General features: G+C 44.5%; 2 protein-coding genes across 4 annotated transcripts; both read right to left on the bottom strand.

The window, feature by feature from the left end:
- Positions 1 to 3,426: 3,426 nt before the first annotated feature.
- On the bottom strand, positions 3,427 to 30,358 carry LOC308351236 (uncharacterized protein; the record flags this gene model as incomplete). Of its 3 annotated transcripts, none has more annotated exons than XM_080816746.1 (2): positions 3,427 to 4,025; positions 30,319 to 30,358. In XM_080816746.1, 2 exons carry the CDS (start codon positions 30,356 to 30,358, stop codon positions 3,427 to 3,429), a joined length of 639 nt encoding a protein of 212 aa, XP_080672872.1. The 3 variants fall into 3 exon arrangements, with proteins under 3 accessions (XP_080672872.1, XP_080672871.1, XP_080672873.1); XM_080816745.1 differs by having other exon boundaries at positions 3,427 to 3,929; positions 30,112 to 30,358; XM_080816747.1 differs by lacking the exon at positions 3,427 to 4,025 and having other exon boundaries at positions 29,918 to 30,358.
- A 26,125-nt stretch (positions 30,359 to 56,483) lies between these two features.
- Positions 56,484 to 56,984, bottom strand: LOC308351244 (uncharacterized protein; the record flags this gene model as incomplete). The annotated part of the gene is made up of 1 exon (XM_080816759.1): positions 56,484 to 56,984. The coding sequence occupies one exon, from the start codon at positions 56,982 to 56,984 to the stop codon at positions 56,484 to 56,486; it is 501 nt and encodes a 166-aa protein (XP_080672885.1).
- Between the last annotated feature and the right edge of the window lie 9,726 nt (positions 56,985 to 66,710).

Consider the following 66,710-nt stretch of genomic DNA (forward strand, 5'->3'; position numbering starts at 1 on the left):
TGACTTTACGATTAGTATCCTGAGTTCCACCTCTGACATCTTGCTTATATCTATATCCATTAGTTCTGTGGCGGAGGACATTGTCTCTGGCTCTTTTCTTTGTTGGGAGTTCCTCTTCCTAGTCATTCTGTCAAGGGATGGTTGAGTGAATGGACAGAATCCAGAATATCAACCACGACCCAAGCAAAATGCACCTTAGAAAAAAATCCGAAGTGGTCAAAAGCTACCACAGGTATGCAACCAGAGCCAAGATGATCTCAAACCATAAGAAAGAAAAAATGGGGGTGGTGGGGAGAGAGAGTATAATTTCTCAGGATGGACAAACCGGGGCGATCTGCCTGTTCTTGTTTGATTTTTGGTCTGTGTGGTAGAAGGCACTGTATCCCCCAACAGCAAAGAAATCAGAACTTATATATATCAAGGTAAGTTGAGTAGAGTGAAAAGCAGTCTAGTATGGGGCATACATCTTTAAAACATCGATGTGAAAAAAACAAAAGTTAAGAAGCAACTTAAAAACATAGGCTGGGTGTGTGCCCGGGTGGCTCAATCAGTTAAGCAGCTGCCTGCAGCTCACGTCATGATTCCAAGGCCCTGGGATTGAGGCCTATGTCAGGCTCCCTGCTTAGTGGGGAGTCTGCTTCTCCCTCTCCCTCTGCTCTCCTCCTTACTCTTGCTCTTTCTATCTCTCACAAATAAATAAATAAAACAAAAAAAAAAGAATCGGTTGGGAAGTAAGAATCTATTTGAAATGGGAACAGGGTAAAAACAAAGAAAAAGAAAGAAAACATAAGCAGAGAAACTAAAGAAGGCATGTAACCTTTTAGCCTAAAGTATGGACAAGCCATGCGGGACCACTCGGAGCTCCCTATATTATTTCCCCCCCAGTGCTGGAGTTTTCCAGTCCTGTGGGAAATGAGCTGACCATTCACCTCTTCTTCTAGTCTGTCTTCTGGGGGCCGGGCCTGCTGCTCGGATTCTTAGGCATCTTTGCCTGGGGGGAGTTGCCCCTCCCCTTGCCAGGGGGATGCGCTTAATGTGAGCTGGTCAGCTGTGTGGCTTTTGTTCCCTGGCGTCACTGTACGTCTCTTTAGAGGGTCAGAGCAAACCTGGCCTTGCAGGAATCTGGCCCAGAGTCGCAAGTTCGTTGCACACCCTGCCCGCCTCCCGCCGCCAACAAATCCTCCAGGTCAAACCATCTCCCCTCTGTGCGTACCAGACTCCACAGACTCCTGCAGCTCTTGCCTGCTGCACCTCTCCCGAGGCAGTCATGAAGACCCATGAGCATCTCTGTGCTTTGTGACTTTGCAACTGCTAGCGGAGGTGGGTTCACGGTGCACCCTCTTCCACAGCTCCCTAATCGTGCTGGGTGCTGCCCCGGCACCTCTTTGTGGGCCACAGCGCCCTGACAGCTGTCCCTGTCATGGGCACAAGGTGTTCTACATCTCCCCTAGGATGTTAGCCCGCACCTAGTCCTTTTCAGGGTGGTCAGGCAGAGGGTGGTCTCCCTCCCGGCTTGGCTCACGGTTTATGGTGTCCAGAGCCGAAAGTCCCTTCTGGACTTGCTGACCATAACCAGTCTCCCCACTCCACTGCTTGAGTACTCTGCCGGTTCAGGCTTCCCCATTCTTTCGGAGTCTCCTGGAATCCCGAGACCACAACGATCCCCCTAGAATTCTGCCCTATTCGTCCCCTGTGCCCTTGGGGGTGCCTCTCACTAGAGCAGATTTCCAAGGGTCCTGAAATTTTGCTCCAGTGTTATATCACTTTCTAGTGGCCAGCTTATGGAAGCTCACTCCCCGCTCTGCTTATCTTCCTCTATTCCCCCCAAAGGTTCAGTTATATGAGTCACCATACAGTACATCATTAGGTTTTGATGTTGTGTTCCATGATTCGTTGTTTGCGTAGAACACCCAGTGCTCCACGCAATCCGTGCCCTCCTCAATACCCATCACTGGGCTAACACATCCCCTCATCCCCCTCCCCTCTGAAACCCTCAGTTTGATTCCCAGAGTCCACAGTCTCTCATGGTTCATCACCCCTTCTGATTCCCCCCATCCATTTTTCCCCTTCCTTCTCCTAATGTCCTCTGTGCTATTCCTTATGTTCCACAAATCAATGAAACCATAGGATAATTGTCTTTCTCTGCTGACTTATTTCACTCAGCATGATCCCCTCCAGTCCCATCCATGTGGATGCAAAAGTCGGGTATTCATCCTTTCTGATGGCTGAGTCATATTCCATTGTGTATATGGACCACATCTTCTTTATCCATTCATCTGTTGTAGTTATTTTTCTGCTTGTGGAGAGCCAGATAAATCTTACATCTCCGGCTGAATTCGTGTGTGTTCAGAACGGTTTGATAGATACCTAGCTGAATTCAAGGGACCAGACGAAACAAGACCCCCTATTCGGCCGCCATCTTGTCCTCCCCCCTGAAGCTCCAAGTTCAAGTTTTCAACCCTTCTTGTGATGATGTGAGGTGATAAAATACCTGTGTGTTGAGGTGAAGTGAGGTGGATGATGTGGGTGTGGGGCCACAGCATGACCGCCGCTCTCCCCTTCTGACACCACCTCAAGGGACCATCTACTTCCAGATGGAAGTTGACCACAGGTAGCTGAACTGTGTGAGCCACCAGGAAACTGATGCCTGGGGTGTGGGGTGGGGGGAGTGCCCTGGCCAGAGCACTTGCCGGTGGATGTGGTCCAGGTGCGAGAGCTCGGCCTCTGCACCCAAGGACGTATTCTGAGAATATGTGCATCTTGAAAAGGCATTAGCAGCTAAACACTTGGAACATCATATACTTCACTGGTTTTCATGCCAGTGTTTTGGGCACCTTCTTCAAGTGCAGGAGAAGGAAGAAAGGAATCACAGGGAGCCCAAGGCTTGTGGTTTGACAGTGTATTTATTTAGGGGCTTTTCAGGGTCTGGAGCAGACCTTGGTAGACAGAGAACAGGGCTGGGGAGGAAGGCCCAGGGAAGAGGAGTGACGGTTTGGGTCCCAGGCAGCTCCAGAGCTGGGGGGTAGACGGCCTCCCAGGAGTCCCACACCAGCCTCAGCTCAGGTGTTGCAGGTGGAGAAGACCGGTGGTGGGAAGGGGAGGTGGGTCTCTGATGGTAATAGCGCAAGCCTAGTCCTAACCAAATTCACTGGGGAGACTGGTGGGTGTTTAGAGGTTCAGATCCCAAGGTGCTGAGTTACAAATGCAGTGGACAAGGAGGCAGGGCCTTCTGGAAGGTGAGCGGGGAGGGATTCCAGGATGGATAAGAGAACAGCATCTGGTGAGCTGGACTCTGGGCCCAAAGTCTCAGCCACTCCTTTTCAGATGAAGACAGACAGGGATTTGGGCTCTGGGGATATGGAATGTTTTACTGGTCATGGCCAGGGGAGCTCAGATTGGAGATACCTGGGGTCTGTGGTCAGAGCCTCAGATCTTGCACTGGCAGCAAATGGGGACACAGCAGCTGGACTGGGAGCAGCAGGGTTTGCAGCAGCTGGACTGGGAGCAGCAGGGTTTGCAGCAGCTGGACTGGGAGCAGCAGGGTTTGCAGCAGCTGGACTGGGAGCAGCAGGGGACACAGCAGCTGGACTGGGAGCAGCAGGGTTTGCAGCAGCTGGACTGGGAGCAGCAGGGGACACAGCAGCAGGGCTGACAGCAGGATGACCCACAGCTTGAAGGGCAGCAGCAAGGTTTGCAGCAGCTGGACTGGGAGCAGCAGGGTTTGCAGCAGCTGGACTGCGAGCAGCTGCAGGAGCCACAGCCCCCACAGGAGCCACAGCCCCCCTTGGAGCCCCCACAGGAGCCACAGCCCCCCTTGGAGCCCCCACACGAGCCGCAGCCCCCCTTGCAGCCCCCGCATGAGCCACAGCCCCCTTTGGAGCCCCCGCACGAGCCACAGCTGGAGCAGGAGCAGGCTGGCACACAGCAGCACACGGGCTTGCAGCAGCAGACGGGGACACAGCAGCCCGAGCCACAGCCCCCACAGCCGGAGCCGCAGCCCCCACAGCCGGAGCCGCAGCCCCCGGAACAGCCACAGCAGCTCATGGTTCTGGTGGGTTGAGGGCGGAGCAGGTCAGAGGAGCAGGTGCAGAGGACAGGTGCTCAGGTGTGGAGACTTCTGGGCCGGGAGCCCTTATATACCTGCCCAGAGATCAGGCTGATCACATACTGACTTCCTACTTCCTGTTTGTGCCTTTTCTCCAGGGCACAATCAGTGTGTGTGTGTGTGTGTGTGTGTGTGTGTGTACGTGCTGCCATCCCTGACCTCCCATTGGCTTGGACATCCTTTTTCATGTTTCTAAATTTAACTTCTTCCCATTTGTTTCACTGTTATTAATAGAAAGTAATTTCTAGGATTCTTAGCTTTTCTTGAATTTTCAGAGACTGGAGTATCTGCAGTTCTTAGGCGTGTGTGCTTCTCTCTGGCAGGCTGCACACGAAGGCCAGGCTTATTTGCAGGTGCCGGTGGTGCTGGCCCAATTCCCACCACCGCCTGCTGCAGAGATGACTTAGGAGAATTGTAATTCTTTTTCTATTAAAATTTTTGTTTAAATTCTAGTTCGTTAGCATGTAGCGCAACACTGGTTTCTGGACTAGAGTTCAGTGATTCACCTTACACACAACATCCAATCCTCATCACAACAGGTGCCCTCCTTAATCCCCATGCCCCTGCCAGCCCACCCCCCACCTCCCTCCCTCTACCCTCCGTCTGTTCTCTAAGTGTCTCTTATGGTCGTCTTCCCTCTCTGTCTCTCTCTCCTTTTTTTCTTCCCCTATGCTCATCTGTTTTGTTTTTGATATTCCACATATGAATGAGATCCTATGGCATTTGTCTTTCTGGGCTTATTTTGTTTAAAATAATACCCTCTAGTTCCACCCATGTCATGGCAAATGACAAGATTTCATTCCTTTTCACAGCTGCGTAAGCCTCCATTGTGTATATATACTGCATCTTCTTTACCCATTCGTCTGTTGATGGACATCTGGGCTCTTACCACTCTTACCATAGTTTCGCTATTGTGGACATTGCTGCTATAAGCATTGGGGGTGCAGCTGCCCCTTTGAATCTGTGTTTTTGTATCCTTTGTGTAAATACCTAGTAGTGCAATTGCTGGGCCATAGGGTTGTTCTATTTTTGACTTTTTACAAAAAATTCTGTTAGTCACCATACAGCGCATCATTAGTTTTCAACGTCGTGTTCCATAATTCATTGTTTGCATATAACACCTAGTGCTCCATGCAGTCCTTTTTGAGGAACCTGCGTACTGTCTTCCAGAGTGGCTGCCCCAGCTCGCATTCCCCCCACCCCAGAGTAAGAGGGTTCCCCTTTCTCCGCATCTTCACCAACACCTGTTTTTTCCTGGTTAATTTTAGCCATTCTGACTGGTGTGAGGTGGTAACTCACTGTGGTTTGATTTGTACTTTCCTGATGCCAAGTGACGTTGAGCATTTTTTCATGTGTCCGTTGGCCATGTGGATGTCTTCTTTGGAGAAATGACTGTTCGTGTCTTCTGCCCATTTCTTAACTGGATTATTTGTTCTGTGCGTGTTGAGTTGTATCAGTTCTTTATAGAATTTGGATACTAATCCTTTATCTGATAAGTCATTTGCAAATATCTTCTCCCATTCTGTAGATGGCTTTTGGTTTTGTGGACTGTTTCCTTTGTTGTGCAAAAGTTTTTCTTTTTTTTTTTTTAATTAAATTTTTTATTTATTTTCAGCGTAACAGTATTCATTGTTTTTTCACCACACCCAGTGCTCCATGCAATCTGTGCCCTCCCTAATACCCACCACCTGGTTCCCCCAACCTCCCACCCCCCGCCCCTTCAAAACCCTCAGGTTGTTTTTCAGAGTCCATAGTCTCTCATGGTTCACCTCCCCTTCCAATTTCCCTCAACTCCCTTCTCCTCTCCATCTCCCCATGTCCTCCATGTTATTTGTTCTGCTCCACCAATAAGTGAAACCATATGATACTTGACTCTCTCTGTTTGACTTATTTCACTCAGCATAATCTCTTCCAGTCCTGTCCATGTTGCTACAAAAGTTGGGTATTCGTCCTTTCTGATGGAGGCAGAATACTCCATAGTGTATATGGACCACATCTTCCTTATCCATTCATCCGTTGAAGGGCATCTTGGTTCTTTCCACAGTTTGGCGACCGTGGCCATTGCTGCTATAAACATTGGGGTACAGATGGCCCTTCTTTTCACTCCATCTGTATCTTTGGGGTAAATACCCAGTAGTGCAATTGCAGGGTCATAGGGAAGCTCTATTTTTAATTTCCTGAGGAATCTCCACACTGTTCTCCAAAGTGGCTGCACCAACTTGCATTCCCACCAACAGTGTAAGAGGGTTCCCCTTTCTCCACATCCTCTCCAACACACGTTGTTTCCTGTCTTGCTAATTTTGGCCATTCTAACTGGTGTAAGGTGGTGTCTCAATGTGGTTTTGATTTGAATCTCCCTGACGGCTAGAGATGATGAACATTTTTTCATGTGTCTGATGGCCATTTGTATGTCTTCAGTGGAGAAGTGTCTGTTCATATCTTCTGCCCATTTTTTGATATGATTATCTGTTTTGTGTGTGTTGAGTTTGAGGAGTTCTTTATAGATCCTGGATATCAACCATTTGTCTGTACTGTCATTTGCAAATGTCTTCTCCCATTCCGTGGGTTGCCTCTTTGTTTTGTTGACTGTTTCTTTTGCTGTGCAGAAGCTTTTGATCTTGATGAAGTCCCCAAAGTTCATTTTCCCTTTGTTTCCTTCGCCTTTGGAGACATATCTTGAAAGAAGTTGCTGTGGCTGATATCAAAGAGGTTACTGCCTATGTTCTCCTCTAGGATTCTGATGGATTCCTGTCTCTCGTTGAGGTCTTTTATCCATTTTGAGTTTATCTTTGTGGACGGTGTAAGAGAATGGTCGAGTTTCATTCTTCTACATATGGCTGTCCAGTTTTCCCAGCACCATTTATTGAAGAGACTGTCTTTTTTGCCCTGGATATTTTTTCCTGTTTTGTCAAAGATTATTTGACCATAGAGTTGAGGGTCCATATCTGGGCTCTCTACTCTGTTCCACTGGTCGATGTGTCTGTTTTTATGCCAGTACCATGCTGTCTTGGTGATCACAGCCTTGTAGTAAAGCTTGAAATCAGGTAACGTGATGCCGCCAGTTTTATTTTTGTTTTTCAACATTTCCTTAGCAATTCGGGGTCTCTTCTGAGTCCATACAAATTTTAGGATTATTTGCTCCAGCTCTTTGAAAAATACTGGTGGAATTTTGATTGGAATGGCATTAAAAGTATAGATTGCTCTGGGCAGTATAGACATTTTAACGATGTTTGTTCTTCCGATCCAAGAGCATGGAATGGTCTTCCATCTTTTTCTGTCTTCTTCAGTTTCTTTCACGAGCGTTCTGTAGTTCCTCGAGTACAGATCTTTAACCTCTTTGGTTAGGTTTATTCCGAGGTATCTTATGGTTCTTGGTGCTATAGTAAATGGAATCGATTCTCTAATTTGCCTTTCTGTATTTTCATTGTTAGTGTATAAGAAAGCCACTGATTTCTGGACATTGACTTTGTATCCTGCCACATTACTGAATTGCTGTATGAGTTCTAGTAGTTTGGGGGTGGAGTCTTTCGGGTTTTCCATATAAAGAATCATGTCATCTGCGAAAAGAGAGAGTTTGACTTCTTCCTCGACAATTTGGATACCTTTTATTTCTCTTTGTTGTCTGATTGCTGTTGCTAGGACTTCTAATACAATGTTGAACAAGAGTGGGGGGAGTGGGCATCCTTGTCGTGTTCCTGATCTCAACGGGAAGGCTGCAAGCTTTTTCCCATTGAGGATGATATTTGCTGTGGGTCTTTCATAGATAGATTTGATGAAGTTCAGGAGTGTTCCCTCTATGCCTATACTTTGAAGCGTTTTAATCAGGAACGGATGCTGGATTTTGTCAAAAGCTTTCTCTGCATCAATTGAGAGGATCATGTGGTTCTTTTCTCTTCTCTTATTGATTTGTTCTATCCCATTGATTGATTTGCGAATGTTGAACCATCCTTGTAACCCAGGGATGAATCCCACCTGGTCATGGTGGATAATCTTTTTAATGTGCTGTTGGATCCTGTTTGCTAGGATCTTGTTGAGAATCTTGGCATCCATATTCATCAGTGATATTGGTCTGAAATTCTCCTTTTTGGTAGGGTCTTTGCCTGGTTTGGGGATCAGGGTAATGCTGGCTTCATAAAAAGAAGGCCGGGGTAGCGATTCTCATATCAGATAAATTAGATTTTAAACTAAAGACGGTAGTCAGAGATACAGAAGGACACTACATAATTCTTAAAGGGACTATCCACCAAGATGATCTAACAATTGTAAATATCTACGCACCCAATGTGGGAGCAGCCAACTACATGAGAAAACTATCAATCAAGATAAAGAGCCATATTGATATGAATACATTAATAGTAGGAGATCTTAATACGCCTCTCTCAGAAATAGACAGATCATCGAAGCAGAAAGTCCATAAAGAAATAAGAGCATTGAATGACACATTGGACCAGATGGACCTCATAGATATATACAGAACATTCCACCCTAAAACAACAGAATACTCATTCTTCTCAAGGGCACATGGAACCTTCTGCAGAATAGACCACATACTGGGTCACAAATCAGGGCTCAACCGATACCAAAAGACTGAAATTATTCCCTGCATATTCTCAGATCACAATGCTTTGAAACTGGAGCTCAATCACAAGGAAAAGTTCAGAAGGAACTCAAACACCTGGAAGCTAAAGACCACCTTGCTTAAGAATGCTTGGATCAACCAGGAGATCAAAGAAGATCTTCAACAATTTATGGAAACCAATGAGAATGAAGACACTTCACTCCAAAACCTATGGGATACAGCAAAGGCGGTCCTAAGGGGGAAATACATAGCCATCCAAGCCTCCCTCAAAAAAATTGAAAAATCCAGAATACACCAGCTGTCTCTACACCTTAAAGAACTGGAGAATCAACAACAAATCAAACCAACTCCACATGTAAGAAGGGAAATAATCAAGATTAGAGCAGAGATCAATGAGGTAGAAACCAGAGATACAGTAGAACGTATCAATGAAACTAGAAGCTGGTTTTTTGAAAGAATCAATAAGATCGATAAACCATTGGCCACACTAATCCAAAAGAAAAGAGAGAAAGCCCAAATTCATAAAATTATGAATGAAAAGGGAGAGATCACAACTAACACCAAGGAAGTAGAAACAATCATCAGAAGTTATTATCAACAGTTATATGCCAATAAGGTAAGCAACCCAGATGAAATGGAGGCATTCCTGGAAAACTATAAACTCCCAAAATTGAACCAGGAAGAAATTGACAACCTGAATAGACCGATATCTAGTAACGAGATTGAAGCAGTGATCAAAAACCTCCCAAAAAACAAGAGCCCAGGACCCGACGGATTCCCTGGGGAATTCTATCAATCTTTCAAAGAAGAAATAACACCTATTCTCCTGAAGCTGTTTCAAAAAATTGAAGCAGAAGGAAAACTTCCAGACTCTTTTTTTAAAAAAGATTTTATTTATTTATTTGACACAGAGAGAGAGCGAGAGATCGCAAGTAGGCAGAGAAGCAGGCAGAGAGAGAGGGGCAAGCAGGCTCCCTACCGAGCAGAGAACCCGATGTGGGGCTCGATCCCAGGACCCTGAGATCGTGACCTGAGCTGAAGGCAGAGGCTTAACCCATGGAGCCACCCAGGCGACCCTGTACAGAAGCTTTTTATCTTGAAGTTCCAATAGTTCATTTTTGCTTTTGTTTCCCTTGCCTTCAGAGATGTGTCTAGCAAGAAGTTGCTACAGCCAATATCAAAGAGCTTACTGCCTGAGTTCTCCTCTAGGGTTTTGATGGCTTCCTGTCTCACATTTAGGTCTTTCACCCATTTTGAGTTCATCTTTGTGTGTGGTCTAAGAGAGTGGTCCAGTTTCATTCTTCTGCATGTGGCTGTCCAATTTTCCCAGTACCATTTGTTAAAGATACTGCCTTTTTTTCCACTGGACATTCGTTCCTGCTTTGTCAAAGATTAGTTGACCATAGAGTCAGGGGTCCATTTCAGGGCTCTCTGTTCTGTTCCGTTGATCTATGTATCTGTTCTTGAACCAGTACCATACTGTCTTGGTGATCACAACTTGGTGATACAACTTGAAGTCAGGAATTGTGATGCCACCAGCTTCGGTTTTCTTTTCTTTTTTTTTTTTTTTTAAGATTTAAAAAAAAATAAGCATATAACGTATTATTAGCCCCAAGGGTACAGGTCTGTGAATCGCCAGGTTTACAGACTTCCAGCACTCACCACAGCACTCCCCAATGTCCATAAGCCCACGACCCTCTCCCTACCCCCCTACCCCCGGCAACCCTCAGTTTGTTTTGTGAGATTAAGAGTCTCTTATGGCTTGTCTCCCTCCCGATCCCATCTTGTTTCATTTATTCTTTTCTTATCCCCCAAACCCCCCACATTGCCTCTCAGCTTCCTCGAATCAGGGAGATCATATGATAATTGTCTTTCTCTGATTGGCTTATTTCATTAAGCATAATAACCCTCTAGTTCCATCCACGTTGTTGCAAATGGCAAGATTTCATTTCTTTTGATGGCTGCATAGTATTCCATTGTATGTATGTATGTGTGTGTATATATATATACATATATAAATATATATGTATATATGTATATATATGTATATATTATATATAATATATATGTATATATTATATATATATTATATATCATATATATAATATATATGTATATGTATATATGTACATATATTATATATATAATATATATATACATATGTATATGTATATATGTATGTATGTATGTGTGTGTGTGTGTGTATATATATATATATATATATATATATATATATACCACATCTTCTGTATCCATTCCTCTGTTGATGGACATCTAGGTTCTTTCCATAGTTTGGCTATTGTGGACATTGCTGCTATAAACATTCGGGGGCACGTGCCCCTTCGGATCACTACGTTTGTATCTTTAGGGTAAATACCCAGTAGTGCGATTGCTGGGTCACAGGGTAGCTCTATTTTCAACGTTTTGAGGAACCTCCATGCTGCTTTCCAGAGTGCTGCACCAGCTTGCATTCCCACCAGCATTGTAGGAGGGTTCCCCTTTCTGTGCATCCTCGCCAGCATCTGTCATTTCCTGACTTGTTAATTTTAGCCATTCTGACTGGTGCGAGGTGGCATCTCACTGGGGTTATGATTTGTATTTCCCTGATGCTGAGTGATGTGGAGCACTTTTTCATGTGTCTGTTGGCCATCTGGATGTCTTCTTTGCAGAAATGTCTGTTCGTGTCCTCTGCCCATTTCTTGATTGGATTATTTGTTCTTTGGGTGTTGAGTTTGCTAAGCTCTTTATAGATTTTGGATACTAGCCCTTTATCTGATATGTCGTTTGCAAATATCTTCTCCCATTCTGTCAGTTGTCTTTTGGTTTTGTTAACCGTTTCCTTTGCTGTGCAAAAGCTTTTGATCTTGATGAAGTCCCAATAGTTCATTTTTGCCCTTGCTTCCCTTGCCTTTGGTGAGTTTCTAGGAAGAAGTTGCTGCGGCTGAGGGGCAAGAGGTTGCTGCCTGTGTTCTCCTCAAGGATTTTGATGAATTCCTGTCTCACACTGAGGTCTTTCATCCATTTTGAGTCCATTTTCATGTGTGGTGTAAGGAAGTGGTCCAGTTTCATTTTTCTGCATGTGGCTGTCCAGTTTTCCCAACACCATTCGTTGAAGAGGCTGTCTTTTTCCCACTGGACCTTCTTTCCTGCTTTGTCGAAGATTAGTTGACCGTAGAGTTGAGAGTCCATTCCTGGGCTCTCTATGCTGTTCCGTTGACCTGTGTGTCTGTTTTTGTGACAGTACCATACTGTCTTTGTAGTAGAGCTTAAGTCTGGAATTGTGATGCTTCCAACTTTGGTTTTCTTTTTCAACATTCCTCTGGCTCTTTGGGGTCTTTTCTGGTTCCACATACATTTTAGGATTATTTGTTCCTTTTCTTTGAAAGAAATGGATGGTATTTTGATAGGGATTGCATTAGACGTGCAGATTGCTTTGGGTAGCATAGACATTTTCACAACACTTGTTCTTCTAATCCATGAAGGTTTTTTCATTTCTTTGGGTCTTCCTCAATTTCTTTCACGGGTACTTTGTAGTTTTCTGAGTACAGATTCTTTACCTCTTTGGATAGGTTTATTCCTAGGTATCTTATGGTTTTGGGTGCAATTGTAAATGGAATTGACTTCTTAATTTCTCTTTCTTCTGTCTTGCTGTTGGTGTATAGAAATGCAACTGATTTTTGTGCATTGGTTTTCTATCCTGACACTTTACTGAATTCCTGTATGAGTTCTAGCAGTTTTGGGGTGGGGTCTTTTGGGTTTTCCATATAAAGTGTCGTATCATCTCTAAAGAGTGAGAATTTGACTTCTTTGCTGATTCAGATGCATTTTATTTCTTTTTGTTGTCTGATTGCTGAGGCTAGGACTTCTAGCCCGATGTTGAATAGCAGTGGTGATAGTGGACAGTCCCACCGTGTTCCTGGCCTTAGGGGAAAAGCTTTCAGTTTTTCCCCATTGACAATGATATTCGCTGTGGGATTTTCATAGATGGCTTTGATGATATTGAGGTATGTACCCTTATATCCCTACACTGTGAAGAGTTTTGATCAAGAAAGGATGCTGCACTTCGTCAAATGCTTTTCCAGCATCTATTGAGAGTATCATATGGCTCTTGTTCTTTCTTTAATTAATGTATTGTATCACATTGATTGATTTGCAGATGTTGAACCAACCTTGCCGCTCCGGAATAAATCCCACTTGGTCGTGGTGAATAATCCTTTTCATGTACTGTTGGATCCTATTGGCTAGTATTTTGGTGAGAATTTTCGCATCTGTGTTCATCAAGGATATTGGTCTGTAATTCTCCTTTATGATGGGGTCTTTGTCTAGTTTTGGGATCAATGTAATGCTGGCCTCATAAAATGAATTTGGAAGTTTTTCCTTCGTTTCTATATTTTGGAACAGTTTCAGGAGAATAGGTTTCAATTCTTTTTTTTTTTTTTTTTAAATTTTCAGCCTAACAGTATTCATTGTTTTTGCACCACACGCAGTGCTCCATGCAATCGGTGCCCTCCCTAATACCCACCACCTGGTTCCACCAACCTCCCAGCCCCGCCCCTTCAAAACCCTCAGGTTGTTTTTCAGAGTCCATAGTCTCTCATGGTTCACCTGCCCTTCCAATTTCCCTCAACTCCCTTCTCCTCTCCATCTCCCCATGTCCTCCATGTTATTTATTATGCTCCACAAATAAGTGAGACCATGTGATAATTGACTCTCTCTGCTTGACTTAGTTCACTCAGCATAATCTCTTCCAGTCCCATCCATGTTGCTACAAAAGTTGGGTATTCGTCCTTCCTGATGGAGGTGCAATACTCCGTAGTGTATATGGACCACATCTTCCTTATCCATTCGTCCGTTGAAGGGCATCTTGGTTCTTTCCACAGTTTGGCGACCGTGGCCATTGCTGCTATGACCATTGGGGTACAAATGGCCCTTCTTTTCACTCCATCTGTATCTTTGGGGTAAATACCCAGTAGTGCAATTGCAGGGTCATAGGGAAGCTCTATTTTTAATTTCTTGCGGAATCTCCACATTGTTCTCCAAAGTGGCTGCACCAACTTGCATTCCCACCAACTGTGTAGGAGGGTTCCCCTTTCTCCACATCCTCTTCAGCAAGCGTTGTTTCCTGTCTCGCTAATTTTGGCGATTCTAACTGGTGTAAGGTGGTGTCTCAATGTGGTTTTGATTTGAATCTCCCTGATGGCTAGTGATGATGAACATTTTCTCATGTGTCTGGTAGCCATTTGTATGTCTTTGTTGAAGAAGTGTCGGTTCATATCTTCTGCCCATTTTTTGATATGATGATCTGTTTTGTGTGTGTTGAGTTTGAGGAGTTCTTTATAGTTCTTGATAGGATATCAACCTTTTGTCTGTACTGTCATTTGCAAATATCTTCTCCCATTCCGTGGGTTGCCTCTTTGTTTTGTTGACTGTTTCCTTTGCTGTGCAGAAGCTTTTGATCTTGATGAAGTCCCAAAAGTTCATTTTCGCTTTTGTTTCCTTTGCCTTTGGAGACATATCTTGAAAGAAGTTGCTGTGGCTGATATCGAAGAGGTTACTGCCTATGTTCTCCTCTAGGATTCTGATGGATTCCTGTCTCACATTGAGGTCTTTTAACCATTTCGGGTTTATCTCTGTGGACGGTGTAAGAGAATGGTGGAGTTTCATTTTTCTACATATAGCTGTCCAGTTTTTCCAGTACCATTTATTGAAGAGACTGTTTTTTTCCACTGGATATTTTTTCCTGTTTTGTCAGAGATTATTTGACCGTAGAGTTTAGGGTCCATATCTGGGCTCTCTACTCTGTTCCACTGGTCGATGTGTCTGTTTTTATGCCAGTACCATGCTGTCTTGGTGATCACAGCTTTGTAGTAAAGCTTGAAATCAGGTAACGTGATGCCGCCAGTTTTGTTTTTGTTTTTCAACATTTCCTTAGCAATTCGGGGTCTCTTCTGAGTCCATACAAATTTTAGTATTATTTGCTCCAGCTCTTTGAAAAATGCCGGTGGAATTTTGATTGGAATGGCATTAAAAGTATAGATTGCTCTCGGCAGTATAGACATTTTGACAATGTTCATTCTTCTGATCCAAGAGCATGGAATGGTCTTTCATCATTTTTTTAATTAAATTTTTTATTTATTTTCAGCGTAACAGTATTCATTGTTTTTTCACCACACCCAGTGCTCCATGCAATCTGTGCCCTCCCTAATACCCACCACCTGGTTCCCCCAACCTGCCAGCCCCGCCCCTTCAAAACCCTCAGGTTGTTTTTCAGAGTCCATAGTCTCTCATGGTTCACCTCCCCTTCCAATTTCCCTCAACTCCCTTCTCCTCTCCATCTCCCCATGTCCTCCATGTTATTTGTTCTGCTCCACAAATAAGTGAGACCATGTGATACTTGACTCTCTCTGACTTATTTCACTCAGCATAATCTCTTCCAGTCCTGTCCATGTTGCTACAAAAGTTGGGTATTCGTCCTTTCTGATGGAGGCAGAATACTCCATAGTGTATATGGACCACATCTTCCTTATCCATTCATCCGTTGAAGGGCATCTTGGTTCTTTCCACAGTTTGGCGACCGTGGCCATTGCTGCTATAAACATTGGGGTACAGATGGCCCTTCTTTTCACTCCATCTGTATCTTTGGGGTAAATACCCAGTAGTGCAATTGCAGGGTCATAGGGAAGCTCTATTTTTAATTTCCTGAGGAATCTCCACACTGTTCTCCAAAGTGGCTGCACCAACTTGCATTCCCACCAACAGTGTAAGAGGGTTCCCCTTTCTCCACATCCTCTCCAACACACGTTGTTTCCTGTCTTGCTAATTTTGGCCATTCTAACTGGTGTAAGGTGGTGTCTCAATGTGGTTTTGATTTGAATCTCCCTGACGGCTAGAGATGATGAACATTTTTTCATGTGTCTGGTAGCCATTTGTATGTCTTCATTGGTCTGTTCTCCTTTTTAAAGATTGTTTTGGCTGCTCAAGGTTGCTTGAGCTTCCATGTGAACTCTAGAGTCAGCTTGTCAGTTTCCCCCCAGAAGACAGCTGGGATTCTGATGGGGAGCGCACTGCATCTGTGGCTCGGTCGGGGAAGTATTGCCAACTTAACTCCATTAAGTCTCCAGGTCTATGAGCTTTGTATTAGTGAGGTCTGGCTGCCATAACAAAATACCAGACACGATGGCTTAAACAAAAGAAATTAACCTTCTTACAGTGCTGGAAGCCAGAGCCCCAAAGCAAGGTGCCTACAGAGTCAGTTTCTGGTGAAAACTCTTCCTTTGGGTTGCAGATGGCTGTGTTCTCACTGTGTGGACACACTGCCTTTCCCTAGCAAGAGAGAGAGAGAGAGAGAGGGAGAGAGAGAGAGATAGGTGTATGGAAAGGAGAGAGAGATGGGGGAGAGAGAGAGAGAGAGAGAGAGATAGAGATGTATGGAAAGGAGAGAGAGATGGAGGGGGAGAGAGATGGAGAGAGAGAGAGAGAGAGGTGGAGAGAAGGAGAGAGATATGGAGTGAGAACAATGGAGAGAGAGAGATGGAGAGAGAGAGATATGGAGAGAGAGCGCTGGGTGTCTCTTCCTACCAGGACACCAGTCCTCTGTGATCTGCCCACCCTTCTTACCTCATGTAACCACAATCACTTCCATTGAGTCTCCATGTCTACACCCAGTGCTCAGCGGGTCAGGGCTTCTGTGAGTGCGTTTGGTGGGGCACAAACATTCAGTCTCCCCATTTACTTACATCTCCTTTAATTTCTTTTAACAATGTTTTGTGGCTTTCAGCATATTGGTTTTGTACCTCTCCTGTTAAATCCATTCCCACGTATTTTATTCTTTCATTCTCTTTCTGTTGGGCATGAGCTTTTTTCTTAATTTTGTGTTCAGCTCCTTCATGGGAAGTGAACAGACATACCGTCAGTTTTCATGTGTTGATCTTGTGTCCTGAGACCTTGCCGGACTTGTCCACTGGTTTCAGGTCCTTAGAGCACGATGGCTCCTACACGTTGACAAATAGGTCAGATTCACTGGGAGTCAGATCAAAGCAAATTAAAAAGTAAGATGCTGATATCCACCAGTCTGGCAAAAATTAGCAAGAGTGATGACAGCCATTGCTCATGAAGTTGGGGAAAGGAGCTCTTGTACATCGTTCTTGGGACGTAAGTTGGTGTAGTTTTTTTTGAAAGCATCATTTAATAAAATTCGGTGATATCAATACAATTGCCTTGAAATTACTAAAAGTAAAATGCGAGTACAAACAGACCATATATATATATATATATACACACACACACACATATATATACACACGCACGCGCACACACACACACATATATATATGTGTGTGTGAATATATATATATATATATATGTACACACTCACAACACAGACATTGGCACCCCCACCACCACCAAATTCGAAACCAATAATAATACCTATTAGAAACATTACATTAGCCATACCAGTTGAATTGGAGAAATTTCCCAACGGAATTGGTGGGTGAGAAAAGTGGATATAGAGAAACAAGCATAATAGGATCTCATTTTGGTAACAAAACAGTACAAAGTATTTCTTTTCATTTATTTCTTCCCGTTTGTTGAGGGATAGTTGACATACAGTGTAATGTTAGTTTCAGGTATATGATATCCCTTCTGTCCACTACCTGGTGCTCATCACACCAGGACAACAGGGCACTCCTTCATCCCCATCACCTGTTCCCCTATCCCCCACCCTCCCACCCACCTCTGGTCTCATCAGTGTGTTTTCTAGAGCTAAGACTCTGTTTCCTGGTTTGTCTCTTTTGTTTCCCCGCTGCTCATTTGTTTTGTTTCTTAAGTTCCACATATGAGTGAAATCATATGGTATTTGTTTTTCTCTGACTAATTTCACTTAGCATAATACTCTCTAGCTCCATCCACATCATGGCAAATGGCAAGATTTCATTCTTTTTGATGGCTCAGTAATATTCTGTCCTCTCTATACACCAAATCATTGTCTCCCTCAGACCTAGGATTGAGGGTCAGGTCAGGGCCAGAACAAGGGTTAGGGTTAGGGCCCAGGTGAGGGGATGTGCCTGTTAGTGGCTGTACAGAGACCTCCCTGGAGGGATAAATTGAGGGCGAGGGGTAGGGTGAGGGTCAGGCTCAGGGCTTGGATGCGGGGGCTAGGTTGAGTGTGTGGGTTAGGGTTAGGTTTTCACTAGGTAGCATACCCTCTCGCTCCGCCCACGTCATTGTAAATGGCAAGATTTCATTCTGTTTTTATGGCCGAGTGATAGTCCACTGTCCACACCCCACATCTTCTTTATCCATTCATCCATGGATGGCCACTTGGGCTGCTTCCATACCTTGGCTGTGGTCAGTAATACCTCCATGAATGTGAGGCTGCAGATATCTGTTTGAATTTGTGTTTTTGTTTTCTTTGGATAAATACCCAGGGGTGGAATGACTGGGTCACACGGAAGTTCTATTTTTAATTTTTTGAGGAACCACCATGCTGTTTTCCTGAGAGCCTGGACCAATCGTTCCTCCTGCCACAGGGCAGGAGGGAGGGTTCCTGAAACGGTACGAAATATCCCTCACACATATTTTGTGTATGTGCGTGAGGGAGGAATGGAATAGTGGTTGGGGGCAGAGGAGGCCGGCCGTAGGAGGCAGGCAAAGAGGCAGTTGAGAATACAAAAACGAATCCAGTAGGTTACGTGATCCTACTTGTGTCAGAGTTATTTACATGCGTGCCCGTGCATGGCGAAACCCAAACTTACACCTGCGTCTTCTTCCTAGGAGGGATATCCATGATATATGGTGATGGTTTTCTTAGTGTGGAGCCCCGTGTGGGGCTTGAGCTCACAACCCTGAGATCAGGACCTGAGCTGAGATTAAGAGTTGATGCTCAGGGGAGCCTGGGTGGCTCCGTCGGTTAAGCTGCTGCCTCTTTGGCTCAGGTCACGATCCCAGGGTCCTGGGATCGAGTCCTGCATCGGGCTCCTTGTCCAGCGGGGAGCCTGCTTCTCTCTCTGCCTCTGCCTGCCACTCTGCCTGCTTGTGCTCTCTCTCTGACAAATAAATAAATAAAACCTTAGAAAAAGCAAAAGAAGAGTTGATGCTCAACTGACTGAGCCACCCAGGTGCCCCTCCAGGCTATATGTTTTATGAAAAAAGTCAAAGAAATGTGGGCCGCATCATTTTAATTGGTATACACATAGGACAGCTGCAGCCAGCCTTCTGGTGAAGAGTTTGGGGACTGCCTTCTTTTCTGTGCATATCCGCAGGGAGCTTTCCTGTGTCCAGGTGGACACACCAGGAAAGTCAGAAGACCACCACATTATCTGCGAGATTTTTGCTGTGGAGGGGAATGAATGTCTTACTAGGCCTAAGAATGGTTGTCGGATTCTGAATTTATTAGATCTATGAAATTAAGAAGAAAAATGGGGTGAAGGACTTACTGCTGACGGCTCTTAATTTTGCCCAATGAGGACGTAAACAGCATCTCTCATGAAATCAGTATGGGTTAAGGAGATGTTAGTGTCCAGAGTTAGCAAAGAGGGAATCTCAGTGCACGGTTAGCTCTTCACATGGAATGGTTTTACCTTTAGGAGAAACACACCTTCCCCTTGCTTCCTGGATGGGCCATAGCACAGCTGTGATCTAGACGGGGATGGAACAGGAGGGCTGTCTGCACCGGTCCCCCAGCCTCCTCGATGTCTTTCTGCGTGGCGTCCAGCAGGACTGGCTCCTGCCACCACTAGCCCCCCTTCCTTTTCCTCAGCAGCTTTTCCGAACTCCGCACCCCTGGCAGGCCGCTCTGAGGTTCCTGCCTGCCTCTTTCGCCTGGAAGGTCAGACCTCAAGGTCGGGTCTCAGGCGCTGTTTGCTGCCATTTCCCCAGGGCCAGAGCAAGGCCGGCATCCAGCAGGTGCTCACTAAGGGCTCGCAGTGCCGGCGAGGGGTCGCAGGCATCGCTGAGAGACCCAGTGTTTCTCCCTAAGGGGCCGGGAGTCCCGATGCCCACGATGTCTGTCTTTAAGAATTACTTAGAAGACGGGGCGCCTGGGTGGCTCAGTGGGTCAAAGCGTCTGCCTTCGGCTCAGGTCATGATCTCAGGGTCCTGGGGTCGAGCCCCGCATCGGGCTCTCTCCTCGGCAGGGAGCCTGCTTCCCACCCTCTCTCTGCCTGCCTCTCTGACTGCTTGTGATCTCTCTCTCTCTCTCTGTCAAATAAATAAATAAAATCTTTCTAAAAAAAGAGTTACTTAGAAGACTGTTAATTTAAAATGAAGTGGTCTGGATTATTTTGCATTTATGTTACTTTATTTTATTTTCTTAGAGATGTGGTCCATATGCACAATGGAATATTCCTCAGCCATCAGAAAGGATGAGTACCCACCATTTGCATCGACATGGATGGAACTGGAGGGGATTACGCTGAGTGAAGTAAGTCAAGCAGAGAAAGTCAACTACCATAGGGTTTCACTTACCTGTGGAACATAAGGAGTAGCATGGAGGACATTAGGAGGATGAAAGGAAAAATGAGAGGGGGATATTGGAGGGAGAGGTGAACCATGAGAGACTATGGACTCTGGGAAATAAAATGAGGGTGTCAGAGGGGAGGGGGTGGGGGGATGGGTTGGCCTAGTGGTGGGTATTAAGGAGGGCACAGATTGCATGGAGCACTGGGTTTGATACGCAAACAATGAATCAGGGAACATGACATCAAACACTAATGAGGTACTGTGTGGTGACTAACGTAACACAACAAAAAGAAAAAGGAAAAAAAAAAAAGGAAGATATATTCACTTACTTGAGAGAGAGAGAGCACGAGCCGGGGAAGGGCAGAGGCAGAAGGGGAGAGAGGATCCCAAGCAGACTCTGAGTGGAGCCGGAAGCCAATACAGGGCTTGATCTCACAACCCTGAGATCATGACCCGAGCCAAAACCAAGAGTTGGACGCTTAACCAACCGAGCCCCCCCCAGAACCCCTTATGTGTTACCTTAAGCTACATTTAAAATCAGTATCATAAACATGTAGTTTAAAAAGGCAAATAGTACTGGAAGATGTACCAAAAATCTCGTGTTCACCCTCCATCTCTGCCGCCCGAATCGCTCTCTACACGTGGACGTTTTCTCTCATCTTTGTCCCCATACTTTAAAGCCGTATTCTGTCCCTTCTTGGTTCATCAGTCCCGTGTGCGTTATATGTCACCTTCTCACAGGGACAAAGCCTTCCTCTGTAATTCTAGACAAAACGTCTTGGCAAGCAAACAAGGGCACGCGCACCGAGCCCCAGGAGAGGGGCGCCTAGACTCCCGACACAGGGTGCTCCCGAGGTGGGTGCACTAGCGCTGGACCGGCAGAGCAGGGGGCTGCGCTTACGTACGTGTCACTCAGGCCCAGGCCCTCAGAAGCCCGAGAGACTGAGCCCCACATGATCCTTCCTGGTGACAAAATTACCTTCTCAGACTGTGAAGATCGCAGTCTGGGCCACTGCCTGGCGACCCCCTGCGGATGCAAAGCTTTCTTACGTCACCAAGTCACCTGCCGGACCGTTAGGAAGCTCTCGCATACTTCCTCTGATAAAGAATGTTCTCACAAATAGCCTCGCCCCTGGTTTTCTTGGGGATAGCCAGCATTTGTTCCGTAGGACATAGTCTTTGTCTTTTCATGTTTTAATTTATTTTTTGTTATGTTTGGTTGGCCAACATATAGTATATCATTAGTTTTCGGTGTAGTGTTCAGCGATTCATTAGTTGCATGTAACACCCAGGCGCATCCCAACACGTGCCCTCCTTCGTACCCATCACCCGGTTAGGCCATCCCCCTCCTCTCTGCAACCCTCAGTTTGGTTCCTGGAGTCCAGAATCTCTCATGGTCTGTCTCCCTCTCTGGTTTCTTTCCATTCCGTTTTCCCTCCCTTCCCCTGTGGTCCGCTGTGCTGTTCCTTATGTTCCTTACGTTCCACATACGAGTGAGAACATACGATAATTGTCTTTCTCTGCTTGACTTACTTCACTCAGCAAAATCCTCTCTAGTTCCATCCGTGTCGATGCACATGGTGGGTATTCATCCTTTCCGATGGCGGAGGAATAATCCGTCATATATACGGACCACGTCTTCTTTATCCACTCATCTGTTGAAGGGCATCTCCGCTCCTTCCACAGTTTGGCGATTGTGGACATTGACCCGTGGACGTTGGGGTGCAGATGGCCCTTCTTTTCACTACGTCTGTATCTTTGGCGTAAGACCCTAGTCGTGCGATCTCTGGGTCATAAGGTAGCTCTATTTTTTAATATCTTGAGGACCCTCCATACTGTCTTCCCGGGTGGCTGCACCAGCGTGCATTCCCACCAACGGTGTACTAGGATTCCCCTTTCTCTCATCCTTGTTAGCATTTCCTGTCTGGTTAATTTTTGCCATTCTAATCTTTTAAAAAGATTTTCTTTCTTTATTTGACAGAAAGAGACACAGTGAGAGAGGGAGCACAAGCAGGGGGAGTGGGAGAGGGAGAACAGGCTTCCCACAGAGCAGAGAACCCTGTGAGGGACTCGATCCCAGGACTTTGGGATCATGACCTGAGCCAAAGGCAGATGCTTGATGACTGAGCCACCCAGATGCCCCAATTTTTGCCATTCTAGCTGGTGAACGGTGTTACCTCATAGTGGTGTTTATTTGTATTTTCCTGATGGCTAATGATGTTGAACATTTTTTCATGTGTCTGTTGGCCATTTGTATGTCTTTGGAGAAGTGTCTGTTCATGTCTTCTGCCCACTTATTGACTGGGTTATTATTATTAATTGGGGGGACGTGTTGAGTTTGTGAAGTTCTTTAGAGATCTTGGATACCAACTCTTTATCTGATATGCCATTTGCAAGTATCTTCTCCCATTCTGTAGAGAAGATTACCTCTTAGTTTTGTTGACTGTTTCCTCTGTTGTGCAAAAGCTTTTTATCTTGATGAAGTCCCAAAAGTTCATTTTGCTTCTGTTTCCCTTGTCTTTAGAGACCCGTGTTGAAAGACATCACTGTGGTCAATGTGGAAGAGGTTACTCCCTATGTTCTCCTCTCGGATTTTGATGGATTCCCATCTGACGCGGAGGACTCATCCATTTTGAGTTTATCTTTGTGTATGGTGTGAGACAATGTACATTCTTTCATTCTTCTGCATGTGGCTGTCCAATTTTCCCAGCACCATTTATTGAAGAAACTGTCTTTTTCCCATTGGATATTCTTTCCTGATTTATTGAAGATTAGTTGACCATAGATTTGAAGGCGCATTTCTGGGCTCTCTATTCTGTTCCATTGATCTATGTGTCTGTTTTGGTGCCAAAACCATGCTGTCTTGATGATCACAGCTTTATGATATAGCTTGAAGTCAGACTGAGATGCCCCCAGCTTTGATTTCCTTTTTCAACAATCTCCTGGCGATTTGGGATCTTTTCTGGTTTCATACAAATTTTAGGTTTCCTTGTTCCAGCTCTGTAAAAAAATGTTGATGGTATTTTGATAGGGTGGGCACTGAAAGTGTCAATTGCTCTGGATGGCATAGACGTTTTCACAATGATTTTTTCCACTCCGTGACCGTGGAAATACAACTTTTTTCGTTGCTGCATCTTAAAAAAACAAAAGAAATGCAACTGATTTCTGCGCATTGATTTTGTATCCTGCCATGCTGATGAATTGCTGTATGAGTTCTAGTAATTTGGGGTGGAGTCTTTTGCGTTTTCCTCATAAAGTATCATATCACCCGCAAAGGGAGAGAGTTTGACCTCTTTGCCAGTTTGAATGCCTTTCATTTCTTTTTGTTGTGATTGCTGAGGCTAGGACTTCTAGCATTATGTTGAGCAGAAGTGGTGAGGGTGGGCATCCCTGTTGTGTCTCGCCCTCATAAAAAAAAGCTCTCAGTTTTTCCGTGTTGAGAATGATATTCACGGAGGGCTTTTCATAAATGGCTTTTATGATATTGAGGTATGTTCGCTCTATCCCTATATTCTGAAGAGTTTTAATCAGGAGAGAATGCTGTATTTCATCAAATGCTTTTTCTGCATCTATTGAGAGGATCATATAGTTCTTACCGTTTCTTTAATTAATGTAGTATGCCACATTGATTGATTTGCAAATGTTGACACACCCTTGTATCCCAGGGATAAATCCCACCTGGTGCTGGTGAATAATCCTTTTAATGTACTGTTGGATCCTATTGGCTAGGATCTTGTCGAATATTTTGGCATCCATGTTCATCAGGAATAGCGGTCTGTAACTCTTCTTTTTGATGGGGTCTTTGTCTGGTTTTGGGATTGGTGTAATGCTGGCCTCATAGAACAAGTCTGGGAGTTTTCCTTCCATTTCTATTTTTCAGAATAGCTTCAGTAGTATAGGTATGACTTGTTCTTTAGGTGTTTGGTGGAGTTTCCCTGGGAAGCCATCTGGCCCTGGACTCTTGTTTTTTGGGAAGTTTTTGATGACTGCTTCAATTTCCTTGCTGGTTATTGGTCGGTTCGGATTGTCTATTTCTTCCTGTTTCAGTCTTGGTAGCTCATAAGTATCCAAGAATGCATCCATTTCTTCCAGATTACCTAGTTTGTTGGCACGCAGCTTTGGCACGAGGTAGTAAGTTATAATAATTGTCTCTATTTCCTTGGTATGAGTTGTGATTTCTCCACTCTCATTCAAGACTTTATTAATTTGGGTCCATTCTCTTTTGTTTTGGATAAGTCTGGCCAGAGGTTTATTTTTTTCAAAGAACCAGCTTCTAGTTTCATCGACCTGTTCTACTAGTCTTCTAGATTCTATTTCATTGATGTCTGCTCTAATCTTTATAATTTCTCTTCTGCTGCTTGTTTTAGGCTTTATTTGCTGTTCTTTCTCCAGGTCCTTCAGGTGTGAGTTTAGCTTGCGCATTTGGGATTTTTCTAAATTTTTGAGTGGGACTTGGATGGCTGTGTACTTCCCTCAGGACTGCCTTGGCAGTATCCCATAGATTTTGAACCGCTGTGTTTTCATTTTCATTGGTTTGCCTGAATTGCTTCAGTTCCTCTCTAATTTCCTGGTTGAGCCATTCGCTCTTTAGCAGGATGCTTTTTAACCTCTAAGTGTTTGCGTTCCTTTCAGATTTTTCCTTGTAGTTGAGTTCCAGTTTCAAAGCATTGTGGTCTGAAAATATGCAGGGAATCATCTTAGTCTTTTGGTATCGGTTGAGACCAGATGTATGACTCAGTGTGTGATCTGTTCTGGAGAAATTTCCGTGGGCACTCAAGAAGAATTAGAATACTGTTGTTTTAGGATGGAATGTTCTGTATGTATCTCTGAAGTCCATTTGGTCCAGTGTGTCCTTCAAAGCTCTTGTTTGTTGATCTTCTGCTCAGGGGATCTGTCCATGGCTGTGAGGGGAGTGTTGAAGTCTCCTCTTATTAATGTACTATTGTCAATAGGATTCCTTATTTTGGTTATTAGTTGGTTTAGGTAGTTAGCCGCTCCCAAGTTGGGGGCATAGATAATTACAATTGTTAGGTCTTTTTTTGGATAGACCCTTTCAGAATGATATAGTGTCCCTCTACATCTCTTACGACAGTCTTTGGTTTGAAATCTAATTTGTCCGATATGAGAATTGCTACCTCAGCTTTCTTTTGAGGTCTATTGGCATGGTAAATTGTTCTCCATGCCCTTACTTTCAATCTGGAGGTGTCTTTAGGCTCAAGATGAGTCTCCTGTAGACAGTATGTGGATGGGTCCTGCTCTTTAAATCTGATCTGAAACCCTGTATCTTTTAATGCGAGTATTTAATCCATTCGCATTGAGAGTAACTATTGAGAGATACGATTTTAGTGCCATCATACTGCCTGTAAAGTCCCTGTTTCTATAGGTAGTCTCTGTCAATTTCTGGTCCATATTACTCTTAGGGTTTTCTTCTTTTATAGAATCCCCCTTAATATTTCTTGCAGGGCTGGCTTGGTGGCCACATATTCTTTCAGTTTCTGCTGGTCCAGAGAGCTCTTTATCTCTCCATCCACTCTGAATGACAGCCTTGCTGGATGAAGTATTCCTAGCTGCACTTGAAAGATGAATTAATTAACTAATTAATTAACTAACACCTAATGCATTATTTCAGGGGTACAGGTCTGTGATTCATCAGTCTTACACAATTCACAGCACTCACCATAGCACATGCCCTCCCCAATGTCCAGCACCCAGCTGCCCCATCCCTCTTGCATGTTCCTCTCATTTAGGACCCTGAATATGTCTTGCCAGCCCTTTCTGGCTTGCCAGATCTCTGTGGATAGGTCTGATGTTATTCTGATGTTCCTCCCTCCACACATAAGGAATCTCTGTCACCTAGCTTCTTCCAGGATAGCTTCCTTGGCTTTAAGATTTGCAAGCTTCACTATTATATGTCAGAGTGTTCACCTAATTTTATTGATTTTGGGTGGGGGCCTCTCTTCCTCTTGGATACGAATGCTTGTTTCCTTCCCCAGACTGGGGGAAGTTCTCAGCTGTGCTTTGCTCAAATGTACCTTTTAGCCCTCTCACTCTCTCCACTCTCTCAGAGATCCCAGTAATTGTGACATTGGAATGTTTCATGGCATCATCGATCTCTCTGTCGATTTTCAGGGATTACTAGCTGCCTGTTCCTATATTCCTCGGCTTCCTTCCTATCAGCTTATCTTCTAGGTCACTGATTGGTTATTCTACCTCATATACCCTGGCCGTTCGAGTATCCAGTTTAGACTGTCTCTCAGTCATAACGTTTTTAGGTTCAGCTTGACTGGATCTCATTTCTGCTCTTAGAGATTCTATATTGTCACTAATGCTTTTTTCAAGCCTAGCTATTGACTTTACGATTACTATCCTGAGTTCCACCTCTGACATCTTGCTTATATCCATAACCATTAGTTCTGTGGCGGAGGACATTGTCTCTGGGTCTTTTCTTTGTTGGGAGTTCCTCTTCCTAGTCATTCTGTCAAGGGATGGTTGAGTGAATGGACAGAATCCAGAATATCAACCACGACCCAAGCAAAATGCACCTTAGAAAAAAAATCCGAAGTGGTTAAAAGCTACCACAAGTATGCAACCAGAGCCAAGATGATCTCAAACCATAAGAAAGAAAAAATGGGGGTGGTGGGGAGAGAGGGTATAATTTCTCAGGATGGACAAACCGGGGCGATCTGCCTGTTCTTATTTGATTTTTGGTCTGTGTGGTAGAAGACACTGTATCCCCCAACAGCAAAGAAATCAGAACTTATATATATCAATGTAAGTTGAGAAAAGTGAAAAGCAGTCTAGTATGGGGCATACATCTTTAAAACATCGATGTGAAAAAAACAAAAGTTAAGAAGCAACTTAAAAACATAGGCTGGGTGTGTGCCCGGGTGGCTCAATCAGTTAAGGAGCTGCCTGCAGCTCACGTCATGATCCCAAGGCCCTGGGATTGAGCCCTGTGTCAGGCTCCCTGCTTAGTGGGGAGTCTGCTTCTCCCTCTCCCTCTGCTCTCCTCCTTACTCTTGCTCTTTCTGTCTCTCACAAATAAATAAATAAAATGAAAAAAGAATCGGTTGGCAAGTAAGAATCTATTTGAAATGGGAACAGGGTAAAAACAAAGAAAAAGAAAGAAAACATAAGCAGAGAAACTAAAGAAGGCATGTAACCTTTTAGCCTAAAGTATGGACAAGCCATGCGGGACCACTCGGAGCTCCCTATATTATTTCCCCCCCAGTGCTGGAGTTTTCCAGTCCTGTGGGAAATGAGCTGACCATTCACCTCTTCTTCTAGTCTGTCTTCTTGGGGGCCGGGCCTGCTGCTCGGATTCTTAGGCATCTTTGCCTGGGGGGAGTTGCCCCTCCCCTTGCCAGGGGGATGCGCTTAATGTGAGCTGGTCAGCTGTGTGGCTTTTGTTCCCTGGCGTCACTGTACGTCTCTTTAGAGGGTCAGAGCAAACCTGGCCTTGCAGGAATCTGGCCCAGAGTCGCAAGTTCGTGGCACACCCTGCCCGCCTCCCGCCGCCAACAAATCCTCCAGGTCAAACCATCTCCCCTCTGTGCGTACCAGACTCCACAGACTCCTGCAGCTCTTGCCTGCTGCACCTCTCCCGAGGCAGTCATGAAGACCCATGAGCATCTCTGTGCTTTGTGACTTTGCAACTGCTAGCGGAGGTGGGCTCACGGTGCACCCTCTTCCACAGCTCCCTAATCGTGCTGGGTGCTGCCCCGGCACCTCTTTGTGGGCCACAGCGCCCTGACAGCTGTCCCTGTCATGGGCACAAGGTGTTCTACATCTCCCCTAGGATGTTAGCCCGCACCTAGTCCTTTTCAGGGTGGTCAGGCAGAGGGTGGTCTCCCTCCCGGCTTGGCTCACGGTTTATGGTGTCCAGAGCCGAAAGTCCCTTCTGGACTTGCTGACCATAACCAGTCTCCCCACTCCACTGCTTGAGTACTCTGCCGGTTCAGGCTTCCCCATTCTTTCGGAGTCTCCTGGAATCCCGAGACCACAACGATCCCCCTAGAATTCTGCCCTATTCGTCCCCTGTGCCCTTGGGGGTGCCTCTCACTAGAGCAGATTTCCAAGGGTCCTGAAAATTTGCTCCAGTGTTATATCACTTTCTAGTGGCCAGCTTATGGAAGCTCACTCCCCGCTCTGCTTATCTTCCTCTATTCCCCCCAAAGGTTCAGTTATATGAGTCACCATACAGTACATCATTTGTTTTTGATGTTGTGTTCCATGATTCGTTGTTTGCGTAGAACACCCAGTGCTCCACGCAATCCGTGCCCTCCTCAATACCCATTACTGGGCTAACACATCCCCTCATCCCCCTCCCCTCTGAAACCCTCAGTTTGATTCCCAGAGTCCACAGTCTCTCATGGTTCATCACCCCTTCTGATTCCCCCCATCCATTTTTCCCCTTCCTTCTCCTAATGTCCTCTGTGCTATTCCTTATGTTCCACAAATCAATGAAACCATAGGATAATTGTCTTTCTCTGCTGACTTATTTCACTCAGCATGATCCCCTCCAGTCCCATCCATGTGGATGCAAAAGTCGGGTATTCATCCTTTCTGATGGCTGAGTCATATTCCATTGTGTATATGGACCACATCTTCTTTATCTTTCATCTGTTGTAGTTATTTTTCTGCTTGTGGAGAGCCAGATAAATGTTACATCCCCGGCTGAATTCGTGTGTGTTCAGAACGGTTTGATAGATACCTAGCTGAATTCAAGGGACCAGGCGAAACAAGACCCCCTATTCGGCCGCCATCTTGTCCTCCCCCCTGAAGCTCCAAGTTCAAGTTTTCAACCCTTCTTGTGATGATGTGAGGTGATAAAATACCTGTGTGTTGAGGTGAAGTGAGGTGGATGATGTGGGTGTGGGGCCACAGCATGACCGCCGCTCTCCCCTTCTGACACCACCTCAAGGGACCATCTACTTCCAGATGGAAGTTGACCACAGGTAGCTGAACTGTGTGAGCCACCAGGAAACTGATGCCTGGGGTGTGGGGTGGGGGGAGTGCCCTGGCCAGAGCACTTGCCGGTGGATGTGGTCCAGGTGCGAGAGCTCGGCCTCTGCACCCAAGGACGTTTTCTGAGAATATGTGCATCTTGAAAAGGCATTAGCAGCTAAACACTTGGAACATCATATACTTCACTGGTTTTCATGCCAGTGTTTTGGGCACCTTCTTCAAGTGCAGGAGAAGGAAGAAAGGAATCACAGGGAGCCCAAGGCTTGTGGTTTGACAGTGTATTTATTTAGGGGCTTTTCAGGGTCTGGAGCAGACCTTGGTAGACAGAGAACAGGGCTGGGGAGGAAGGCCCAGGGAAGAGGAGTGACGGTTTGGGTCCCAGGCAGCTCCAGAGCTGGGGGGTAGACGGCCTCCCAGGAGTCCCACACCAGCCTCAGCTCAGGTGTTGCAGGTGGAGAAGACCGGTGGTGGGAAGGGGAGGTGGGTCTCTGATGGTAATAGCACAAGCCTAGTCCTAACCAAATTCACTGGGGGGAGTGGTGGGTGTTTAGAGGTTCAGATCCCAAGGTGCTGAGTTACAAATGCAGTGGACAAGGAGGCAGGGCCTTCTGGAAGGTGAGCGGGGAGGGATTCCAGGATGGATAAGAGAACAGCATCTGGTGAGCTGGGACTCTGGGCCCAAAGTCCCAGCCACTCCTTTTCAGATGAAGATGGACAGGGATTTGGGCTCCGGGGATATGGAATGTTTTACTGGTCATGGCCAGGGGAGCTCAGATTGGAGATACCTGGGGTCTGTGGTCAGAGCCTCAGATCTTGCACTGGCAGCAAATGGGGACACAGCAGCTGGACTGGGAGCAGCAGGGCTTACAGCAGCTGGACTGGGAGCAGCAGGGCTTGCAGCAGCTGGACTGGGAGCAGCAGGGTTTGCAGCAGCTGGACTGGGAGCAGCAGGGTTTGCAGCAGCTGGACTGCGAGCAGCTGCAGGAGCCACAGCCCCCACAGGAGCCACAGCCCCCCTTGGAGCCCCCACACGAGCCGCAGCCCCCCTTGGAGCCCCCGCACGAGCCACAGCCCCCCTTGGAGCCCCCACACGAGCCACAGCTGGAGCAGGAGCAGGCTGGCACACAGCAGCACACGGGCTTGCAGCAGCAGACGGGGACACAGCAGCCCGAGCCACAGCCCCCACAGCCGGAGCCGCAGCCCCCACAGCCGGAGCCGCAGCCCCCGGAACAGCCACAGCAGCCCATGGTTCTGGTGGGTTGAGGGTGGAGCAGGTCAGAGGAGCAGGTACAGAGGACAGGTGCTCAGGTGTGGAGACTTCTGGGCCGGGAGCCTTTATATACCTGCCCAGAGATCAGGCTGATCACATACTGACTTCCTACTTCCTGTTTGTGCCTTTTCTCCAGGGCACAATCTGTGTGTGTGTGTGTGTGTGTGTGTGTGTGTGTGTGTGTGTGTACGTGCTGCCATCCCTGTCCTCCCATTGGCTTGGACATCCTTTTTCATGTTTCTAAATTTAACTTCTTCCCATTTGTTTCACTGTTATTAATAGAAAGTAATTTCTAGGATTCTTAGCTTTTCTTGAATTTTCAGAGACTGGAGTATCTGCAGTTCTTAGGCGTGTGTGCTTCTCTCTGGCAGGCTGCACACGAAGGCCAGGCTTATTTGCAGGTGCCGGTGGTGCTGGCCCAATTCCCACCACCGCCTGCTGCAGAGATGACTTAGGAGAATTGTAATTCTTTTTCTATTAAAATTTTTGTTTAAATTCTAGTTCGTTAGCATGTAGCGCAACACTGGTTTCTGGACTAGAGTTCAGTGATTCACCTTACACACAACATCCAATCCTCATCACAACAGGTGCCCTCCTTAATCCCCATGCCCCTGCCAGCCCACCCCCCACCTCCCTCCCTCTGCCCTCCGTCTGTTCTCTAAGAGTCTCTTATGGTCGTCTTCCTTCTCTGTCTCTCTCTCCTTTTCTCCTTCCCCTATGCTCATCTGTTTTGTTTCTGATATTCCACATATGAATGAGATCCTATGGCATTTGTCTTTCTGGGCTTATTTTGTTTAAAATAATACCCTCTAGTTCCACCCATGTCATGGCAAATGACAAGATTTCATTCCTTTTCACAGCTGCGTAAGCCTCCATTGTGTATATATACTGCATCTTCTTTACCCATTCGTCTGTTGATGGACATCTGGGCTCTTACCACTCTTACCATAGTTTCGCTATTGTGGACATTGCTGCTATAAGCATTGGGGGTGCAGCTGCCCCTTTGAATCTGTGTTTTTGTATCCTTTGTGTAAATACCTAGTAGTGCAATTGCTGGGCCATAGGGTTGTTCTATTTTTGACTTTTTACAAAAAATTCTGTTAGTCACCATACAGCGCATCATTAGTTTTCAACGTCGTGTTCCATAATTCATTGTTTGCATATAACACCTAGTGCTCCATGCAGTCCTTTTTGAGGAACCTGCGTACTGTCTTCCAGAGTGGCTGCCCCAGCTCGCATTCCCCCCACCCCAGAGTAAGAGGGTTCCCCTTTCTCCGCATCTTCACCAACACCTGTTTTTTCCTGGTTAATTTTAGCCATTCTGACTGGTGTGAGGTGGTAACTCACTGTGGTTTGATTTGTACTTTCCTGAGGCCAAGTGACGTTGAGCATTTTTTCATGTGTCCGTTGGCCATGTGGATGTCTTCTTTGGAGAAATGACTGTTCGTGTCTTCTGCCCATTTCTTAACTGGATTATTTGTTCTGTGCGTGTTGAGTTGTATCAGTTCTTTATAGAATTTGGATACTAATCCTTTATCTGATAAGTCATTTGCAAATATCTTCTCCCATTCTGTAGATGGCTTTTGGTTTTGTGGACTGTTTCCTTTGTTGTGCAAAAGTTTTTCTTTTTTTTTTTTAATTAAATTTTTTATTTATTTTCAGCGTAACAGTATTCATTGTTTTTTTCACCACACCCAGTGCTCCATGCAATCTGTGCCCTCCCTAATACCCACCACCTGGTTCCCCCAACCTCCCACCCCCCGCCCCTTCAAAACCCTCAGGTTGTTTTTCAGAGTCCATAGTCTCTCATGGCTCACCTCCCCTTCCAATTTCCCTCAACTCCCTTCTCCTCTCCATCTCCCCATGTCCTCCATGTTATTTGTTATGCTCCACCAATAAGTGAAACCATATGATACTTGACTTTCTCTGTTTGACTTATTTCACTCAGCATAATCTCTTCCAGTCCTGTCCATGTTGCTACAAAAGCTGGGTATTCGTCCTTTCTGATGGAGGCATAATACTCCATAGTGTATATGGACCACATCTTCCTTATCCATTCATCCGTTGAAGGGCATCTTGGTTCTTTCCACAGTTTGGCGACCGTGGCCATTGCTGCTATAAACATTGGGGTACAGATGGCCCTTCTTTTCACTCCATCTGTATCTTTGGGGTAAATACCCAGTAGTGCAATTGCAGGGTCATAGGGAAGCTCTATTTTTAATTTCCTGAGGAATCTCCACACTGTTCTCCAAAGTGGCTGCACCAACTTGCATTCCCACCAACAATGTAAGAGGGTTCCCCTTTCTCCACATCCTCTCCAACACACGTTGTTTCCTGTCTTGCTAATTTTGGCCATTCTAACTGGTGTAAGGTGGTGTCTCAATGTGGTTTTGATTTGAATCTCCCTGACGGCTAGAGATGATGAACACGTTTTCATGTGTCTGATGGCCATTTGTATGTCTTCAGTGGAGAAGTGTCTGTTCATATCTTCTGCCCATTTTTTGATATGATTATCTGTTTTGTGTGTGTTGAGTTTGAGGAGTTCTTTATAGATCCTGGATATCAACCATTTGTCTGTACTGTCATTTGCAAATGTCTTCTCCCATTCCGTGGGTTGCCTCTTTGTTTTGTTGACTGTTTCTTTTGCTGTGCAGAAGCTTTTGATCTTGATGAAGTCCCCAAAGTTCATTTTCCCTTTGTTTCCTTCGCCTTTGGAGACATATCTTGAAAGAAGTTGCTGTGGCTGATATCAAAGAGGTTACTGCCTATGTTCTCCTCTAGGATTCTGATGGATTCCTGTCTCTCGTTGAGGTCTTTTATCCATTTTGAGTTTATCTTTGTGGACGGTGTAAGAGAATGGTCGAGTTTCATTCTTCTACATATGGCTGTCCAGTTTTCCCAGCACCATTTATTGAAGAGACTGTCTTTTTTGCCCTGGATATTTTTTCCTGTTTTGTCAAAGATTATTTGACCATAGAGTTGAGGGTCCATATCTGGGCTCTCTACTCTGTTCCACTGGTCGATGTGTCTGTTTTTATGCCAGTACCATGCTGTCTTGGTGATCACAGCTTTGTAGTAAAGCTTGAAATCAGGTAACGTGATGCCGCCAGTTTTATTTTTGTTTTTCAACATTTCCTTAGCAATTCGGGGTCTCTTCTGAGTCCATACAAATCTTAGGATTATTTGCTCCAGCTCTTTGAAAAATACTGGTGGAATTTTGATTGGAATGGCATTAAAAGTATAGATTGCTCTGGGCAGTATAGACATTTTAACGATGTTTGTTCTTCCGATCCAAGAGCATGGAATGGTCTTCCATCTTTTTCTGTCTTCTTCAGTTTCTTTCACGAGCGTTCTGTAGTTCCTCGAGTACAGATCTTTAACCTCTTTGGTTAGGTTTATTCCGAGGTATCTTATGGTTCTTGGTGCTATAGTAAATGGAATCGATTCTCTAATTTGCCTTTCTGTATTTTCATTGTTAGTGTATAAGAAAGCCACTGATTTCTGGACATTGACTTTGTATCCTGCCACATTACTGAATTGCTGTATGAGTTCTAGTAGTTTGGGGGTGGAGTCTTTCGGGTTTTCCATATAAAGAATCATGTCATCTGCGAAAAGAGAGAGTTTGACTTCTTCCTTGCCAATTTGGATACCTTTTATTTCTCTTTGTTGTCTGATTGCTGTTGCTAGGACTTCTAATACAATGTTGAACAAGAGTGGTGAGAGTGGGCATCCTTGTCGTGTTCCTGATCTCAACGGGAAGACTGAAAGCTTTTTCCCATTGAGGATGATATTTGCTGTGGGTCTTTCATAGATAGATTTGATGAAGTTCAGGAGTGTTCCCTCTATGCCTATACTTTGAAGCGTTTTAATCAGGAACGGATGCTGGATTTTGTCAAAAGCTTTCTCTGCATCAATTGAGAGGATCATGTGGTTCTTTTCTCTTCTCTTATTGATTTGTTCTATCCCATTGATTGATTTGCGAATGTTGAACCATCCTTGTAACCCAGGGATGAATCCCACCTGGTCATGGTGGATAATCTTTTTAATGTGCTGTTGGATCCTGTTTGCTAGGATCTTGTTGAGAATCTTGGCATCCATATTCATCAGTGATATTGGTCTGAAATTCTCCTTTTTGGTAGGGTCTTTGCCTGGTTTGGGGATCAGGGTAATGCTGGCTTCATAAAAAGAAGGCCGGGGTAGCGATTCTCATATCAGATAAATTAGATTTTAAACTAAAGACGGTAGTCAGAGATACAGAAGGACACTACATAATTCTTAAAGGGACTATCCACCAAGATGATCTAACAATTGTAAATATCTACGCACCCAATGTGGGAGCAGCCAACTACATGAGAAAACTATCAATCAAGATAAAGAGCCATATTGATATGAATACATTAATAGTAGGAGATCTTAATACGCCTCTCTCAGAAATAGACAGATCATCGAAGCAGAAAGTCCATAAAGAAATAAGAGCATTGAATGACACATTGGACCAGATGGACCTCATAGATATATACAGAACATTCCACCCTAAAACAACAGAATACTCATTCTTCTCAAGGGCACATGGAACCTTCTGCAGAATAGACCACATACTGGGTCACAAATCAGGGCTCAACCGATACCAAAAGACTGAAATTATTCCCTGCATATTCTCAGATCACAATGCTTTGAAACTGGAGCTCAATCACAAGGAAAAGTTCAGAAGGAACTCAAACACCTGGAAGCTAAAGACCACCTTGCTTAAGAATGCTTGGATCAACCAGGAGATCAAAGAAGAACTTCAACAATTTATGGAAACCAATGAGAATGAAGACACTTCACTCCAAAACCTATGGGATACAGCAAAGGCGGTCCTAAGGGGGAAATACATAGCCATCCAAGCCTCCCTCAAAAAAATTGAAAAATCCAGAATACACCAGCTGTCTCTACACCTTAAAGAACTGGAGAATCAACAACAAATCAAACCAACTCCACACGTAAGAAGGGAAATAATCAAGATTAGAGCAGAGATCAATGAGGTAGAAACCAGAGATACAGTAGAACGTATCAATGAAACTAGAAGCTGGTTTTTTGAAAGAATCAATAAGATCGATAAACCATTGGCCACACTAACCCAAAAGAAAAGAGAGAAAGCCCAAATTCATAAAATTATGAATGAAAAGGGAGAGATCACAACTAACACCAAGGAAGTAGAAACAATCATCAGAAGTTATTATCAACAGTTATATGCCAATAAGGTAAGCAACCCAGATGAAATGGAGGCATTCCTGGAAAACTATAAACTCCCAAAATTGAACCAGGAAGAAATTGACAACCTGAATAGACCGATATCTAGTAACGAGATTGAAGCAGTGATCAAAAACCTCCCAAAAAACAAGAGCCCAGGACCCGACGGATTCCCTGGGGAATTCTATCAAACTTTCAAAGAAGAAATAACACCTATTCTCCTGAAGCTGTTTCAAAAAATTGAAGCAGAAGGAAAACTTCCAGACTCTTTTTTTTTTTTTTAAAAAGATTTTATTTATTTATTTGACACACAGAGAGAGCGAGAGATTGCAAGTAGGCAGAGAAGCAGGCAGAGAGAGAGGGGCAAGCAGGCTCCCCACCAAGCAGAGAACCCGATGTGGGGCTCGATCCCAGGACCCTGATATTGTGACCTGAGCTGAAGGCAGAGGCTTAACCCACGGAGCCACCCAGGCGACCCTGTACAGAAGCTTTTTATCTTGAAGTTCCAATAGTTCATTTTTGCTTTTGTTTCCCTTGCCTTCAGAGATGTGTCTAGCAAGAAGTTGCTACAGCCAATATCAAAGAGCTTACTGCCTGAGTTCTCCTCTAGGGTTTTGATGGCTTCCTGTCTCACATTTAGGTCTTTCACCCATTTTGAGTTCATCTTTGTGTGTGGTCTAAGAGAGTGGTCCAGTTTCATTCTTCTGCATGTGGCTGTCCAATTTTCCCAGTACCATTTGTTAAAGATACTGCCTTTTTTTCCACTGGACATTCGTTCCTGCTTTGTCAAAGATTAGTTGACCATAGAGTCAAGGGTCCATTTCAGGGCTCTCTGTTCTGTTCCGTTGATCTATGTATCTGTTCTTGAACCAGTACCATACTGTCTTGGTGATCACAACTTGGTGATACAACTTGAAGTCGGGAATTGTGATGCCACCAGCTTCGGTTTTCTTTTCTTTTTTTTTTTTTTTAAGATTTTTTAAAAAATAAGCATATAACGTGTTATTAGCCCCAAGGGTACAGGTCTGTGAATCGCCAGGTTTACAGACTTCCAGCACTCACCACAGCACTCCCCAATGTCCATAAGCCCACGACCCTCTCCCTACCCCCCTACCCCCGGCAACCCTCAGTTTGTTTTGTGAGATTAAGAGTCTCTTATGGCTTGTCTCCCTCCTGATCCCATCTTGTTTCATTTATTCTTTTCTTATCCCCCAAACCCCCCACATTGCCTCTCAGCTTCCTCGAATCAGGGAGATCATATGATAATTGTCTTTCTCTGATTGGCTTATTTCATTAAGCATAATAACCCTCTAGTTCCATCCACGTTGTTGCAAATGGCAAGATTTCATTTCTTTTGATGGCTGCATAGTATTCCATTGTATGTATGTATGTGTGTATATATATATACATATATATGTGTGTATATATACATATATATATTTATATGTATAAATATATATATACATATATATTTATATATGTATATATGTATATATTATATATATAATATATGTACATATATACATATACAGATATGTATATACATACATATACATATACATATACATATATGTATATATGTACATATATTATATATAATATATATACATATATACATATATAAATATATATGTATATATATTTATACATATATATACATATATATGTATAAATATATATACATATATATTTATACATATATACATATATACATATATAAATATATATGTATATATATTTATACATATATATGTGTATATATATACATATATACATATATATTATACATATATACATATATACATATATATGTATATATGTATATATATACATATATACATATACATATACATATACAAATATACATATATATTTATACATATATACATATATGTATATGTATATATGTACATATATTATATATATAACATATATATACATATGTATATGTATATATGTATGTATGTGTGTGTGTGTGTGTGTGTATATATATATATACCACATCTTCTGTATCCATTCCTCTGTTGATGGACATCTAGGTTCTTTCCATAGTTTGGCTATTGTGGACATTGCTGCTATAAACATTCGGGTGCACGTGCCCCTTCGCATCACTACGTTTGTATCTTTAGGGTAAATACCCAGTAGTGCGATTGCTGGGTCACAGGGTAGCTCTATTTTCAACGTTTTGAGGAACCTCCACGCTGCTTTCCAGAGTGCTGCACCAGCTTGCATTCCCACCAGCATTGTAGGAGGGTTCCCCTTTCTGTGCATCCTCGCCAGCATCTGTCATTTCCTGACTTGTTAATTTTAGCCATTCTGACTGGTGCGAGGTGGCATCTCACTGGGGTTATGATTTGTATTTCCCTGATGCTGAGTGATGTGGAGCACTTTTTCATGTGTCTGTTGGCCATCTGGATGTCTTCTTTGCAGAAATGTCTGTTCGTGTCCTCTGCCCATTTCTTGATTGGATTATTTGTTCTTTGGGTGTTGAGTTTGCTAAGCTCTTTATAGATTTTGGATACTAGCCCTTTATCTGATATGTCGTTTGCAAATATCTTCTCCCATTCTGTCCGTTGTCTTTTGGTTTTGTTAACCGTTTCCTTTGCTGTGCAAAAGCTTTTGATCTTGATGAAGTCCCAATAGTTCATTTTTGCCCTTGCTTCCCTTGCCTTTGGTGAGTTTCTAGGAAGAAGTTGCTGTGGCTGAGGGGCAAGAGGTTGCTGCCTGTGTTCTCCTCAAGGATTTTGATGAATTCCTGTCTCACACTGAGGTCTTTCATCCATTTTGAGTCTATTTTCATGTGTGGTGTAAGGAAGTGGTCCAGTTTCATTTTTCTGCACGTGGCTGTCCAATTTTCCCAACACCATTCGTTGAAGAGGCTGTCTTTTTTCCACTGGACCTTCTTTCCTGCTTTGTCGAAGATTAGTTGACCGTAGAGTTGAGAGTCCATTCCTGGGCTCTCTATGCTGTTCCGTTGACCTGTGTGTCTGTTTTTGTGACAGTACCATACTGTCTTTGTAGTAGAGCCTAAGTCTGGAATTGTGATGCTTCCAACTTTGGTTTTCTTTTTCAACATTCCTCTGGCTCTTTGGGGTCTTTTCTGGTTCCACATACATTTTAGGATTATTTGTTCCTTTTCTTTGAAAGAAATGGATGGTATTTTGATAGGGATTGCATTAGACGTGCAGATTGCTTTGGGTAGCATAGACATTTTCACAACACTTGTTCTTCTAATCCATGAAGGTTTTTTCATTTCTTTGGGTCTTCCTCAATTTCTTTCACGAGTACTTTGTAGTTTTCTGAGTACAGATTCTTTACCTCTTTGGATAGGTTTATTCCTAGGTATCTTATGGTTTTGGGTGCAATTGTAAATGGAATTGACTTCTTAATTTCTCTTTCTTCTGTCTTGCTGTTGGTGTATAGAAATGCAACTGATTTTTGTGCATTGGTTTTCTATCCTGACACTTTACTGAATTCCTGTATGAGTTCTAGCAGTTTTGGGGTGGGGTCTTTTAGGTTTTCCATATAAAGTTTCGTATCATCTCTAAAGAGTGAGAATTTGACTTCTTTGCTGATTCAGATGCATTTTATTTCTTTTTGTTGTCTGATTGCTGAGGCTAGGACTTCTAGCCCGATGTTGAATAGCAGTGGTGATAGTGGACAGTCCCACCGTGTTCCTGGCCTTAGGGGAAAAGCTTTCAGTTTTTCCCCATTGACAATGATATTCGCTGTGGGTTTTTCATAGATGGCTTTGATGATATTGAGGTATGTACCCTTATATCCCTACACTGTGAAGAGTTTTGATCAAGAAAGGATGCTGCACTTCGTCAAATGCTTTTCCAGCATCTATTGAGAGTATCATATGGCTCTTGTTCTTTCTTTAATTAATGTATTGTATCACATTGATTGATTTGCAGATGTTGAACCAACCTTGCCACTCCGGAATAAATCCCACTTGGTCGTGGTGAATAATCCTTTTCATGTACTGTTGGATCCTATTGGCTAGTATTTTGGTGAGAATTTTCGCATCTGTGTTCATCAAGGATATTGGTCTGTAATTCTCCTTTATGATGGGGTCTTTGTCTAGTTTTGGGATCAATGTAATGCTGGCCTCATAAAATGAATTTGGAAGTTTTTCCTTCGTTTCTATATTTTGGAACAGTTTCAGGAGAATAGGTTTCAATTCTTTTTTTTTTTTTTTTTAATTTTCAGCGTAACAGTATTCATTGTTTTTGCACCACACGCAGTGCTCCATGCAATCGGTGCCCTCCCTAATACCCACCACCTGGTTCCACCAACCTCCCAGCCCCGCCCCTTCAAAACCCTCAGGTTGTTTTTCAGAGTCCATAGTCTCTCATGGTTCACCTCCCCTTCCAATTTCCCTCAACTCCCTTCTCCTCTCCATCTCCCCATGTCCTCCATGTTATTTATTATGCTCCACAAATAAGTGAGACCATGTGATAATTGACTCTCTCTGCTTGACTTAGTTCACTCAGCATAATCTCTTCCAGTCCCATCCATGTTGCTACAAAAGTTGGGTATTCGTCCTTCCTGATGGAGGTGCAATACTCCGTAGTGTATATGGACCACATCTTCCTTATCCATTCGTCCGTTGAAGGGCATCTTGGTTCTTTCCACAGTTTGGCGACCGTGGCCATTGCTGCTATGACCATTGGGGTACAAATGGCCCTTCTTTTCACTCCATCTGTATCTTTGGGGTAAATACCCAGTAGTGCAATTGCAGGGTCATAGGGAAGCTCTATTTTTAATTTCTTGCGGAATCTCCACATTGTTCTCCAAAGTGGCTGCACCAACTTGCATTCCCACCAACTGTGTAGGAGGGTTCCCCTTTCTCCACATCCTCTTCAGCAAGCGTTGTTTCCTGTCTCGCTAATTTTGGCCATTCTAACTGGTGTAAAGTGGTGTCTCAATGTGGTTTTGATTTGAATCTCCCTGATGGCTAGTGATGATGAACATTTTCTCATGTGTCTGGTAGCCATTTGTATGTCTTTGTTGAAGAAGTGTCGGTTCATATCTTCTGCCCATTTTTTGATATGATGATCTGTTTTGTGTGTGTTGAGTTTGAGGAGTTCTTTATAGTTCTTGATAGGATATCAACCTTTTGTCTGTACTGTCATTTGCAAATATCTTCTCCCATTCCGTGGGTTGCCTCTTTGTTTTGTTGACTGTTTCCTTTGCTGTGCAGAAGCTTTTGATCTTGATGAAGTCCCAAAAGTTCATTTTCGCTTTTGTTTCCTTTGCCTTTGGAGACATATCTTGAAAGAAGTTGCTGTGGCTGATATCGAAGAGGTTACTGCCTATGTTCTCCTCTATTATTCTGATGTATTCCTGTCTCACATTGAGTTCTTTTAACCATTTCGGGTTTATCTCTGTGGACGGTGTAGGAGAATGGTGGAGTTTCATTTTTCTACATATAGCTGTCCAGTTTTTCCAGTACCATTTATTGAAGAGACTGTCTTTTTTCCACTGGATATTTTTTCCTGTTTTGTCGAAGATTATTTGACCGTAGAGTTGAGGGTCCATATCTGGGCTCTCTACTCTGTTCCACTGGTCGATGTGTCTGTTTTTATGCCAGTACCATGCTGTCTTGGTGATCACAGCTTTGTAGTAAAGCTTGAAATCAGGTAACGTGATGCCGCCAGTTTTGTTTTTGTTTTTCAACATTTCCTTAGCAATTCGGGGTCTCTTCTGAGTCCATACAAATTTTAGTATTATTTGCTCCAGCTCTTTGAAAAATGCCGGTGGAATTTTGATTGGAATGGCACTAAAAGTATAGATTGCTCTCGGCAGTATAGACATTTTGACAATGTTCATTCTTCTGATCCAAGAGCATGGAATGGTCTTTCATCATTTTTTTAATTAAATTTTTTATTTATTTTCAGCGTAACAGTATTCATTGTTTTTTCACCACACCCAGTGCTCCATGCGATCTGTGCCCTCCCTAATACCCACCACCTGGTTCCCCCAACCTGCCAGCCCCGCCCCTTCAAAACCCTCAGGTTGTTTTTCAGAGTCCATAGTCTCTCATGGTTCACCTCCCCTTCCAATTTCCCTCAACTCCCTTCTCCTCTCCATCTCCCCATGTCCTCCATGTTATTTGTTCTGCTCCACAAATAAGTGAGACCATGTGATACTTGACTCTCTCTGACTTATTTCACTCAGCATAATCTCTTCCAGTCCTGTCCATGTTGCTACAAAAGTTGGGTATTCGTCCTTTCTGATGGAGGCAGAATACTCCATAGTGTATATGGACCACATCTTCCTTATCCATTCATCCATTGAAGGGCATCTTGGTTCTTTCCACAGTTTGGCGACCGTGGCCATTGCTGCTATAAACATTGGGGTACAGATGGCCCTTCTTTTCACTCCATCTGTATCTTTGGGGTAAATACCCAGTAGTGCAATTGCAGGGTCATAGGGAAGCTCTATTTTTAATTTCCTGAGGAATCTCCACACTGTTCTCCAAAGTGGCTGCACCAACTTGCATTCCCACCAACAGTGTAAGAGGGTTCCCCTTTCTCCACATCCTCTCCAACACACGTTGTTTCCTGTCTTGCTAATTTTGGCCATTCTAACTGGTGTAAGGTGGTGTCTCAATGTGGTTTTGATTTGAATCTCCCTGATGGCTAGTGATGATGAACATTTTTTCATGTGTCTGGTAGCCATTTGTATGTCTTCATTGGTCTGTTCTCCTTTTTAAAGATTGTTTTGGCTGCTCAAGGTTTCTTGAGCTTCCATGTGAACTCTAGAGTCAGCCCTCAGTTTCCACCAAGACGACAGCTGGGATTCTGATGGGGAGCGCACTGCATCTGTGGCTCGGTCGGGAAAGTATTGCCATCTTAACTTCATTAAGTCTCCAGGTCTATGAGCTTTGTATTAGTGAGCTCTGGCTGCCATAACAAAATACCAGACACGATGGCTTAAACAAAAGAAATTAACCTTCTTACAGTGCTGGAAGCCAGAGCCCCAAAGCAAGGTGCCTACAGATTCAGTTTCTGGTGAAAACTCTTCCTTTGGGTTTCAGATGGCTGTGTTCTCACTGTGTGGACACACTGCCTTTCCTAGCGAGAGAGAGAGAGAGAGAGAGATGTATGGAAAGGAGAGAGAGATGGAGGGGAGAGAGATGGAGAGAGACAGAGAGAGACAGAGAGAAGGAGAGAGATATGGAGTGAGAACAATGGAGAGAGAGAGATGGAGAGAGAGAGATATGGAGAGAGAGCTCTGGGTGTCTCTTCCTACCACGACACCAGTCCTCTGTGATCTGCCACCCTTCTAACTCATGTAACCACAATCACTTCCATTGAGTCTCCATGTCTACACCCAGTGCTCAGCGGGTCAGGGCTCCTCTGAGTGCGTTTGGTGGGGCACAAACATTCAGTCTCCCCATTTACTTACATCTCCTTTAATTTCTTTTAACAATGTTTTGTGGCTTTCAGCATATTGGTTTTGTACCTCTCCTGTTAAATCCATTCCCAAGTATTTTATTCTTTCATTCTCTTTCTGTTGGGCATGAGCTTTTTTCTTAATTTTGTGTTCAGCTCCTTCATGGGAAGTGAACAGACATACCGTCAGTTTTCATGTGTTGATCTTGTGTCCTGAGACCTCGCCGGACTTGTCCACTGGTTTCTGGTCCTTATAGCACGATGGCTCCTACACGTTGACAAATAGGTCAGATTCACTGGGAGTCAGATCAAAGCAAATTAAAAAGTAAGATGCTGATATCCACCAGTCTGGCAAAAATTAGCAAGAGTGATGACAGCCATTGCTCACGAAGTTGGGGAAAGGAGCTCTTGTACATCGTTCTTGGGACGTAAGTTGGTGCAGTTTTTTTTGAAAGGATCGTTTAATAAAATTCGGTGATATCAATACAATTGCCTTGAAATTACTAAAAGTAAAAAGCAAGTACAAACAGACCATACACACACACACACACATATATACACACGCACACACACACATATATATGTATACATATATATATATGTACACTCTCACACACAGACATTGGCACCCCCCCCACCAAATTTAAAACCAATAATAATACCTATTAGAAACATTAGATTAGCCATACCAGTTGAATTGGAGAAATTTCCCCATGGAATTGGTGGGTGAGAAAAGTGGATATAGAGAAACAAGCATAGTAGGATCTCATTTTGGTAACAAAACAGTACAAAGTATTTCTTTTCATTTATTTCTTCCCGTTTGTTGAGGGATAGTTGACATAGAGTGTAATGTTAGTTTCAGGTATATGATATCCCTTCTGTCCACTACCTGGTGCTCATCACACCAGGACAACAGGGCACTCCTTCATCCCCATCACCTGTTCCCCTATCCCCCACCCTCCCACCCACCTCTGGTCTCATCAGTGTGTTTTCTAGAGCTAAGACTCTGTTTCCTGGTTTGTCTCTTTTGTTTCCCAGCTGCTCATTTTTGTTTCTTAAATTCCACATATGAGTGAAATCATATGGTAGTTGTTTTTCTCTGACTAATTTCACTTAGCATAATACTGTCTAGCTCCATCCACATCATGGCAAATGGCAAGATTTCATTCTTTTTGATGGCTCAGTAATATTCTGTCCTCTCTATACACCAAATCATTGTCTCCCTCAGACTTAGGATTGAGGGTCAGGTCAGGGCCAGAACGAGGGTTAGGGTTAGGGCCCGGGTGAGGCGATGTGCCTGTTAGTGCCTGTACGGAGACCTCCCTGGAGGGATAAATTGAGGGCGAGGGGTAGGGTGAGGGTCAGGCTCAGGGCTTGGATTCAGGGGCTAGGTTGAGTGTGTGGGTTAGGGTTAGGTTTTCACTAGGTAGCATACCCTCTTGCTTCGCCCACGTCATTGTAAATGGCAAGATTTCATTCTGTTTTTATGGCCGAGTGATAGTCCACTGTCCACACCCCACATCTTCTTTATCCATTCATCCGTGGATGGCCACTTGGGCTGCTTCCATACCTTGGCTGTGGTCAGTAATACCTCCATGAATGTGAGGCTGCAGGTATCTGTTTGAATTTGTGTTTTTGTTTTCTTTGGATAAATACCCAGGGGTGGAATGACTGGGTCACACGGAAGTTCTATTTTTAATTTTTTGAGGAACCACCATGCTGTTTTCCTGAGAGCCTGGACCAATCGTTCCTCCTGTCACAGGGCAGAAGGGAGGGTTCCTGAAACGGTACGAAATATCCCTCACACATATTTTGTGTATGTGCGTGAGGGAGGAATGGAATAGTGGTTGGGGGCAGAGGAGGCCAGCTGTAGGAGGCAGGCAAAGAGGCAGTTGAGAATACAAAAACGAATCCAGTAGGTTACGTGATCCTACTTGTGTCAGAGTTATTTACATGCGTGCCCGTGCATGGCGAAACCCAAACTTACACCTGCGTCTTCTTCCTAGGAGGGATATCCATGATATATGGTGATGGGTTTCTTAGTGTGGAGCCCCGTGTGGGGCTTGAGCTCACAACCCTGAGATCAGGACCTGAGCTGAGATTAAGAGTTGATGCTCAGGGGAGCCTGGGTGGCTCAGTCGGCTAAGCTGCTGCCTCTTTGGCTCAGGTCACGATCCCAGGGTCCTGGGATCGAGTCCTGCATCGGGCTCCTTGTCCAGCGGGGAGCCTGCTTCTCTCTCTGCCTCTACCTGCCACTCTGCCTGCTTGTGCTCTCTTTCTGACAAATAAATAAATAAAACCTTAGAAAAAGCAAAAGAAGAGTTGATGCTCAACTGACTGAGCCACCCAGGTGCCCCTCCAGGCTATATGTTTTATGAAAAAAGTCAAAGAAATGTGGGCCGCATCATTCTAATTGGTATACACATAGGACCGTTGCAGCCAGCCTTCTGGTGAAGAGTTTGGGGACTGCCTTCTTTTCTGTGCATATCCGCAGGGAGCTTTCCTGTGTCCAGGTGGACACACCAGGAAAGTCAGAAGACCACCACATTATCTGCGAGATTTTTGCTGTGGAGGGGAATGAATGTCTTACTAGGCCTAAGAATGGTTGTCGGATTCTGAATTTATTAGATCTATGAAATTAAGAAGAAAAATGGGGTGAAGGACTTACTGCTGACGGCTCTTAATTTTGCCCAATGAGGACGTAAACAGCATCTCTCATGAAATCAGTATGGGTTAAGGAGATGTTAGTGTCCAGAGTTAGCAAAGAGGGAATCTCAGTGCACGGTTAGCTCTTCACATGGAATGGTTTTACCTTTAGGAGAAACACACCTTCCCCTTGCTTCCTGGATGGGCCATAGCACAGCTGTGATCTAGACGGGGATGGAACAGGAGGGCTGTCTGCACCGGTCCCCCAGCTTCTTCGATGTCCTTCTGCGTGGCGTCCAGCAGGACTGGCTCCTGCCACCACTAGCCCCCCTTCCTTTTCCTCAGCAGCTTTTCCGAACTCCGCACCCCTGGCAGGCCGCTCTGAGGTTCCTGCCTGCCTCTTTCGCCTGGAAGGTCAGACCACAAGTCGGGTCTCAGGCGCTGTTTGCTGCCATTTCCCCAGGGCCAGAGCAAGGCCGGCATCCAGCAGGTGCTCACTAAGGGCTCGCAGTGCCGGCGAGGGGTCGCAGGCATCGCTGAGAGACCCAGTGTTTCTCCCTAAGGGGCCGGGAGTCCCGATGCCCACGATGTCTGTCTTTAAGAATCACTTAGAAGACGGGGCGCCTGGGTGGCTCAGTGGGTCAAAGCGTCTGCCTTCGGCTCAGGTCATGATCTCAGGGTCCTGGGATCGAGCCCCGCATCGGGCTCTCTCCTCGGCAGGGAGCCTGCTTCCCACCCCCTCTCTGCCTGCCTCTCTGACTGCTTGTGATCTCTCTCTCTCTCTCTGTCAAGTAAATAAATAAAATCTTTCTAAAAAAAGAGTTACTTAGAAGACTGTTAATTTCAAATGAAGTGGTCTGGATTATTTTGCATTTATGTTACTTTATTTTATATTCTTAGAGATGTGGTCCATATGCACAATGGAATATTCCTCAGCCATCAGAAAGGATGAGTACCCACCATTTGCATCGACATGGATGGAACTGGAGGGGATTACGCTGAGTGAAGTAAGTCAAGCAGAGAAAGTCAACTACCATAGGGTTTCACTTACCTGTGGAACATAAGGAGTAGCATGGAGGACATTAGGAGGATGAAAGGAAAAATGAAGAGGGGGATATTGGAGGGGGAGGTGAACCATGAGAGACTATGGACTCTGGGAAATAAAATGAGGGTGTCAGAGGGGAGGGGGTGGGGGGATGTGTTGGCCTAGTGGTGGGTATTAAGGAGGGCACAGATTGCACGGAGCACTGGGTGTGATACGCAAACAATGAATCAGGGAACATGACATCAAACACTAATGAGGTACTGTGTGGTGACTAACGTAACACAACAAAAAGAAAAAGGAAAAAAAAAAGGAAGATATATTCACTTACTTGAGAGAGAGAGAGCACGAGCGGGGAAGGGCAGAGGCAGAAGGGGAGAGTGGATCCCAAGCAGACTCTGAGTGGAGCCGGAAGCCAATACAGGGCTTGATCTCACAACCCTGAGATCATGACCCGAGCCAAAACCAAGAGTTGGACGCTTAACCAACCGAGCCCCCCCAGGGCCCCTTATGTGTTACCTTAAGCTACATTTAAAATCAGTATCATAAACATGTAGTTTAAAAAGGCAAATAGTACTGGAAGATGTACCAAAAATCTCGTGTTCACCCTCCGTCTCTGCCGCCCGAATCGCTCTCTACACGTGGACGTTTTCTCTCATCTTTGTCCCCATACTTTAAAGCCGTATTCTGTCCCTTCTTGGTTCATCAGTCCCGTGTGCGTTATATGTCACCTTCACACAGGGACAAAGCCTTCCTCTGTAATTCTAGACAAAACGTCTTGGCAAGCAAACAAGGGCACGTGTACCGAGCCCCAGGAGAGGGGCGCCTAGACTCCCGACACAGGGTGCTCCCGAGGTGGGTGCACTAGCGCTGGACCGGCAGAGCAGTGGGCTGCGCTTACGTACGTGTCACTCAGGCCCAGGCCCTCAGAAGCCCGAGAGACTGAGCCCCACATGATCCTTCCTGGTGACAAAATTACCTTCTCAGACTGTGAAGATCGCAGTCTGGGCCACTGCCTGGCGACCCCCTGTGGGTGCAAAGCTTTCTTACGTCACCAAGTCACCTGCCGGACCGTTAGGAAGCTCTCGCATACTTCCTCTGATAAAGAATGTTCTCACAAATAGCCTCGCCCCTGGTTTTCTTGGGGATAGCCAGCATTTGTTCCGTAGGACATAGTCTTTGTCTTTTCATGTTTTAATTTATTTTTTGTTATGTTCGGTTGGCCAACATATAGTGTATCATTAGTTTTCGGTGTAGTGTTCAGCGATTCATTAGTTGCATGTAACACCCAGGCGCATCCCAACACGTGCCCTCCTTCGTACCCATCACCCGGTTATGCCATCCCCCTCCTCTCTGTAACCCTCAGTTTGGTTCCTGGAGTCCAGAATCTCTCATGGTCTGTCTCCCTCTCTGGTTTCTTTCCATTCCGTTTTCCCTCCCTTCCCCTGTGGTCCGCTGTGCTGTTCCTTATGTTCCTTACGTTCCACATACGAGTGAGAACATACGATAATTGTCTTTCTCTGCTTGACTTACTTCACTCAGCAAAATCCTCTCTAGTTCCATCCGTGTCGATGCACATGGTGGGTATTCATCCTTTCCGATGGCGGAGGAATAATCCGTCATATATACGGACCACGTCTTCTTTATCCACTCATCTGTTGAAGGGCATCTCCGCTCCTTCCACAGTTTGGCGATTGTGGACATTGACCCGTGGACGTTGGGGTGCAGATGGCCCTTCTTTTCACTACGTCTGTATCTTTGGCGTAAGACCCTAGTCGTGCGATCTCTGGGTCATAAGGTAGCTCTATTTTTTAATATCTTGAGGACCCTCCATACTGTCTTCCCGGGTGGCTGCACCAGCGTGCATTCCCACCAACGGTGTACTAGGATTCCCCTTTCTCTCATCCTTGTTAGCATTTCCTGTCTGGTTAATTTTTGCCATTCTAATCTTTTAAAAAGATTTTCTTTCTTTATTTGACAGAAAGAGACACAGTGAGAGAGGGAGCACAAGCAGGGGGAGTGGGAGAGGGAGAACAGGCTTCCCACAGAGCAGGGAACCCTGTGAGGGACTCGATCCCAGGACTTTGGGATCATGACCTGAGCCAAAGGCAGACGCTTGATGACTGAGCCACCCAGATGCCCCAATTTTTGCCATTCTAGCTGGTGAAAGGTGTCACCTCACAGTGGTGTTTATTTGTATTTTCCTGATGGCTAATGATGTTGAACATTTTTTCATGTGTCTGTTGGCCATTTGTATGGCTTTGGAGAAGTGTTCGTTCATGTCTTCTGCCCACTTATTGACTGGGTTATTATTATTATTGTTAATTTGGGAAGGTGTTGAGTTTGTGAAGTTCTTTAGAGATCTTGGATACCAACTCTTTATCTGATATGCCATTTGCAAATATCTTCTCCCATTCTGTAGAGAAGATTACCTCTTAGTTTTGTTGACTGTTTCCTCTGTTGTGCAAAAGCTTTTTATCTTGATGAAGTCCCAAAAGTTCATTTTGCTTTTGTTTCCCTTGTCTTTAGAGACCCGTGTTGAAAGACGTCACTGTGGTCAAGGTGGAAGAGGTTACTCCTTATGTTCTCCTCTCGGATTTTGATGGATTCCCATCTGACGCGGAGGTCTCATCCATTTTGAGTTTATCTTTGTGTATGGTGTGAGACAATGTACATTCTTTCATTCTTCTGCATGTGGCTGTCCAATTTTCCCAGCACCATTTATTGAAGAAACTGTCTTTTTCCCATTGGATATTCTTTCCTGATTTATTGAAGATTAGTTGACCATAGAGTTGAGGGCGCATTTCTGGGCTCTCTATTCTGTTCCATTGATCTATGTGTCTGTTTTGGTGCCAAAACCATGCTGTCTTGATGATCACAGCTTTATGATATAGCTTGAAGTCAGACTGAGATGCCCCCAGCTTTGATTTCCTTTTTCAACAATCTCCTGGCGATTTGGGATCTTTTCTGGTTTCATACAAATTTTAGGTTTCCTTGTTCCAGCTCTGTAAAAAAATGTTGATGGTATTTTGATAGGGTGGGCACTGAAAGTGTCAATTGCTCTGGATGGCATAGACGTTTTCACAATGTTTTTTTCCACTCCGTGACCGTGGAAATACAACTTTTTTTCGTTGCTGCATCTTAAAAAAACAAAAGAAATGCAACCGATTTCTGTGCATTGATATTGTATCCTGCCATGCTGATGAATTGCTGTATGAGTTCTAGTAATTTGGGGTGGAGTCTTTTGCGTTTTCCTCATAAAGTATCATATCACCCGCAAAGGGAGAGAGTTTGACCTCTTTGCCAGTTTGAATGCCTTTCATTTCTTTTTGTTGTGATTGCTGAGGCTAGGACATCTAGCATTACGTTGAGCAAAAGTGGTGAGGGTGGGCATCCCTGTTGTGTCTCGCCCTCATAGAAAAAAGCTCTCAGTTTTTCCGTGTTGAGAATGATATTCACAGAGGGCTTTTCATAAATGGCTTTTATGATATTGAGGTATGTTCGCTCTATCCCTATATTCTAGAAGAGTTTTAATCAGGAGAGAATGCTGTATTTTGTCAAATGCTTTTTCTGCATCTATTGAGAGGATCATATAGTTCTTACCGTTTCTTTAATTAATGTGGTACGCCACATTGATTGATTTGCAAATGTTGACACACCCTTGTATCCTAGGGATAAATCCCACCTGGTGCTGGTGAATAATCCTTTTAATGTACTGTTGGATCCTATTGGCTAGGATCTTGTCGAATATTTTGGCATCCATGTTCATCAGGAATATCGGTCTGTAACTCTTCTTTTTGATAAGGTCTTTGTCTGGTTTTGGGATTGGTGTAATGCTGGCCTCATAGAACAAGTCTGGGAGTTTTCCTTCCATTTCTATTTTTCAGAATAGCTTCAGTAGTATAGGTATGACTTGTTCTTTAGGTGTTTGGTGGAGTTTCCCTGGGAAGCCATCTGGCCCTGGACTCTTGTTTTTTGGGAAGTTTTTGATGACTGCTTCAATTTCCTTGCTGGTTATTGGTCGGTTCGGATTGTCTATTTCTTCCTGTTTCAGTCTTGGTAGCTCATAAGTATCCAAGAATGCATCCATTTCTTCCAGATTACCTAGTTTGTTGGCACGCAGCTTTGGCACGTGGTAGTAAGTTATAATAATTGTCTCTATTTCCTTGGTATGAGTTGTGATTTCTCCACTCTCATTCAAGACTTTATTAATTTGGGTCCATTCTCTTTTCTTTTGGATAAGTCTGGCCAGAGGTTTATTTTTTTCAAAGAACCAGCTTCTAGTTTCATCGACCTGTTCTACTAGTCTTCTAGATTCTATTTCATTGATGTCTGCTCTAATCTTTATAATTTCTCTTCTGCTGCTTGTTTTAGGCTTTATTTGCTGTTCTTTCTCCAGGTCCTTCAGGTGTGAGGTTAGCTTGCGCATTTGGGATTTTTCTAAATTTTTGAGTGGGATTTGGATGGCTGTGTACTTCCCTCAGGACTGCCTTGGCAGTATCCCATAGATTTTGAACCGCTGTGTTTTCATTTTCATTGGTTTGCCTGAATTGCTTCAGTTCCTCTCTAATTTCCTGGTTGAGCCATTCGCTCTTTAGCAGGATGCTTTTTAACCTCTAAGTGTTTGCGTTCCTTTCAGATTTTTCCTTGTAGTTGAGTTCCAGTTTCAAAGCATTGTGGTCTGAAAATATGCAGGGAATCATCTTAGTCTTTTGGTATCGGTTGAGACCAGATGTATGACTCAGTGTGTGATCTGTTCTGGAGAAATTTCCGTGGGCACTCAAGAAGAATTAGAATACTGTTGTTTTAGGATGGAATGTTCTGTATGTATCTCTGAAGTCCATTTGGTCCAGTGTGTCCTTCAAAGCTCTTGTTTGTTGATCTTCTGCTCAGGGGATCTGTCCATGGCTGTGAGGGGAGTGTTGAAGTCTCCTCTTATTAATGTACTATTGTCAATAGGATTCCTTATTTTGGTTATTAGTTGGTTTAGGTAGTTAGCCGCTCCCAAGTTGGGGGCATAGATAATTACAATTGTTAGGTCTTTTTTTGGATAGACCCTTTCAGAATGATATAGTGTCCCTCTACATCTCTTACGACAGTCTTTGGTTTGAAATCTAATTTGTCCGATATGAGAATTGCTACCTCAGCTTTCTTTTGAGGTCTATTGGCATGGTAAATTGTTCTCCATGCCCTTACTTTCAATCTGGAGGTGTCTTTAGGCTCAAGATGAGTCTCCTGTAGACAGTATGTGGATGGGTCCTGCTCTTTAAATCTGATCTGAAACCCTGTATCTTTTGATGCGAGTATTTAATCCATTCGCATTGAGAGTAACTATTGAGAGATACGATTTTAGTGCCATCATACTGCTTGTAAAGTCCCTGTTTCTATAGGTAGTCTCTGTCAATTTCTGGTCCATATTACTCTTGGGGTTTTCTTCTTTTATAGAATCCCCCTTAATATTTCTTGCAGGGCTGGCTTGGTGGCCACATATTCTTTCAGTTTCTGCTGGTCCAGAGAGCTCTTTATCTCTCCATCCACTCTGAATGACAGCCTTGCTGGATGAAGTATTCCTAGCTGCACTTGAAAGATGAATTAATTAACTAATTAATTAACTAACACCTAATGCATTATTTCAGGGGTACAGGTCTGTGATTCATCAGTCTTACACAATTCACAGCACTCACCATAGCACATGCCCTCCCCAATGTCCAGCACCCAGCTGCCCCATCCCTCTTGCATGTTCCTCTCATTTAGGACCCTGAATATGTCTTGCCAGCCCTTTCTGGCTTGCCAGGTCTCTGTGGGTAGGTCTGATGTTATTCTGATGTTCCTCCCTCCACACGTAAGGAATCTCTGTCACCTAGCTTCTTCCAGGATAGCTTCCTTGGCTTTAAGATTTGCAAGCTTCACTATTATATGTCAGAGTGTTCACCTAATTTTATTGATTTTGGGTGGGGTCTTCTCTTCCTCTTGGATACGAATGCTTGTTTCCTTCCCCAGACTGGGGGAAGTTCTCAGCTGTGCTTTGCTCAAATATACCTTTTAGCCCTCTCACTCCCTCCACTCCCTCAGAGATCCCAGTAATTCTGACATTGGAATGTTTCATGGCATCATCGACCTCTCTGTCGATTTTCAGGGATTACTAGCTGCCTGTTCCTATATTCCTCGGCTTCCTTCCTATCAGCTTATCTTCTAGGTCACTGATTGGTTATTCTACCTCATATACCCTGGCTGTTAGAGTATCCAGTTTAGACTGTCTCTCAGTCATGACGTTCTTAAGTTCAGCTTGACTGGATCTCATTTCTGCTCTTAGAGATTCTATATTGTCACTAATGCTTTTTTCAAGCCTAGCTATTGACTTTACGATTAGTATCCTGAGTTCCACCTCTGACATCTTGCTTATATCTATATCCATTAGTTCTGTGGCGGAGGACATTGTCTCTGGCTCTTTTCTTTGTTGGGAGTTCCTCTTCCTAGTCATTCTGTCAAGGGATGGTTGAGTGAATGGACAGAATCCAGAATATCAACCACGACCCAAGCAAAATGCACCTTAGAAAAAAATCCGAAGTGGTCAAAAGCTACCACAGGTATGCAACCAGAGCCAAGATGATCTCAAACCATAAGAAAGAAAAAATGGGGGTGGTGGGGAGAGAGAGTATAATTTCTCAGGATGGACAAACCGGGGCGATCTGCCTGTTCTTGTTTGATTTTTGGTCTGTGTGGTAGAAGGCACTGTATCCCCCAACAGCAAAGAAATCAGAACTTATATATATCAAGGTAAGTTGAGTAGAGTGAAAAGCAGTCTAGTATGGAGCATACATCTTTAAAACATCGATGTGAAAAAAACAAAAGTTAAGAAGCAACTTAAAAACATAGGCTGGGTGTGTGCCCGGGTGGCTCAATCAGTTAAGCAGCTGCCTGCAGCTCACGTCATGATCCCAAGGCCCTGGGATTGAGCCCTGTGTCAGGCTCCCTGCTTAGTGGGGAGTCTGCTTCTCCCTCTCCCTCTGCTCTCCTCCTTACTCTTGCTCTTTCTATCTCTCACAAATAAATAAATAAAATGAAAAAAGAATTGGTTGGCAAGTAAGAGTCTACTTGAAATGGGAACAGGGTAAAAACAAAGAAAAAGAAAGAAAACATAAGCAGAGAAACTAAAGAAGGCATGTAACCTTTTAGCCTAAAGTATGGACAAGCCATGCGGGACCACTCGGAGCTCCCTATATTATTTCCCCCCCAGTGCTGGAGTTTTCCAGTCCTGTGGGAAATGAGCTGACCATTCACCTCTTCTTCTAGTCTGTCTTCTGGGGGCCGGGCCTGCTGCTCGGATTCTTAGGCATCTTTGCCTGGGGGGAGTTGCCCCTCCCCTTGCCAGGGGGATGCGCTTAATGTGAGCTGGTCAGCTGTGTGGCTTTTGTTCCCTGGCATCATTCTACGTCTCTTTAGAGGGTCAGAGCAAACCTGGCCTTGCGGGAATCTGGCCCAGAGTCGCAAGTTCATGGCACACCCTGCCCCCCTCCCGCCGCCAACAAATCCTCCAGGTCAAACCATCTCCCCTCTGTGCGTACCAGACTCCACAGACTCCTGCAGCTCTTGCCTGCTGCACCTCTCCCGAGGCAGTCATGAAGACCCATGAGCATCTCTGTGCTTTGTGACTTTGCAACTGCTAGCGGAGGTGGGCTCACGGTGCACCCTCTTCCACAGCTCCCTAATCGTGCTGGGTGCTGCCCCGGCACCTCTTTGTGGGCCACAGCGCCCTGACAGCTGTCCCTGTCATGGGCACAAGGTGTTCTACATCTCCCCTAGGATGTTAGCCCGCACCTAGTCCTTTTCAGGGTGGTCAGGCAGAGGGTGGTCTCCCTCCCGGCTTGGCTCACGGTTTATGGTGTCCAGAGCCGAAAGTCCCTTCTGGACTTGCTGACCATAACCAGTCTCCCCACTCCACTGCTTGAGTACTCTGCCGGTTCAGGCTTCCCCATTCTTTCGGAGTCTCCTGGAATCCCGAGACCACAACGATCCCCCTAGAATTCTGCCCTATTCGTCCCCTGTGCCCTTGGGGGTGCCTCTCACTAGAGCAGATTTCCAAGGGTCCTGAAATTTTGCTCCAGTGTTATATCACTTTCTAGTGGCCAGCTTATGGGAGCTCACTCCCCGCTCTGCTTATCTTCCTCTATTCCCCCCAAAGGTTCAGATGTATGAGTCACCATACAGTACATCATTAGTTTTTGATGTTGTGTTCCATGATTCGTTGTTTGCGTAGAACACCCAGTGCTCCACGCAATCCGTGCCCTCCTCAATACCCATCACTGGGCTAACACATCCCCTCATCCCCCTCCCCTCTGAAACCCTCAGTTTGATTCCCAGAGTCCACAGTCTCTCATGGTTCATCACCCCTTCTGATTCCCCCCATCCATTTTTCCCCTTCCTTCTCCTAATGTCCTCTGTGCTATTCCTTATGTTCCACAAATCAATGAAACCATAGGATAATTGTCTTTCTCTGCTGACTTATTTCACTCAGCATGATCCCCTCCAGTCCCATCCATGTGGATGCAAAAGTCGGGTGTTCATCCTTTCTGATGGCTGAGTCATATTCCATTGTGTATATGGACCACATCTTCTTTATCCATTCATCTGTTGTAGTTATTTTTCTGCTTGTGGAGAGCCAGATAAATCTTAAATCTCCGGCTGAATTCGTGTGTGTTCAGAACGGTTTGATAGATACCTAGCTAAATTCAAGGGACCAGGCGAAACAAGACCCCCTATTCGGCCGCCATCTTGTCCTCCCCCCTGAAGCTCCAAGTTCAAGTTTTCAACCCTTCTTGTGATGATGTGAGGTGATAAAATACCTGTGTGTTGAGGTGAAGTGAGGTGGATGATGTGGGTGTGGGGCCACAGCATGACCGCTGCTCTCCCCTTCTGACACCACCTCAAGGGACCATCTACTTCCAGATGGAAGTTGACCACAGGTAGCTGAACTGTGTGAGCCACCAGGAAACTGATGCCTGGGGTGTGGGGTGGGGGGAGTGCCCTGGCCAGAGCACTTGCCGGTGGATGTGGTCCAGGTGCGAGAGCTCGGCCTCTGCACCCAAGGACGTTTTCTGAGAATATGTGCATCTTGAAAAGGCATTAGCAGCTAAACACTTGGAACATCATATACTTCACTGGTTTTCATGCCAGTGTTTTGGGCACCTTCTTCAAGTGCAGGAGAAGGAAGAAAGGAATCAGAGGGAGCCCAAGGCTTGTGGATTGACAGTGTATTTATTTAGGGGCTTTTCAGGGTCTGGAGCAGACCTTGGTAGACAGAGAACAGGGCTGGGGAGGAAGGCCCAGGGAAGAGGAGTGACGGTTTGGGTCCCAGGCAGCTCCAGAGCTGGGGGGTAGACGGCCTCCCAGGAGTCCCACACCAGCCTCAGCTCAGGTGTTGCAGGTGGAGAAGACCGGTGGTGGGAAGGGGAGGTGGGTCTCTGATGGTAATAGCACAAGCCTAGTCCTAACCAAATTCACTGGGGGGAGTGGTGGGTGTTTAGAGGTTCAGATCCCAAGGTGCTGAGTTACAAATGCAGTGGACAAGGAGGCAGGGCCTTCTGGAAGGTGAGCGGGGAGGGATTCCAGGATGGATAAGAGAACAGCATCTGGTGAGCTGGGACTCTGGGCCCAAAGTCCCAGCCACTCCTTTTCAGATGAAGATGGACAGGGATTTGGGCTCCGGGGATATGGAATGTTTTACTGGTCATGGCCAGGGGAGCTCAGATTGGAGATACCTGGGGTCTGTGGTCAGAGCCTCAGATCTTGCACTGGCAGCAAATGGGGACACAGCAGCTTGACTGGGAGCAGCAGCGCTTACAGCAGCTGGACTGGGAGCAGCAGGGTTTGCAGCAGCTGGACTGGGAGCAGCAGGGTTTGCAGCAGCTGGACTGGGAGCAGCAGGGGACACAGCAGCTGGACTGGGAGCAGCAGGGTTTGCAGCAGCTGGACTGGGAGCAGCTGCAGGAGCCACAGCCCCCACAGGAGCCACAGCCCCCCTTGGAGCCCCCACACGAGCCACAGCCCCCCTTGGAGCCCCCACACGAGCCGCAGCCCCCCTTGCAGCCCCCGCATGAGCCACAGCCCCCTTTGGAGCCCCCACACGAGCCACAGCTGGAGCAGGAGCAGGCTGGCACACAGCAGCACACGGGCTTGCAGCAGCAGACGGGGACACAGCAGCCCGAGCCACAGCCCCCACAGCCGGAGCCGCAGCCCCCACAGCCGGAGCCGCAGCCCCCGGAACAGCCACAGCAGCCCATGGTTCTGGTGGGTTGAGGGTGGAGCAGGTCAGAGGAGCAGGTGCAGAGGACAGGTGCTCAGGTGTGGAGACTTCTGGGCCGGGAGCCCTTATATACCTGCCCAGAGATCAGGCTGATCACATACTGACTTCCTACTTCCTGTTTGTGCCTTTTCTCCAGGGCACAATCAGTGTGTGTGTGTGTGTGTGTGTGTGTGTGTGTGTGTGTACGTGCTGCCATCCCTGACCTCCCATTGGCTTGGACATCCTTTTTCATGTTTCTAAATTTAACTTCTTCCCATTTGTTTCACTGTTATTAATAGAAAGTAATTTCTAGGATTCTTAGCTTTTCTTGAATTTTCAGAGACTGGAGTATCTGCAGTTCTTAGGCGTGTGTGCTTCTCTCTGGCAGGCTGCACACGAAGGCCAGGCTTATTTGCAGGTGCCGGTGGTGCTGGCCCAATTCCCACCACCGCCTGCTGCAGAGATGACTTAGGAGAATTGTAATTCTTTTTCTATTAAAATTTTTGTTTAAATTCTAGTTCGTTAGCATGTAGCGCAACACTGGTTTCTGGACTAGAGTTCAGTGATTCACCTTACACACAACATCCAATCCTCATCACAACAGGTGCCCTCCTTAATCCCCATGCCCCTGCCAGCCCACCCCCCACCTCCCTCCCTCTGCCCTCCGTCTGTTCTCTAAGAGTCTCTTATGGTCGTCTTCCTTCTCTGTCTCTCTCTCCTTTTCTCCTTCCCCTATGCTCATCTGTTTTGTTTCTGATATTCCACATATGAATGAGATCCTATGGCATTTGTCTTTCTGGGCTTATTTTGTTTAAAATAATACCCTCTAGTTCCACCCATGTCATGGCAAATGACAAGATTTCATTCCTTTTCACAGCTGCGTAAGCCTCCATTGTGTATATATACTGCATCTTCTTTACCCATTCGTCTGTTGATGGACATCTGGGCTCTTACCACTCTTACCATAGTTTCGCTATTGTGGACATTGCTGCTATAAGCATTGGGGGTGCAGCTGCCCCTTTGAATCTGTATTTTTGTATCCTTTGTGTAAATACCTAGTAGTGCAATTGCTGGGCCATAGGGTTGTTCTATTTTTGACTTTTTACAAAAAATTCTGTTAGTCACCATACAGCGCATCATTAGTTTTCAACGTCGTGTTCCATAATTCATTGTTTGCATATAACACCTAGTGCTCCATGCAGTCCTTTTTGAGGAACCTGCGTACTGTCTTCCAGAGTGGCTGCCCCAGCTCGCATTCCCCCCACCCCAGAGTAAGAGGGTTCCCCTTTCTCCGCATCTTCACCAACACCTGTTTTTTCCTGGTTAATTTTAGCCATTCTGACTGGTGTGAGGTGGTAACTCACTGTGGTTTGATTTGTACTTTCCTGAGGCCAAGTGACGTTGAGCATTTTTTCATGTGTCCGTTGGCCATGTGGATGTCTTCTTTGGAGAAATGACTGCTCGTGTCTTCTGCCCATTTCTTAACTGGATTATTTGTTCTGTGCGTGTTGAGTTGTATCAGTTCTTTATAGAATTTGGATACTAATCCTTTATCTGATAAGTCATTTGCAAATATCTTCTCCCATTCTGTAGATGGCTTTTGGTTTTGTGGACTGTTTCCTTTGTTGTGCAAAAGCTTCTCTCCTTTTTTTTTTTTTTTAAAGATTTTATTTATTTATTTGACACACACAGAGACTGAGAGATCACAAGTAGGCAGAGAAGCAGGCAGAGAGAGAGGGGCAAGCAGGCTCCCCACCGAGCAGAGAACCCGATGTGGGGCTCGATCCCAGGACCCTGAGATCGTGACCTGAGCTGAAGGTAGAGGCTTAACCCACGGAGCCACCCAGGCGACCCTGTACAGAAGCTTTTTATCTTGAAGTTCCAATAGTGCATTTTTGCTTTTGTTTCCCTTGTCTTCAGAGATGTGTCTAGCAAGAAGTTGCTACAGCCAATATCAAAGCGCTTACTGCCTGAGTTCTCCTCTAGGGTTTTGATGGCTTCCTGTTTCACATTTAGGTCTTTCACCCATTTTGAGTTCATCTTTGTGTGTGGTCTAAGAATGTGGTCCAGTTTCATTCTTCTGCATGTGGCTGTCCAATTTTCCCAGTACCATTTGTTAAAGATACTGCCTTTTTTTCCCCTGGACATTCGGTCCTGCTTTGTCAAAGATTAGTTGACCATAGAGTCAGGGGTCCATTTCAGGGCTCTCTGTTCTGTTCCATTGATCTATGTATCTGTTCTTGAACCAGTACCATCCTGTCTTGGTGATCACAACTTGGTGATACAACTTGAAGTCGGGAATTGTGATGCCACCAGCTTCGGTTTTCTTTCTTTTTTTTTTTTTTTAAGACTTTAAAAAAAATAAGCATATAATGTATTATTAGCCCCAAGGGTACAGGTCTGTGAATCGCCAGGTTTACAGACTTCACAGCACTCACCACAGCACTCCCCAATGTCCATAAGCCCACGACCCTCTCCCTACCCCTCTACCCCCGGCAACCCTCAGTTTGTTTTGTGAGATTAAGAGTCTCTTATGGCTTGTCTCCCTCCCGATCCCATCTTGTTTCATTTATTCTTTTCTTACCCCCCAAACCCCCCACATTGCCTCTCATCTTCCTTGAATCAGGGAGATCATATGATAGTTGTCTTTCTCTGATTGGCTTATTTCATTAAGCATAATAACCCTCTAGTTCCATCCACGTTGTTGCAAATGGAAAGATTTCATTTCTTCTGATGGCTGCATATATATATATATATACACACACACACACACACACACACACCACATCTTCTGTATCCATTCCTCTGTTGATGGACATCTAGGTTCTTTCCATAGTTTGGCTACTGTGGACATTGCTGCTATAAACATTCGGGTGCACGTGCCCCTTCGGATCACTACGTTTGTATCTTTAGGGTAAATACCCAGTAGTGCGATTGCTGGGTCACAGGGTAGCTCTATTTTCAACTTTTTGAGGAAACTCCACGCTGCTTTCCAGTGTGCTGCACCAGCTTGCATTCCCACCAGCAGTGTAGGAGGGTTCCCCTTTCTGTGCATCCTCGCCAGCATCTGTCATTTCCTGACTTGTTAATTTTAGCCATTGTGACTGGTGCGAGGTGGCATCTCACTGGGGTTATGATTTGTATTTCCCTGATCTGAGTGATGTGGAGCACTTTTTCATGTGTCTGTTGGCCATCTGGATGTCTTCTTTGCAGAAATGTCTGTTCGTGTCCTCTGTCCATTTCTTGATTGGATTATTTGTTCTTTGGGTGTTGAGTTTGCTAAGCTCTTTATAGATTTTGGACACTAGCCCTTTATCTGATATGTCGTTTGCAAGTATCTTCTCCCATTCTGTCAGTTGTCTTTTGGTTTTGTTAACCGTTTCCTTTGCTGTGCAAAAGCTTTTGATCTTGATGAAGTCCCAATAGTTCATTTTTGCCCTTGCTTCTCTTGCCTTTGGTGAGTTTCTAGGAAGAAGTTGCTGCAGCTGAGGGGCAAGAGGTTGCTGCCTGTGTTCTCCTCAAGGATTTTGATGAATTCCTGTCTCACACTGAGGTCTTTCATCCATTTTGAGTCCATTTTCATGTGTGGTGTAAGGAAGTGGTCCAGTTTCATTTTTCTGCATGTGGCTGTCCAATTTTCCCAACACCATTCGTTGAAGAGACTGTCTTTTTTCCACTGGACATTCTTTCCTGCTTTGTGAAAGATTAGCTGACCATAGAGTTGAGAGTCCATTCCTGGGCTCTCTATGCTGTTCCATTGATCTGTGTGTCTGTTTTTGTGACAGTACCATACTGTTTTGATGATGACAGCTTTGTAATAGAGCTTGATGTCCGGAATTTTGATGCCACCAACTTTGGCTTTCTTTTTCAATATTCCTTTGGCTATTCGAGGTCTTTTCTGGTTCCATATATGTTTTAGGATTATTTGTTCCATTTCTTAAAAAAAAATGGTTGGGATTTTGATAGGGATTGCATTAAATGTGTAGATTGCTTTAGGTAGCATAGACATTTTCACAATATTTTTTCTTCCAATCCAGGAGCATGGAACATTTTTCCATTTCTTTGTGTCTACCTCAATTTCTTTCATGAGTACTTTATCATTTTCTGAGTACAGATTCTTTGCCTCTTTGGTTCGGTTTATTCCTAGGTACCTTATGGTTTTGGGTGCAATTGTAAATGGGATTGACTCCTTAATTTCTCTTTCTTCTGTCTTGTTGTTGGTGTAAAGAAATGCAACTGATTTCTGTGCATTGATTTTATATCCTGACACTTTACTGAATTCCTGTACAAGTTCTAGCAGTTTTGGAGTGGAGTCTTTGGGTTTTCCACATATAGTATCATATCGTCTGCAAAGAGTTATAGTTTGACTTCTTCTTTGCCGATTTGGATGCCTTTAATTTCTTTTTGTTGTCTGATTGCTGAGGCTAGGACTTCTAGTACAATGTTGAATAGCAGTGGTGATAACGGACATCCCTGCTGTGTTCCTGACCTTAGGGGAAAAGCTTTCAGTTTTTCCCCATTGAGAATGATATTTGCTGTGGGTTTTTCACAGATTGCTTTGATGATATTGAGGTATGTACCCTTATATCCCTACACTGTGAAGAGTTTTGATCAAGAAAGGATGCTGTACTTTGTCAAATGCTTTTTCAGATCTATTGAGAGTATCATATGGCTCTTGTTCTTTCTTTAATTAATGTATTGTATCACATTGATTGATTTGCAGATGTTGAACCTACCTTTCAGCCCTGGAATAAATCCCACATGGTCGTGGTGAATAATCCTTTTAATGTACTATTGGATCCTATTGGCTAGTATTTTGGTGAGAATTTTCGCATCTGTGTTCATCAAGGATATTGGTCTGTAATTCTCTTTTTTGATGGGATCCTCGTCTGATTTTTGGATCAAGGTGATGCTGTCCTCATAAAACGAGTTTGGAAGTTTTCCTTCCATTTCTATTTTTTGGAACAGTTTCAGGAGAATAGGAATTAATTCTTCTTTAAATGTTTGGTAGAATTCCCCTGGGAAGTCATCTTCCCCGGGTTTTTGTTTGTTTGGAGACTTTTGATGACTGTTTCAATCTCCTTACTGGTTATGGGTCTATTCAGGTTTTCTATTTCTTCCTGGTTCAGTTGTGGTAGTTTATATGTTTCTAGGAATGCATCCATTTCTTCCAGATCGTCAAATTTGTTGACGTAGAGTTGCTCATAGTGTGTTCTTATAATTGTTTGTATTTCTTTGGTGTTGGTTGTGATCTCTCCTCTTTCATTCATGATTTTATTTATTTGGTTCCTTTCTCTTTTCTTTTTGATAAGTCTGGCCAGGGGGTTATCAATCTTATTAATTCTTTCAAAGAACCAGCTCCTAGTTTCATTGATTTGTTCCATTGGTTTTTTGGTTTCTATTTCATTGGTTTCTTTTTTTTTTTTTAACGATTTTATTTATCAGATAGAGATCACAAGTAGGCAGACAGGCAGGCAGAGAGAGAGAGAGGAAGCGAAGCAGGCTCGGTGCTGAGCAGAGAGCCCAATGCGGGGCTCGATCCCAGGACCCTGAGATCATGACCTGAGCAGAATGGCAGAGGCTTAATCCAGTGAGCCACCCAGGCGCCCCTATTTTATTGGTTTCTGATCTGATCTTATTTCTCTTCTTCTGCTGGGTTTAGGCTTTCTTTGTTGTTCTTTCTCCAGCTCCTTTAGGTGTAGGGTTAGGTTGTGTACTTGAGACCTTTCTTGTTTCTTTCTTTCTTTCTTTCTTTCTTTTTTTAAAGATTTTATTTATTTATTTGTTAGAGAGGGAGAGGGAGAGAGAGTGAGCGAGCACAGGCAGAGGCAGAGAGAGAAGCAGGCTCCCTGCCAATCAAGGAGCCCAATGTGGGACTCGATCCCAGGACGCTGGGATCATGACCTGAGCCGAAGGCAGCTGCTTAACCAACTGAGCCACCCAGGCGTCCCGAGACCTTTCTTGTTTCTTGAGAAAGGCTTGTATTGCTATATGTTTTCCTCTCAGGACTGCCTTTGCTGTGTCCCACAGATTTTGAACCGTTGTGTTTTCATTATCACTTGTTTCCGTGAATTTTTTCAATTCTTCTTTAATTTCCTGGTTGACCCATTCATTCTTTAGAAGGATGCTGTTTAGTCTCCATGTATTTGGGTTCTTTCCAAATTTACTCCTGTGATTGAGTTCTAGCTTCAGAGCATTGTGGTCTAAAAATCTGCAGGGTGTGATCCCAATCTTTTGATACCCGTTGAGACCTGGTTTGTGACCCAGGATGTGATCTATTCTGGAGAATGTTCTATGTGCACTAGAGAAGAATGTATATTCTGTTGCTTTGGGATGGAATGTTCTGAAAAGATCTGTGATGTCCATCTGGTCCAGTGTGTCATTTAAGGCCTTTATTTCCTTGTTGATCTTCTGCTTGGATGATCTGTCCATTTCAGTGAGGGGGTGTTCAAGTCCCCTGCTATTAGTGTAGTATCGTCGATGTGTTTCTTTGATTTTGTTATTAATTGGTTTATGTAGTTGGCGCTCCCATGTTAGGGGCATAAGTATTTAAAATTGTTAGATCTTCTTGTTGGACAGACCCTTTGAGTATGACATAGTGTCCTTCCTCATCTCTTATTATAGTCTTTGGCTTAAAATCTAATTGATCTGATATAAGGATTGCCACCCCAGCTTTCTTCTGATGTCCATTAGCATGGTACATTGTTTTCCACCCCCTCACTTTAAATCTGGAGGTGTCTTCGGGTCTAAAATGAATTTCTTGTAGGCAGCATATTGATTTTTTTTAAAAAAATCCATTCTGATACCCTGTGTCTTTTGATTGGGGGCATTTAGCCCATTTACATTCAGGGTAACTATTGAGAGATATGAATTTAGTGCCATTGTATTGCCTGTAAGGTGACTGTTACTGTATATGGTCTCTGTTTCTTTCTGATCTACTACTTTTAGGATCTCTCTTTGCTCAGAGGCCCCCTTTCAATATTTCCTGTAGAGCTGGTTTGGTGTTTGCAAATTCTTTGTGTTTTTGTTTGTCCTGGAAGCTTTTTATCTCTCCTTCTATTTTCAGTGATAGCCTAGCTGGATATAGTATTCTTGGCTGCATGTTTTTCTCGTTTAGACCTCTGAATATATCATGCCAGTCTTTTCTGGCTTTCTAGGTCTCTGTGGGTAAGTCCACTGCCAATCTAATATTTTTACCATTGTATGTTACAGACTTCTTTTCCTGGGCTGCTTTCAGGATTTTCTCTTTGCTGCTAAGACTTGTAAATTTTACTATTAGGTGACAGGGTGTGGACCTATTCTTATTGATTTTGAGGGGGGTTCTCTGGACCTCCTGGATTTTGATGCTTGTTCCCTTTGCCATATTAGGGAAATTCTCTCCAATAATTCTCTCCAATATACCTTCTCCTCCCCTCTCTCTTTCTTCTTCTTCTGGAATCCCAATTATTCTAATGTTGTTTTGTCTTATGGTGTCACTTATCTCTCGAATTCTCCCCTCGTTGTCCAGTAGTTGTTTGTCTCTCTTTTGCTCATCTTCTTTATTCTCTGTCATTTTGTCTTCTATACCACTAATTCTTTCTTCTGCCTCATTTATCCTAACAGTAAGAGCCTCTATTTTTTATTGCACCTCATTAATACCTTTTTTAAATTACAACTTGGTTAGATTTTCGTTCTTTTATTTCTCCAGAGACTGCTTTTATCTCTCCAGAGAGGGTTTCTCTAATATCTTCCATGTCTTTTTCAAGCCCGCTAGAACCTTGAGAATCATCATTCTGAACTCTAGATGTGACATATTACCAATGTTTGTCCCCAGCCTTTGGTACTGCTCTTGTTCATTTTTTTGTGGTGAGTTTTTCCGCCTTGTCATTTTGTCCAGATAAGAATACATGAAGGAGCAAATATAAAATATTAAAAGGGTGGCAAAGACCCCAGGAAAATGTGCTTTAACCAAATCAGAAGAGACCCCACATCGTGGGGGGAGAAAGGGGATTAAAAGAAGTTCAGAGAAAAAAAATTTAAAAAAGAAAACAAATAAAGAAAAAATATAAAAAAGAAAAAATACATATATATTAGACTGGTGACTAGAACAGGGTCACCCACTTAATTTTGGGAGTATTTTGGTGTCTTAGAAGAAACTACCTCCAAAATTTTAAAGAATGAAAAACATATATAAGGGTAAACACAATGAAGCGATGGAATATGCCTATAGAGATGAGAAAGAAATTTTTTTTAACTTTCTAAAAAAGGAGTTGATAAAGGAAGTTGGTTGGGAGAATAAAGAAAAAGAAAGTGGGGAGAATTTTCTTGGGCTGGAGACTAGAACGAGCCCAGAGCTAGATTTAGGGTATATTTTGATCTATTAGAAGAAGTTGTACCCCACGTTTTTTAGAAAAGAAAACCCTATGTGTCTACAAAAATAAAGTTAGATACAATGAAGGATAAAATATGATGATAATAATGAAGGTTCAAAAAAGATTACTATTTTTTTTAATGAAAGGTATTGTTAAGATAAACTAGTTAAAAAACGTTAAAAAAGGAAAGGGTAAAAGTTAAAAATAATGTAGCAGAAGAAAAAAATAAAATTAAAAAAATTAATTAACTGCAAGACTAAAGAATCATGGGGAGAAAGCCATGACTTCCATGCTTTGCTTTCCCCTCCTCTGAATTCCACTGTTCTCCTTGGTAAGTGAACTTGGTCTTGGTCTTGAACTTGGTCTTGGTCTTGGTAAGTGAATTTGGTCTTGGCTGATCTTCTGGGGGAGGGGCCTGTTGTAGTGATTCTCAGGTGTCTTTGCTGCAGGCAGAATTGCACCACCCTTCCCAGGGGCCGGGCTACGTCATCCGCTCGGGTTCGCTTTCGGGAGCTTTTGTTCCCTGAGCACTTTCCGTAGCGTCCGGAGGGTGGGAACAAAGGTGGCGGCTGCCCAGTCTCCACCTGGGGGAGCCGAGAGCTCGGGGTCCCACTCCTCAGCGCGCCCTTAGAGAAAAGCGCTCAATCACTCCGTCTCCCCGGCCTCCGGCCGCGCTCGGAGCTCAGCCAGCCTGCGACCGAGTGCCTCTGTCTCTGGCACACAGCCCCGCCTGGAGCCTCCGAACCCCGCAGGTCCCTGCGCTCTTCCAGGGGGGTCTCCCCAGATCTGCCACTTGTGGGGTCCCCACTCACAGAGCACTGGCCTGTGCCACGGATGACGGTTCAAGCTGAGAGCTCACTCCTCGGCTCTGTCGCTGTAGCCGGCTTCCCCGCTCTAATACCTGGGAGCTCTGCGACACTCAGACACTGACCCCACTGCCCACTGCTGACCCCGCGTGGGCTTCCCCCCAGTTTAGCCTCTGGAGCGACGTCCTTCCGTGGAGCAGACTTTTAAAAGTCCCAATTTTGTGCTCCGTTGCTCCGACGCTTGCCGGGAGCCGGCCCCTCCCCCCGTGGTCAATCTTCCCATCACTTTGGAGTCACGTCTCCGCCCGTGCTACCTTTCAGAAAGTGTCGATTTTCTGTTTCTAGAATTGCTGCTCTTCTTCTCTTTGGTCTCCTGTTGGGTTTGTAGGTGTTCGCAATGGTTTGATAACCTACCTAGCTGATCTCCTGCGACCTGATGTCATCTCAGCCGCTACTTCTCTGCCATCTAGACGCCTCCCCAGCTTTGGTTTTCTTTTTCAACATTCCTTTGGCTATTTCAGGCTTTTCTGGTTCCATACAAATTTTAGGATTGTTTGTTCCAGCTCT

Source organism: Martes martes, assembly GCF_963455335.1.
Source record: "Martes martes genome assembly, chromosome: 10".
NCBI lineage: Eukaryota > Metazoa > Chordata > Mammalia > Carnivora > Mustelidae > Martes > Martes martes.